General features: G+C 39.7%; 1 protein-coding gene, 1 long non-coding RNA gene and 1 pseudogene across 2 annotated transcripts; 2 read left to right on the top strand and 1 right to left on the bottom strand.

The window, feature by feature from the left end:
* The first annotated feature begins 17765 nt into the window (after positions 1 to 17765).
* Positions 17766 to 19193, top strand: LOC146327331 (trace amine-associated receptor 13c-like). Its single transcript, XM_084716300.1, has one exon. It carries the CDS (start codon positions 17793 to 17795, stop codon positions 19005 to 19007), a length of 1215 nt encoding a protein of 404 aa, XP_084572426.1. The 5' UTR covers positions 17766 to 17792; the 3' UTR covers positions 19008 to 19193.
* Positions 19194 to 20801: 1608 nt separating this feature from the next.
* Positions 20802 to 23827, bottom strand: LOC146327330 (E3 SUMO-protein ligase ZBED1-like; annotated as a pseudogene).
* A 21081-nt stretch (positions 23828 to 44908) lies between these two features.
* On the top strand, positions 44909 to 47046 carry LOC146327329 (uncharacterized). Its single transcript, XR_014769960.1, has 3 exons — positions 44909 to 45242; positions 46209 to 46360; positions 46556 to 47046. It is a non-coding gene; the product is annotated as an uncharacterized LOC146327329 (long non-coding RNA).
* The last annotated feature ends 25043 nt before the right edge of the window (positions 47047 to 72089 follow it).

The following is a 72089-nucleotide window of genomic DNA, read 5'->3' as shown; positions in this document are numbered from 1 at the left end:
GCTTCCCTGGGATTCGTGTAGTTAGTATTATCACACATTTCATTTGGAGCCAGTGCAGCATACCTGTTTTGTAGAGACAGTTCAAGTGGAGGGATGAGCATTGGGGCTCTTTGGACTGATTGCCTGCTGGATTTGCCTGTGGGTCTAACAACATCAGCCCAAGACCTAGCCGGAGTTGATGCTTTTGGTCGAGCACCAGTCCTGTGCCAGTAGGAAGAGTCATTAGGAAAGGCCAGTTTGGCAGCCTCTGCAGCTGATCCAGTGGTGTTAGGACATATCCATGGGATTGTGTCAGCCAAGTCAGCAGTGGTATGCTCCACATTTGATGTATTTCCGTATATAGAAGTCTGTCCATCAGCACCTTGTATAGTAGCTGCCACAGAGTCAATGAACTGCTCACTCTCACGAATTTGTTGTAGTGTATCATTCTTCTTTTGAAGCTGCCTTATCGTCTCGCTTAGTCGCTCACACTCTGTGCAGCTCACAGATTTTGCCATGTTGTCCTTGTCTTAATCACAGGCTCCAGTCACAGACACAGCAAAAGGCTTGCACTGTGCCTCAGCCCTGTTCGTACACTTGAAAGAAGTGGCGAAAACTATGGTAGTAGTCCTCTGTATCTATCACAAATTAAAATCCCAGTGATTTATAAGTATCCAGGATCTACTTTCTGTAGCTTTTAGCAGGAAAAAACAAGTATATCCGCAAAAGAATGTAAGCAAAGCGGAGCGCAAGCAGCAGAGCGTCTACACACTAAGAAAGCCGGAAACCAGAGCCTCTAGGGTTTTAGGGACTTTTCCAGAGATGAAATCTGAGATGATCAGGCAATCAAAGCTACGAAGACTGGTTAAGTCACAGGACCCTGAAGACTACATTGAAGATTGGAGATTGTGTTACAGTGACTGACAGATCTGCATTATATTTGCTCCTCTCTTCCCTCTTGTTTCTCTTATCATCTCCCTACAGTTCTCATGTATTATAGGGCATTCAATTTGCACCAGAGTCAGAATTTCGTAGTTGGAAATTTCAATACTATGTATGCAGCTGTGTGCTGTAGTGTAAAAACATTCTTAAATTGTTATAGATTGTTGTTAATAACTATAGACATGAGTAATCTGAGGATGTAAAATTAAAACATGAATATCATGCACCACTTCATGACATTACAAAGACGCTGGTCTTTGTAATGATATCATATGGGGGTTCTATTTAAAATTAGATTTTAAAAAAAGAAAAGGAAGAAATTAATGTGAACTACTTCATTTTAAAATTGTGTACTATGAACATGAACAAGTTCATTTTAATCTGCATGAACTGAACTTTGAGCTTGCTCTTTTTAAGTGTGAACTTGATTGATTTGGTAGAAAAATCATATTGCAGTTATTTCGACTGAAATTGTGATTGCAATATGCCATATGATTAGTGAAAATGATCAGTTTTGCATTGCAGTTTACATGTTTACTGAAAAACAAGTGACGTGACATTTCTTGAGGTCTGCACCAAACAAACGTGTTCTTTCATCTGTAGAGCAATTTTTTGGGGGGCAGGCCAACAATGCAGCACTACAGTACCTCATTATAATGCTGTTTTCTCACACAATTTTTCCTTTTTCAAAAACAAATTGTAATTTGGTTCTGGTTCTGCGTTTGGATACTGCACCTGCACATATGCACACAATTGTTCAGCCCTAATACAGAGAATGTTACACTATTTTCAGGTGATCCCAAAATCTTTTTTAAGCTGACAAACACATTTCCATGTTTATGTGGGGCTCACATGTTAATATATTTATGGTTGCTAGACACCCCCCATATCTCATATATTATTTTTATTGCTGTGGATTATTTTGTATACTCATAAGCTGGTATATGTTCACTTTTAATAGCAACTTTAATACTTTGGTTGGTTAATTTGTGGTTATACTGAGTAAAGCTGACACAGGCACTGGGGGCAGCCTGGAGCTCCTTCAGGTAGGATACAAGGAGATACCTGTGTCATTCAGTATCCCTATCCTGCGGCATGCAACCACATTACTCAGATGTGTTTGTGTTTCTGTATTTCCAGATGAGTAAAAGTGATAAAAAGATGTGGAAAAGTAGCAGAAGAGATGTATAATGAGTGTGTGCCGGTAACGGACTATCAGTAATGCAAATATGAGATTAATATCAAGAGTTTTGCGAGTGAATGTGAAAGTAAAATGTATATCATGCTTTACCTAGTAATCGACTACTGTGGAAAGCCAGAAAATAACCACTTGTAACCACCTGCTGAAGTGTGAGTTATGAATGTGCAGAGTATGATCAGTGTGCTTTCTGAGCTTATGTTGATAAATTTGTGTCAGGGAAGTTTGAGAGTGAATGTGGATTCTTAAAGAGATATCTGTGTTATTCAGTATCCCTGGCCTGCAGCATGCAGCCACGTTTCTCACATTCTTGTGTTTCTGTATTTCCAGTGAAAGAGGAAGAATAAAGGGATTCTTTTAAACTTTTGCACACCTGGAAGTCCATCCATATTTGTAACAAGGAAATTCCCTGTCTCCATATAACATTCTTATGTATATAAGTGTAAGTTTGAGAGGGGACTCATGCTGCCTAACTTTTTACATTATTACTGAGCTGCAAAATGAAGTAACATTCTGGATGTCTCATTTTCAGGCCTATTTGGTCCAGTATGGTGTGACATTCATATGAACTATTGCATCCCACCTCCCTACTGTGTGCTCTTCTGCCACTTAGCAGAAATCACCACTTGTTTGAGTGTGGTCAGTAGTTCTCTTAGGATATGGTCACAGTTTACGATGCATTTTTGATTGAAGCAGACTATCCAGACACATAGTCCTAAACCCTGCTTTTATGCTTGCCCTGTTAGACTCAGCATTCCATCTGTAGTTCCAAAAGGACCTGAATTGTATTGCTGACCTTTTCTGTGATGGTGTATTTTCATCCTTTGATCATTTAGTTAAAGAGCATGACCCAAGAAAAGATTATTTCAGATGTCTATACATTAGAGACTTCGCTTGGAACCCTCCATGTGAGGGTTGGATCGAAAACTGTTTCAGCCTCAACCCCATCCAGGGGACTATGTTTCAGAGTTGTGCTGTTTCCACAGACCTTGTGTGAGCAGTTTCATGTAAGAACTATTTTCTTTTGAAAGTATATGCTACTGGAACTACTTTCTTTTTACAGTAGAATCTTTGTCTAATAGAAAGAAAGTAGCTCCTACAGGAAACTGCTCACAAAGTATGTGGATTATGATTTTTGGAAAGAGACATTGCTGTTGATTTTTTCAAATGCATTTTAGCGCTTTGAACACCACAAGCCAAGCGCCATTTAGTCCAGTTATATTGGAGAGAAGTCAGACATCTCTACAGCTGATATCTGCAAAACTCTGCAACTCACACCTAAAAAATATAGATGGAAATATAACACTACAGGCTAGAGTGAACTGTCGCTTTAAAGGCATCCAGTGTAAAATACAATTTTGCTTTTGTTTATGTCATATACATTTATAAAAAATTCTTTGTCACTGCATACAAATTCTTTCTCCTTACTCAAAATGACCCTGTCAGGCCTGACATAAATGGACTTTTGATGGAATAGCTTTTTCAAAAGGTCTCCACTCGAGGTCTGTTTCGAGGTCAGGGATGGCTCTACTAATTTGTTGCGGCATAGCAACAAAATTTGTAACCTGAGGGAATGAAAAGCACAAAATGATGTAAACTAATGTTAAACATAGAAGACTACACTACAAAACATGGAAAGGTTTTAGTTTCAATACATTTGTGTGCACACAGAAATTACATTCTGTTTTTTCAGTTACTTAAACAAATTTAAGTTAGCTGAATATAAGTTTGAAGGACTTGTCACAACATATTTACATAATGTACTGGAAAAAGGGCATAATTGTTTGTATTTTCTTACATATCCCAGCTTGTCAGAAAAGAGTGGCAGCAAAAAGGAATGTAAAAACTATTTAAATTTACAATACACAAACAAATGGATTTGCCAGCATAAATGTCTGATCTAAATCCTACTGAGCATTTGTGGGAAAAGCCATTATTAGTGTTACAGCAATAAACATTCTTTAGGTGCTTCACACAAAAAGAACAGATAATTTTTTAGCCTTCCTAAACTCAAAAACAGCTACATGACGTTTAAGTTGTTCTTTCTTCACTTCTCATACACACCTCATCCACTTACTTATGTTCTGTTAATTCTGACACACAATTGTATACTCTCCATTTTAAAACACATACTAAAACTATAGCAATATATATCCTTGATAGCAATAAGAACAGATTATTTGATGTACACTAAATGCACAACTTGAAAGCACATAACAAACACGCCCCGGCTCATAAACAGCCTGTCACATCCCTTGACAATGGGGCATGCTAAGAATGACACGCAAACAGCCGATCATCTAACAGACAGTCCCACGTGTGCCCACTGCCTAGGTCATTGAAACAGCCTATCATATCCCTGGACGCTATGAGTGATGGATATTGAGCCAGTCATTTAACAGCTGTGTAGTTTGGTTGCAGCACCATCACCATGTGTTTATTGACAACAGAATGCTGTGTCCCACCGCTACTAAATGTACATAGCTGAAACCCTGTACAGTACATTTATTTCATTCACTTTCACAGGTCATTAGATATGTAAACACCCGCTGGCAGTAGTCAGTCACCATTTTCAAGGAATGCTTGTGCATTTCACTATAGTCTCAGCTTGTAAAATGACAAGCAACCAAGCCACAATGTTACTTATCTACTGGCAAAGCTTTCTGATTTAACATGTTTTGTACCCCATGGTCAGAAAAAGTCTACATGAGAGGCAACATCAGCTAAAGTCACTTGTAACTGAGCTTCTTTCAGTTTGTCATGGACTCTGCTGGAGCTTCTTAGCCCCACCCTCCTGCTGCTCCTCCTGCTCACACCCCTCTGCTCATCCTCCAGTCAGCCCCTGCCAGCTTTTCCCGCCAGTACTTTGTCCACACCCCATTGCATTCCCCCTGCATTGACTGTCAGCCAATCTGTGACCAACCTGCTCAGCCACCACACACCTGTTTCCTATCTGCTCGTTCTCCCCTCAGTATTTATACCAGTCAGTTTCCCCCTGTTGTTTGCCAGATTGTTGTTTGTGCTCATGCCTGCTTTCGTCTCCTGCCTGTTTTCTTGTTTTGCTTTTTGGACTTATGACCTGTGCCTGTTTACTTGGTTTGTGTTTTTGCATCTTGCCTCTGTACCTCTGCCTGATCTCTTTGCTTTTTGGTTTTGACTCCTGCTACGGATTGTACTGTGTTCCACTGAGAAGACTCAGTAAAATTTCAGTTTTTGCCTTATTCATGTGGATTCTCTCTGGTTTGTGACACAGTTGCTGTCTACCTGGTGGTGCACCTGAGGGGTATACTACAAAGGAAGCTCAACACAGCCAGGCTTTCTTTGCATGATGTGGCTCGACAAAGCCTAAAACCGCAATCAGATGGTGGTTATCAACTTGCTTTGTTAATCCAGGCTTTCATCTTCAGACTCTGTGCGCACTCACATAAAAGGGGCGTTTGTTGCGTCATTTGACTCTTCTTCTGCATGAAATGATTGCGAGCCACTTAAGTCAAAATGATCAAGTTGTTATAATTATGACCTATGGAAAACATAAAATACATAAAAAAAACAACATTTGTACTGATGTTCAGTGTAATGGTATGTGTGCCCTTTAGGTGGCACTGTTAGGGTGGCTTGACAAGGTGGAAAAAAGGAGAAGAAGAAGTCTGTTCTGGGGTTCTCTTGTGAAGTGGGAGTAAAGCATCCGTGAAGGAACTTACTCGGTGTCTCCTGAGTGTTTAATTCATAATGTAAAACATTCTACAACATTGTTGCTGCAAATAAAGCAGGAGAAGAAGAATGCTGTCAGAAAATTACTGATCGACTAAATGCGGTCTTAATGCTGACGTTTATTCTAACATGAAAACTGCACATTAAACAATAAAACTTGTGGAGATCACTGAAGTTTCTGACCAAACCAACGAAAAATGAGTGTAACTGATTTAAGACTGTCTGTGATAAATGATGATGAATTTTCTAATCAGTGATCTGAGCTGCAATATCACCAAGACAAAACAGATAATAGTAAAAAGTATTCAAAGTGTCTGTAGTTGCTTCATTATTATTTTAGTGTGTGGATTATATACCATGTCAATTTAAAGTGTTAATATGATCTGGAGCAAATGGGAAAAATGACTCTGCATCACCAAACGGAGGTTACCATCATGACAGCGCGATGTATACCATTTGTGCTGCTGTTAAATTTTTACATTATATGGATTCGTTCGGTGATATTACGAACATACAGCTCAGCAACTTTTCATTTTTAATGTCTTTCCTCAGTTTAAAAGCTATATCGCTCATAAACAACCTTGTTAGGACAATAGTTAGTTAAAGAACAGCGCGTTTTACAGACAATTTAATCTGAAACTCTGAACATAACCTGCTCCCGGCCAGGTTATGAGTTTAGCATAAGTTACCATGGTGATCTAGCCAGGTTAAAAGAGAGTCACCACGTGATACTGAAAATCCTGGCTTTAGACTCAACATTGCTCGTTAACCCATTAATCTCGCTTCGTAGTACACCCCTCTGGCCTGCCCAGGCCAACAACATCAAAGAGGTTTTGTTAGCTAACGACGCTGTACTAAGCATGTTTATTCCCTCCAAGATTTTGTAAACTACATTCTGCACATATAAAACAAACTGGAAAAATCCTCTCGTACTGACAAAACATTAGTCTTACTTTAATTAAGCCACGACAGACAAGAGGAGATGAGGAGCAGCATATCCATCCGCAGAGAATCCACTTAACTCCTCCGTCTAATCAGTAAAATCTGAATATTTGCAAGGTGTATGACGGTTATGATTAAACTATTACTTGTCGGAATTAGGCATGAACAAATTAAATTTAACCATGACAAACTGAATTTGATGTAGGACTACTCTGTGAAGCGGACGGTTGCAGTGGGGTGAAACTGTCCCCATGTGGTGGAAAGCACACATTCTTATTTACCTTCTCAAAACAAATGAACACACCTCCTGGTTTCCTTTCCCTCCCCACATCCTTCCACCCCTCTCTCTCACACACACACATAGATATAATAATAATAATAATAATAATAATATTTAATCGAAACATATTATATAACAAAGTTTAATTTGTACAGCACCAACCTCACACACCTATTTGTGTCAAATAGACAAGGACTAATGCTATAGTTAGACCACCATCACATAGGGCCCAAGCAGCCATCAATCACTCAGATTCAGAACCTTGACCTTTTTCAAGAAGGACAGTACTCAGACTACTATCCAATAACTTTTATAGCTCTTAAAAACAACAAAAACAAACAACAAACAAAAACAGACAAATGAACACAGACTCAACAACAATTTGCTTCTCCTATATTAACAGAGGGTTAGGGTTATACTAAGTGGATTTTAAATTGTAGTAGATACAAAATGTAACACATTCCTCAGAAAAAATAAATAAAATAAAACTAATAAAACTAAAAAGTTTAGGAACTGCACCTCCTACAGCAATCAGTCATCTTGATCATTTGTTAAATCAAAGATCTTGACATAATTGATGAAAGGTCTCCATATATTCTCAAATATGTGCTGTTTCGCCTTCAATATGTAAGTTATCCTTTCTAATGGAAGGTTTGATAGCATCTGTCTCATCCATTGAGCAGTGTTTGGTCTGTGAATATTTTTTCCATAACTGTGCAATACATTTTTTGGCATGCAGTAAGCTGAGGTCTATAAATGCCCATTCATTTTTACTATAATTATGTGTCTCTGGATATAAGCCCAACAAAAAAAGCTAAGGATCCAGTGAAATCTGTTTTGAAATTATCTTCTCAATTATGGCTCTTACCTCCTCCCAAAACTTTTGAATCTTGGTGCATTGCCAAATACAATGAAACAATGTCCGTCTATGTTCCATACATTTTGTACATATGTCTGGTATGTTTCCGCTGTATCGATTTAATTCCACCGGAGTCACGTATGTCCGCATTAACCATTTATATTGTATTAGTTTTAGGCTTGTATTAATACATTTAGACTGGGCATCAGCACAGTCTATCTTCCAATCTTCATCTGAAATTACACTCTGCAAGTCCTCTTTACAGGCAAATAACTCAAATTGTGCACTTTCAGGTGAGCCAGATGTCAGCAAACTCTAATATGATACCCTTTCTCAAACTGTCCTTTGTCATCATTTCTTCCAACAAAGATTGTAGAGGTCTGGTGAGTGCATTGTTTTGATTCGCTTTAACAAAGCTTCTTTCACTAACAAAGACCACGCCAGAATAGATTTGCACATAAACGGTTTATTGGTTATGATGGATGGAGGAGAGCTTGGATGATGAAGTAGCGGTCTGGAAGGGGGTGCAGGTTGGAGGTAGGGAGGGAAAGGGTTAGGGTTTGAGGGATGGAGGGGTGTGGGTAAAGGGATGTGGGATGGAGGGATGAGGGTAAAGGGATGCGGGATGAAGGGAGGGGGGTGGGGGTGAGGGATGTGGGATGTAGGGTGAGGGATGAGGGTAAGGGGATGTTGGAGGGAGAGGATAAGGGTAAAGGGATGTGGGATGGAGGGAGAGGATGAGGGGTGAGGGATGGGGGTTGTTGGATGGGGGAAAGAGGGTTTTGAGTTGGATGGATGGACAGGTTCGGTGGAGTCAGCTGGTGGCTGGAAGATGGAGTGGAACCAGGCAGGGTTGAGACTCTGGGGGGGGGTACCGTCTCTCTTGGACTCCTGGTATGGAGCCCCCAAGAGAACCTCAGGCTGTAAGGTGCATGTGGGCTTTTCTGATGTCTTTCAGGTCATGTCGGATATAGGAGAGGTAAGCCGGAGAGGACCAGCGACCAAGAACCTTAATGATGTGGTCAGGGATCCCCTGCTTGGATGTGGTTGAGGCGGCTCCGATGCGGAAGGAATGTCCAGAGTAAAGCTCTGTACAGGATGTGGCGGAAATGGTGGTGGAACCAGAAGCGGGAGACGGCCTTGCCCGTCTCAGTGATGAATAAAGGATCTTGCGGGGATGCTCGACTGGCTAGTCTTGAGTTGATGTAGTTACGTATGGGTTCGTATGGACTCAGGTATGAGTGTAGTCAGAAGAGATAGATGAGTTGCGCTGGACCAGACTGGTTTGTTTTGCTGCATTTAAGGTAGAAAACCAGGGTGTCGGTAGACTGAATTGTAATACCTGACAAGATTGCGTGTTGCAATGGTTGGAAGTTAAGGCAGGAAGTGGTGAACTCCGAGCAGCATAGGAAGCCGAAGAAAGCCAGCAGGAACATTGATTCTAGGACCTTGTCTAAGGGAGGAGTAAGTTAGCCTGAACGGAGTGTTGCAATGTATCGGGCGAGGAGGTCTGATGTGAGGGGCAAGCGTTTTGGTGTCTGGTGAGGTTCGGCCTTGCGAAAGCCTTTGAGAGTAGCATACTGATGTGGGAGTGAGACAGGGCTGGGCATGGTGCTCCAGAGGACAGTTTATACCACTGATGTAAACCTGGATGGTTGAAGACTTGATACTGAGGATGGAATGGGCGTAAGAAATGAAAGTGTCAGGACGTCGAGAGTGGGGAATGGAAGGTTATGGGAGACGTGGAAGGCCTTGAAGCAGTTCCATCCTGTCAGGTAAGAGGAGAGTGTTTGCGGGGCGACGCTGTTGAGGATTGCATTTTGTGATGTGGTTACTAGATGTTCCAGCTGGGGTTTCAGTTGAGGATGGTGGCTGAAAACGGTGGGACACGGGTTGGAAGAGGGTCGGAGGCTGGTGCCAATTGTCTGAATTTCTGTAATGAGAAGCGAGAAAGTGAGTCAGCAATTGAGCTCTTGTGACCTGGGATGTGCAAAGCTCGGATGGTGAACTGGTTCTGGGCGGAAGTCACAGTAAGTCTCCGCATGAACTTCATGATTTCTAAACACTGGGACTGTCCTTTATTGATAATATCAAATGGGACCAAGTGCAGTTTGCAGTTCCCGGGGAATATGGGGATTACAAGCGGAAGGGTGTAGCAACTGGGCAAGGTCGACGTAATTACCGGTGAGAATCTGTTGCCTGAGCGTGAGTGATACTGGGGAGGGTCGAGTGGGTGTGTTTGGACGTGCCGGAGGTAGTGCAGTGGCCAAAGTGAAGTTGGTAGGTGGGGGGGTGGTAGGTGGGGAATGTGCTGGGACCGGCTGTAGGTGGAGCTGTGAAAAAAGAGGTACATTTAAAGTGGGATGAACAGTGTTAGCTACATGTGGGTTATGGAGAGGGGGTAAGGGGTAGGGGAGGTGGAAGGGAGGTGGAAAAGAAGAGACAGTGGGAAGCTGAAGGCTTTGGCCGATGGAGCCACCATTGCTTGAGGACATAGGAACAGTCTGTGGAGCTGAGGTGGTGGGCATCAGGATGGGAGGAGCTACAGTGGCCAAAGAAGATTGAATAGGAAAGGTAGAAGGAAGGGAAGAGAAAAGGATGCTGGGATGGAGGGATGCATGTGCTCGGGTTGCTAGTGAAGGCTGGGGGGATGAGACTGCTCTGAAATGGGGAGAGCTTGAGCTGGTTTAGATACAACCTGGCCCTCTGAAGAGGGCTGATGTGGAAGGAGTGCATCATGACGTCATCCGTGTGGGCGTCGACGTGACGCTGGGAGTCCGGAAGAGGTCAGGAAGCGTGGCGAGAGCAAGTGGAGCTTTGCCTTGTTGTCGGTGCGACGGAAGGGGATGCATCGCTGGCTGAGGGCGTGCTTCAGCCGAGCGATTGTCCACTTGGATATGTCGGGAGTAGAAGGACGGCGTGAGTGTTGGCTGGGTGGGTGAAGGTCTCGGTGGCTTCGCCTGTCATCCGAGCGCTCGGATCGCGGGCGGGTCGAAGATGCCCGTCTTGGAGGAGGAGTGACCCCTGAACGTCGATGCTGGGATCTGACGATGTTGGAAGTATCGGAGGATGGATGCCGAGAGCGTGGAGGAACGTGGATGGATGACCGCAACCGGGGCTGCTGAGGTGGTGGGCAGGGAGGAGAAGGGGAGGACTCAGGTACAACGGGAATGAGCAGGTCCCCCTCGAACTGATCGCTGTCGGATGGATTCAGAAAGAGCTCTTCGTCCATTGTTAGGTAGGTTTCTTTAGCTGACTAGTCTCTCACGGATGTGGAAACAGAGTCAAAGGGTGAGGAAACGGATGAGGTGTGCTTAAGTACTCGTAGTACGGAAATGAATCCGTCTGAGGCGTGATCTTTGTTCCTGAATCTTGTTATAAAACTTCATAAACTGGAGGTATTTGAAGAAATGTTCTCTACTGAGCTTAAATTTAGACCTCAGTTCATCAAAGGACATCATTATATTTGAGTTTACCATATATAAATCCTGGATCATTCTAAGTCCCTTAGAGTGCCATAATTTAAATGTTGCATCTGCTCTTCCTGGTACAAAGAAGTGATTACCCCATATTGGACTATATTGTGATATGAAGTGTGTTTCTTTTAAGTATTTTTTATATCATACCATATTCTTTACCACGTTTTACAATTGGATTTTTAGCTTGTTTCCGTAATCTTTTTTCTGTGTCTGAATGTATATATAAGGGAAGAGGTCATTTTAGACCATAAGATTCCATTTCAGTCCAGTGAGGAGAATCATTTTTTGAAAAATAGAACATAACAGACCTCAGCTGTGCAGCCCAGTAGTACCACAACAAATTTGGACATTTTAAATCTCCTCGGTCAAATGGTAAATACAGTAGAGACAAACGAAGTTGTGCCCTCTTATTGTTCCATATAAATCCTAGGAATATTTTTTTAATTTTTGAAAACAACTCTAAAGGTGGAGGCAGAGGAATGTTTTGAAATAAGTAAAGTAATGTAGGTAGAATGTTCATTTTTAAAATATTAATTCTCCCAATTATGGATATTGGTAGTGACATCCATTTATCAACAGACTCATTCACTTCTAACATTAAAGGTTCATAGTTAGCACTAACAACATGCTCTAGCCTAGGCAAAATCTGTACTCCCAGATATTTAAATTGTTTTACAACATTAAATTGAATTACTTCAGAGATTGGGTTCTTTCTTTCATTTGCATTAAGTAGTAGTATAGAGGACTTAGTATTATTTACTTTATATCCTGAAACTTCACCAAATGCATCTATTAGCTGTGACAAGGCTGGAATTGATTTATTTAATTTTGACATCATTAAAATTACGTCATCAGCATACAAAGCTATTCTGTGCTCTGTTGGCCCCACTGTTATTCCACTAAACTGAGAATGTGAGCGCACTGCTATTGCGAGAGGTTCTATTGCCAGTGTAAACAGTAGGGGTGACAGAGGGCAACCTTGCCGACATCCTTTACTGATTTTTATTGGTTTTGAAACATTTCTATTTGTTATAATTTCAGCTGTAGAATGTTTATATATCACCTGAACCCATTTTATGAAATTATTCCCACACCCAAATTTTTCCAAAACCCTGAAGAGATAAGGACATTTGACCCTATCAAAGGCCTTTTTGGCGTCTAATGATAGAAGTGCTGCATCAGGCATTTCTTTATTTGCATGAATAATATTCAACACCCTTCTCACGTTATGAAAACCTTGTCTTCCCATTATAAATCTGTTTTGGTCTCTATCAATAATATTTGGCAATACTTTTTGTAAGTGTTTCGTTAAAAGTTTACATATTATCTTAAGATCAGAGTTTAACAAACTTAAGGGTCTCATGTTTTCACATTTGTTAAGAGAGTTTACCTGGTTTTGGAAGTAGAGTAATTAAGGCACTATTGATAGAGGTTGGGAGACTACCATTCTCAAATGCCTCTAAAAACATTTCCAAAAGTGGTGTTAGCAATTTATCTTTAAATTTTTTATACAGATCAATTGGAAGACCATCTGGTCCAGCCCTTTTCCTTGACTTCAGATTATCGATGGCATGTCCTATTTCGTCTTTGGTAATTTCTAGCTGTAGATCTTTTTTTATTTCATCTGGGATATTGGGTATAGGAAGTTCATCTAAAAATCTATTCAGGTTTGGTGGATCCGTTTTATTATTTGCATCATATAATCCCTCATAATAGTCCCTGAAAGCTTCATTAATTTCTTGAGGATCCACAATAACTTTCCCATTGGATAAAATGGTTGTGATTGCTGTTTTAGTTTCTAATTGTTTAATCTGCCATGCTAATAATTTACCTTTATCACCTTGCTCATAGAATGTTTGCCTTAGTCTTAAAAGACTAGAAGCTGCCCTAGAGGCAGATAATTTGTCATATTCAGCTCTCAAAATTAGTAAATCATTTTCCAATTGTGGGTTACTTTTCTCATTAACTTTTTCTTGGAGAATCCTTATTTTCTGTTCTAGCTGCAATCGTTCTTCACGAGCCTTTTTTGATTTTGACCCAGTATAGCTAATAATATGTCCTCTGAGAAAGGCTTTAAATGCTTCCCACTTTATTCCTGCAGATGTTTGTGTAGATTAATTTCAAAAACCTCATCTATCTGTTTTCCTATATATTTTACAAATTCTACATCTTGTAACCATTTATGCTGAAAGTGCCATCTAGACGGGTCTTTTGTCAATTTGTGGACATGGTGCATGATCTGAAATCACAATATTATCATAAAAAACAATCAATCAATTCTGTAGTATGTCTGGAACATATTAGAATAACAGGAGTAGGCTTTGGCATTTGGTTTTAATTCTCTCCATATATCCAACAGACTTAATTCCTTAATGAAACAATTAATTACTGTTCTACACCTGTTGTGTGATTGATCTGCTCCTGTGGATCTATCCATGTTGGGGTTTAATGTACAGTTAAAGTCCCCGGCTATTACATGTTGTCCCACTAGTGTTGATAGCATTAAGAACAAATCTACAAAAAATTTAGAATCATCTGTGTTAGCGCCATACAAGTTTACTAAATTAAAATTTTCTGAAAGGAGGGAACCTTGGACTATTAAGTATCTTCCCCTTTTATCTTTGATACGTTTTTTACTTGAAATGGTACTGTTTTATGAATAAGGGTCATAACTCCCCTAGCTTGGGATGAGAATGGTGCTGTAAATACACTACCCTGCCACCTCCTCCTAATCTTTTTATTATCCTCATCTAATAGATGAGTTTCTTGCAGAAATACAATTTTGGCATCTATATCCTTTATTTTATTCATGACTTGTTTGACTTTTCTAATTTGCTGCAGACCTCTACAGTTCCAAGAAAGAAAATTAAGATGTACTCCTTGAGACATTCCCAGTAAAAAATAATAGATTACCTTGCCATAAAGAAATAAACTTGTTGAGAAGCATAACACACCTGGATGTTAGAACATCCAACACTGTGAACTTGAACAATTCCCCCGTACCCACAGTTCTGGGAGCCCCCCCCAAAAAATCTCCTGACTCTCATTATCGCTAAGGACAGTTCCACACTTAGTGAGGATCAGTCAAACCACTCTCTACTTTCCAAAAACTAACAGATCTCTGCTGCTGTTCCTATTGAGACTTTAATTAACTTATCTTGTCCTGAAGTCCTACCTCATAACGATAATATATTTTATCCCCCTTATAAAAATATGTCATATGTTTGAAGTGTGTACGTTTTAAGACTCCAACATATAGGGCTTAATATGAAATATAAATTCTGATCCATATGTTTTGCATATGTATGGGTATGTGTAAAGATCGACCTATCTGTTAATTACAGCATCAGCCAGTGTAGTTGAATTGTTTTAGTCTGTTATAGCACCATCCTTCAAATAGAACACACTGCCACAGTCTGACATTACCGTTTTTGCTTCTCATCATTTAACTGTCCGCAGCATTCTCCCGGATTTTCTTTATGGATGTTTGTGCTTTGCCTGGGGTCTTAAAAGTGTGGGTTTGTCCTCTATATGTTACCAAAAGGTTGGCGGGGTGAATCACTCCATGTCGGATCCCTAGATTGCGTAGCTCCTGCCGGACCGGGTCGAACTGTTTCCTCAGTTGATGTATTCCTGTAGCCAAGTCTGAGTAATGATTTGCTGGTCCTTGTGCTCTTTCAATTACCACTGGGGCTCGTGGAATTGCAGCATCCAGTAGTTCTGGAATCCATTTGTCCAAAAAAGAGCATGTATCCTGGCCCTCAGCTCCCTCTGGTAGTCCCACAAGTCTCAGGTTGTTCAAACGAGATCTGGTTTCCAAGGCCAGAAGCTTCTCTTCCAAAGTTTTGTTTTTTGACTCCAGCCTGTTTACTTTAGCTTGCAGGTTAGCTACCTCATCTTCGGCATTGGATATGCGCAGCTCAGCTTGTGGCACTCGTTCAGACCAGTCGCTTATCTCCTTCCTTATAGCATTTATCGCCGCCATAATCCCATCAAATCTTGTTCTCCGACTCCTTTGCCCCCCTGTTCTGCCATGTCATTAGCTTTCTGTGCTTCACCACGAACTTGATAGTCAGTTAAGTTCGGCTGCTTTGACGCTTTGCTCTTATCTTTGCTTAATTTGCCAACCTTCGGCATTACAGTATTCACACTAACACTGTTTTATGAAGCTTTGTTGCAAAATTGAGAGTTTTTAGTAGAAATTGTAGCAGCTAAAACAGAGCAGCACGGGATGTGTCTTCCTACGTGGCCGCCATAACCGGAAGTCCTAATTTTTAATTTTTTCCCATTTTTATTTTCACTTCACTTTAAGCTACTAAAAGTGATTTTCACTTGGTGATAACAGGCGTTATGTTTTCTATTGAAATTATTGAAATAATTCAGGGCAATTATTTTCTCATGATCTCTTCAGGTGTGTTTATCAGAAAATGCTCAAACCCCCCAGAATTCAAGTCTTGTTTTTTTGTGTGTAAATCAACCAAGGCTTATAGGTAGAATTTCTTTACACATATGTCATGCAAATTCTGCCTAAAGGGGCTTCATATTCCTTATAGGCTTCAATTGTTGGCCCCACATTACTAATACAAATGGGCCCCCATAGTGTTTTCCAATTTCATACCATCCCACTTAGCCCACAAATATACTTTATTTTTATTTATTTATTTTTTTATTATTTTTTTTACCATGTTTCTGAAAAATTTAAACTGTAGGCTGGCTAAATGGGCCCCACATGTGAAGCCCATGTTTCTGAAAAAATATGGGGCCCTTGAAATTTGCCCTCTTTATACCCATGCCCACTTAGCCCACTTACATCCCTCATGGGCTCCTACAGCCAGCCCACATGGGCTTCACATGTGGGGCCCATGTAACTGAAACCACATGGGAACTGCAAAATTTGTTCAAGGCCATGCCCGATCAGTACCCACATAGCCTGTATTTAACCCTTGTGGGCCCCACATGGACATGCTGGCTGGCATGCTATGTTTAAAGGACACTTTATGAATCCACACTCCTCTGCGACAAGATAAATAAATGAATGAAATTAATGGAAATGAAAATGAATAAATGAATTTTTTTTTTGTGGAGACTTGTTGTGGAGACTTTGTCTTGGGCCCTTTCAAGTGAAAAGGCAAAGGTTGTATATAGGGGCTGTTGTGGGGAACTCCTGTGAGATGAAAGGTGTTTTTGGTTGTGTGTTTACGGAGGCCATAACCTGAAATGCAGGAGCAGTCTGACCTGCAAGTGCCCTCGGTCTCCTTCAATGGAAACTTCTTCCTCCGCACTGTGGTACTGAGTATGGTTACCATTACTGCATGCATTACCCAGTGTTAATACTATCTTCATTGCTTAAATTGCTGTAACTATATCTCTTTCTTGCTGCAACATCCAATACAAGCGATGCAGAGAAAACACAAATACAGTAACATATAGCTGTGCCATCTGAATGAGACACACAACACAATGTCTGCCACCAGCTTTGTGTGAAAATACTTTAAAATATTAAACAAGGAAAATGCAAACTATGTGCTGCGCTGGGGGGATAAAATTCGCAGGACTGAGGTTAGCTGCAAAATTTGAAATCTCAAACAAAATTCCAGGTGAAGCACAAAATTTTAAGAACACTGAATTCATTTTTTATCCACAACACACTGAATACACTGATTGCTCTCGATCTTAATGCAGTGGTTTTGTGTTGTTTGTGGCCTTGCTGGGGGATGGTGGTATTTTCTTTAAGGAAAAAAGAGTTTTTGCTCTTATTTTCATGACTTTATGTGCGGTTGACAACTTAAAAAAAATAATATTAACTCACACCCTGATGAGGTATTGTTAGGCGCTGACCTAACTGGCACCCCAAACAAATACAGTCTGACCGTTACATAAAAAGTGGCACCCCAGAAAATCAACCTACAAAACACTTTAGGGAAAACAACCTAAAGCTGAAACGGTGTGTGTTGCTCAAATAATTACCCTGCAAAAAAGATGCAGAGATCCCTTTAAAATAAAACAAAATTCCTCTGGAGGAACCAACAAATATGTTTAATCACACACATGGAACAAGGGAAATAATCAAATCAGAGCAACTCAACAAGGAGCACATTTAAATGGTCACATGGTCAAAATGTGTCATTTTCAGTAAAATATTAATCATGAGCCCTCACATCATCACACCTTAACATTATGTAGACATAGTTATTTTCTGCCCCTCCCATGTTCAACTCAATACATATATTGAGTTGAACATATATATATATATATATATATATGTATACATATATATATATATATATATATGTATACATATATATATATATATATATATATATATATATATATGTATATGTATTATATAGACCATGTTCTTTCAATGTTCAATAATTTATTTCTGTACTTAATATTATTGTTATGGTTGCAGATAATGTGTATGACTTCATGAGACAAGAGGTTTTCCTTTTGATTGGCTCAGTATGTCATATTTGTAGGTGGTGCTTGCATGCTGTCTTATGTTACGAGACTGAGATCACCAGTATGTCTCCCATTAGTACAGACTTCCATATCTGTGTGAGATTTTGTCTTATCTTTGGGTTTATGATGATGGGTGGCCTCTCTCAAGAGCAGTACTGTTTCCCAGACTCTAATGCGTCATGTGTTAGGGCTCAGTTCAGTGTGGGGAGCAAAGTTACCCTCTCTTTGTTGTTTGTTTTGGGCATGCTGCTTACGATTTTAGGAAACTCTGTCGTCATTGTGTCAATACATCATTTCAAGCAGTTGCATAATCCTACTAACATGCTTATTTTATCTCTTGCCCTTGCCGATTTTCTTGTGGGTGTTATTGTGATGCCCTTCAGTGCCTTTCGGACCATTAATGGCTGCTGGTTCTATGGTGATGCCTTCTGTCTGCTTCACTCTAGTTTTGATATGTTTCTCACCACTGTCTCTATCTTTCACCTAATTTGCATTGCTGTAGACAGACAACAAGCAATATGTAATCCTTTGCATTACTATAGGAAAATCACAATGTCAGTGGCCTGGATTATGATATGTGGCAGCTGGGCACTGGCTGCTGTCTATTCTTATGGTATACTTTACTCAAAGGCAAATGTAGCAGGTTTAGAGGATTATATAGTATCAATAAATTGCCTTGGCAGTTGTAACCTTCTGTTCAATCCCCTTTGGGGAATCCTGGACAGTATTATTGCCTTTTTCTTTCCCTGCACTGTAATGGTTTGTCTGTACACTAAAATATTTATTACGGCTAAAGAGCATGTGAGAAAGATCGGAGATGTGAATAACTGTTCAAATGACAGAAAAAGAGGTGTGCTGATCAAACAGTCTGAACATAAGGCAGCAAAAACTCTGGGTATTGTGCTCAGTGCATTCATTTTTTGTTGGATGCCCTTTTTTATAAATTCAATCATTGATGCATACACTGGCTTTAGCACACCTGCTGCCATCTTTGAAGGATTTGTTTGGTTGGGTTACTTGAATTCAACCTTGAACCCAATAATTTATGCCTTTTTTTATCCTTGGTTTAAAAAATGCTTTTATCTCATCGTCAGTCTGAAAATATTTAAGCCCCATTCTTCAACTGTAAAGGTGCATATTCTCACACATTTGTGACAACACTGTTGAGTGTTTTTGAGAATGTGTTCGAATTAAGAGCATGTTTAAACGCATTAATCAAAACTGAGATGTTTCACCTTTTCTTAATATTTTTCCTTCCTGCCACTCATCTCTATAGATTTAGCACAGCCAATGAAAGTGCTCCATTTTCTCTAGCATTGTGTCTTGTGTGTCTGTGGCATGTTTACTCATATTAAAAACATTTTTAAGGCCTTGAGGATTTGATTAGATTTTTCATATTATTATTATTATTACTCTTCTTTGTTATTATTATTATCATTCTTTTTGTTGCACATTAATTATGTGAGGGATTTCATTTTTTAATGACAGTATGCATTTGGCTAGTGGTAGAGATATAATAAGTGGTTTAGGAAATTGATCTCCAAGACAATATAAGATATTAGAGGGAGGTTCATAGACTCATGTACAGTTTAAAAATAAACTGCACACAGGTTTACTTATGTGTATGTGCATATGTGCACATATGGACAAATGCATAGATGCCTGAGCAGTGGAGAAATGGAGCAAATGCATCTCCATTATTCAACCAGGGGGAGCAGAGAAATGGCTTTACCACCCTATTTTTTCTTTCTGAAAAATACAGAAAATAAGGTAGCTTAAGATGCCTATATCGATGATCATTTTATTATTTCCAGCAACTGGCAAAAACAAGTTTTTAAAAAATGCATGGCTGTTCACTGTTTACCTTCATTAAATTGCAAAAAACAATCAAACCAGGCTGCTATAGTATAATCATACAGACGTCGACACACAGTAGACTGTTTTGTTTTTGTTTTTTATTTTATTCTTGTGACCATGTACTTGGTATAGTACAATTGCTGTTAAAACTGTGGTTCAGTGTAATCGGCATCAAATCAGTTTCTTTCTTCTATATAGTAACTACATGATGGAAAATCACACTGGACAGAGTAATTAATTTCCACAGATCTCTCTTTTACCATGCTTGTAAATATGTTTTTTTTTTCTGTTTGTTCTCCATTTTAAGCCATAACCAGGTGCCCAAGGGCACATATAAAGACAATGTATCATATGAAATTAATCTCAATTAATCACGTTTTAATGGCATAACAATATTTGCCACAAGGAGCATCATTTTTCAATTTAAATGGATTTTGGTGTATGACTGAATCAAATGATAGACACATACATACATTTAAACAACACAATATTGTTTATTAGCCCTGCGATGAATTGGTGACTTGTCCAGAGTGTACCCCGCCTCTCGCCCAATGTCAGCTGGGATAGACTCCAGCAGCCTGCGACCCTTATGGAACAAGCGGTTACAGAAAATGAATGAATGAATATTGTTTATTTTGCATCAGTCTAATAATGGCACTATAAATCATATATTCAAGCTTTCATAGAACTTTATTTAAACTCAAGCTCTTTTAATGTCTTGAAAATGTTTGTTTACACATTTTCAATGGCCAGGGTTTCCGCTGTTCTGAATGTACTTAAAATTGCAAAGAAAAATATCCCTGGCCAAAAATAAACAGACCCACAGTTAAAGTGCCATTTCAAGTACTTTCCAGAACAGCACTGATTTTAAATGGTAAATAAATATCAACCGACAATTCAACATAAAGTACCATTTCTACCATCTAAAATGGTAAAACAAACAAAAAACAGAAATGGTCCTTTGACTGACCTAAATCCCTTTTATACTCCCAGTATCCTGAGCAAAAATCTCTGTTCTGATCAATAGTTTGATCATTATCAACATTTTAGTGCAAAAACAACAAACCCATTGGCCTCACAGTATCTCTAAGCCTATTTCTTCTCCCTCTTTTTCAGCCTGTTGCTTAGACAAACTAGCCTGTTCACATTTTCAGAGCTCAAGGCAGCTCTCTTTTTTGTTACTATGTGATCTGCGAGTGAGAACAGCCTCTCACAAGGGACAGAAGTGGCAGGGCTGGTCAGATACTTGCAGGCCAGGACAGACAGCTGTGGGTGGGCCCCTGCTCGACTTGACCACCACTGCAGTGGGTGGTCTGTCTCGCTGATGCTGGGCTCTGCTCTGTACAGGCTCAGGGCCCTGGTACACTGCACTTCATCATCTGAATTTGAGTCTGAAGACATTGAAGAGAGAAGGAGACTCCTCTTCTTTGCTGGCTCCTGTGTGGGGTCTGGAGCATCTCTCTTAGACTGTTCCTGCAGCAGGGCCTCAAGGCTGGTCCAAACCTCTTCTCGCTCTACCCTTGCTAGACACTTAGTAGTAGTAAACAGTAGCCATCTTGAGCCATTCATGGTTGAGTGTAGCTATGCGTGGGGATAGGTCCTTCACGAAGGCAGTCTTAAATTTCACCATGTAGGCTGAGACCTCATCAGAGACCTCCATGGTGTGATGCAGGTGGCAGAGAGCAGGTAAAACCACTGAACATGAGACATACGTCTCACCTCCGAGGAGCTCAGTCACAAATCTGTAGTGGACACAGACAGTTGAGGAAAGTGATTATCATTATTATTCTACCATTTTACTGTCAACTACAAAAGATTTTTTTTTTGATATTTTCTTTTTTTTATTCTCTTTATTGAAAATCACATTGCATCCACAACAAAGGTAATCACAGCAATAAAATTACTTCTGCAGAGTGATTCACTTTTCAATTCAGTACAATGTACCTGTAGAACATGAACATGAACACAGAGAACACACAACACAAGAAAAGAGGCAGGGTGGGGGGGTACTGTCCAGATACCAATACATCAGTAAATTATATGCAGAGAAAAGGAAAAATAAAACACAAATGAAATAAAGATCAGATAATCAGATAAAGGAGGGGCGCCTTAGAGAAATGTATGTTTTCCATAATTCCCAATTTTCTTCAAACTTAGTTTTCTGTAGCCACTACACTCAGTATCCCAAATAGGTATTTAGCCTTTGTGTTTGTCGATATTGAGTGTGATATCCCAAAAAGGAGTTCATCCCAGTTAAAATCCGTTTTTGACCCAAATATAACTCTTAATTCTGTACAGATCTTTTGCCAAAATGTGGTTATAACTGGGCAAGCCCAAAACAGGTGAAAGTGATTGGCTTCCTTGGAGCCACATTTCCTCCAGCAGCCGGAGGAGCCTGACTGATGAGATTTCTGAACTGGTGTAATGAAGTATCTGCAAAGACTCTTCCAGGCAAATGTTCTCCATGAGATCGAGTTCGATATCTTCCACTGAAACTCACAATATCTAAGCCAAACTTGTTCTGAAATACACATATTTGTTTCTTTGTCCCACTTCTGTTTTATATACATGGTGCTTGCCATTTTAGCTTCCTGTAGTCTTTATACAACCTTGAAATGATTTTTAGTTCAGAATCCATTGTATAGGCACAAATAAACACTTTCAATAACTTATTATCAAACACCTTCTGACTGTCAGGGATTAAACTATTTATGCGGTGTTGAACCTGAAGAAATCTATAGAAATTGCTATTGTTTAAACTGTACAATGTTTTCAAAGATTGGAAATCACTTAATATACCCTTATTAAAAAAGGTAAAGTATGATGAGAGGCCCTGTTTAGCCCACCTTTTGTAGCTCACATCCATTTTATTTGGGGTGAAATCCAAATCATATGAACATCATCTTAAGATCTTAATGTCCTAAAGCCAGCCCCTCTTAGAAACTACATATAATCAACTTTTTAGAGATAGACTGACCCATCTGTTACCTATTTCGATTATTTTTTTAATTTGATTTTTATCCCCTAGACATGCCTGAATTGGAATCTTCCCGGATATATTCTCCTCTATTTACAAAAGCTTTTCAAAGGAACAGTAACAATAAATTCCATTAATAAAATAGTTTTGTTTACCTGCATGGTTCAAGGACGGTCACCAGCTTTCGCAGTTTCACCAGCTCTGCTGCAGTCAACATGACGAGCTTGTGCTTCTGTCTGCCTAAAGCAGCATTTACAGCCTCTTGGTTCTTTAGGATATGAGAGATCATATCCAGAGTTGAATTCCACCTTGTGGATACATCCTGTATGAGTGGCTCTTTTTCTTGCCCAGGTCTTGTTTGCTCCTGGTGTAGTTCCGCTGTATTGGCAGGGCTGTGTTTAAAGTGACCCACTATCTTGCGACATTTTGCCAAAGCATCAGTAAACCCACTGTCAGCAAGGCTAACAGTGACGGTTCTTTGCAAGATGTGAGCAACGCAAGGCATGTGTTGGAATGGGAGGTGTCTTGCTGCAGCCATCATGGTTCGCACACTGTCTGTTCCACTTGTGGTGACCTTTTGTTGAATTTCCCAGGCCTCTGCCACAGAGACAAACTGCTCAGTGCAGTTTTCAGCATAGTGTCTGGTGTTTGTCTTCTGCACAGTCAGGGCAAAAGATTGAAGATGCCATTCCCCGTCTGTGACATCAGCAATGTGTGCAGTGACACCGACATAATTAGAGTTGCTTACGGAGGTCCAATGATCCCCAGTCAGAGCCGCTCTGACTGGGGATCAAAAATTGAATTTTGATTTTATCTGTAGCACATTTTCTAAACCCTTATCTTCTACCACCAAAAGTGGTCTACAGTCCAGAGCAATCCATTTTGCCAGCAAATTTGTGAGTTTCTCAGATGTTGACTTACTAATTTTGGCCCCGAGTCCAGTCATTTGGTCCAGTGTGGGCTGCCAACACCGCTTGCTCTTACTCGGATCAGGACTGCTAGCGCTAACAGCTCTGGCGGTTTCTGTGCTTGCTGCAACATGCTTTGCATTCAGGTGGTACGTAGGCTTGACGTGCTTCGGTGGTATGCAAATTCTTTTTTGCACAATTTCCACAAAAGCACGCTCTTATCAAGGCTTCCCGCAGGCAGTTTTTTAAAATGAAACTTGCCCTCCATCAGTCCAACCAATGTACTCTCCTCGGATTCCTCCATGTTAGTTGTTGTTGTTAGCCTCCTAGCTCTGACACGTTTTGTGCATAGTGTGATGGGTGGATCAGGAACTCGTGCACTGACAAACGTTCCGTGTTGTCTGTGATTAAATGCATTAATATAACCCATAATATATGTATATATGTATATATGTGTATGTATATATATATATACATATATATATATATATATATATATATATATATATATATATATATGTCGCTGCACAGTAATACAACTTTCATAACTGTTACAGTAGTTACTACATATGTGGAACATAAATACACAATATTAACCATGGTATTAACACTTTGTGGCCCAGATGATTAAGAAAGGTTTTCCCAAACACTTACATCACCATGAAATATAGAAAATACCTAGAATTAAAATACGTAATAGTGATACCTAGTATATATTTTTGTCTTTTTATTTTATATGGGTAATCTATATGGATAACAGGTTTTAACTGAGTGTTCTTTAATGTTAATCATCACAATATTTTGAAATTATTATTATTATTATTGTCACTCTGGGGCTGGTCCATTATTTGTGTGTATTACTGTGTGAAACTTGCTCTTTTACGTTTAGCCAAAAAACTGCATTTATCAATATTTAACAATAAAAACAAATCAGGTTGTATTACATTTTTACTCACTAACCATTCTGATTGCTCGCTTAATATTGTTTAATGGTGTCAGCTTTCCAGATTTTTCACTGTAGGCAGACAAAACTACAAACATATTTACTTGTGACTTTTGTTTTAGATCACCCAAACCAACATGTTACCTGGATGCTGATGTAGTTAATCAATACAGGTTTACCACAGAACAATGCAAGAGCTTGAGTGGCTCCTGGTGCAGAGTGCTGCACCTGGAAACATTATTACTTTTGCTCTGATAAGATCGAGCCCAGCCCAGGGTGATCTTGCCAATATTATATTTTCTTAAATTGGTGTTTTCAAAGGTGTCTCTTATGTAGTGCTTGCTTATACATTAATCTTGTTGCAGTATTTATGAGATGCGACATGAAAACCATGAGTAAATACATTTGTGAATGTGTGACAAATCTGATGACAGGAGCACACACAGCTGATGACCACAACACACACACCCTCGACAGTCACCAGTTAAATTGAAAACCAGAAGGGAAACGACACTGATTCTCAGTCATAGCTCCTCTGTTTTCTTCTAGCAACAAGCAAAGATCTCGCAAGTTTTCGTCACACACAGCCCGGAGCAAGTGAAGTGGAAGAGAGATGCTTCACATGCTGTTGACACACTGGCGATCTGAGCCAGTCTGTGGCAAAAAAACAAAAAAACAAAAACTCTTTGCCCCCATATATACTGTTGTAACTTGTTTCGCAGCTGCTGGCTGCATCTGCATCCCTCAATACTGGACCAATTTCAAAATGAGTTGTCCCCATCAATCACACACACACACACACACACACACACACACACACACACACACACACACACACACACACACACACACGGGGAAATTGGGCCCAGATTGAAAAATACTGGTTATCCTTTAAGAACTGAATAAAATGTAAGTCAAACTGTGCCTGCTGTGTTCATGAATGCCATTTTTTGAGCCTGGGAGAAGTGGGCATCCAGTGGAAATGAAATCAACTGAGTCACCATATAAGACTGTGAAAGCACTGTAACTGGTCTGTTACAACTTTCCATCAGCAGACTGATCACACAAGGTCTCCATGACATGATCACTTTCATTTCTGGCATATAGTATTATTGTGTTATGTGGAAGATTTATCAGCCTTGTCTGATTTCATTTTATCTTGTAAAACACTGGGTAACATTAAAAAGTGGTACATAAATAAAGTTTATCATTATTATTGTTATGTGCTCTCATCACCTTTAAGAGGCAGGTGCGCCAGCAGCACAAGCGGAGGCAGCATGACGGCGGATTTACCAGGAGGAAACAAAGAGGAAAGATTTTCATAGCGAGGAGACAGATCTCTTGCTTTGAGGAGTGAAAGTATGAGAGCACGAAATATATGGTCAAATCATGTATAGATTATGTAGTGTATATTTTCTCTGTGAGAATACAACTCATAAAGTTACAACTTTACTAAATTACAAATGCGGATTGCATTTTTATGGGTGTGTTTTCTTCGTTTTGAATATGAATCTGACAACCACGACATTACTGTCAAAACTATGTCACGTACAGAGTGGAAGATAACATTGATTCTACAAACTACGCAGGTGTCCTAAGTGCGACCATGGGTTCAAGTTCATGGCGCCAAGATGGCAGACGATACAGACACAGCAAGAAATCAGATAATGTTAACCTCTCTTTACTTTGTTCTAACATGATATTTGTAAAATATTATAGAGTTGGCACTGAAGCGGCTTCACTTTGGTTGATGTAGCCTTTGTTAACTTTATTGGTTTCTTTGTGCTAGTTGCAGTTAGCGGATATATCAACACAGCACACAGTCTAGTGTCGATGTTGAACAGCAGGTCACGTTTTCCAGGGAATGTCAGACCAGTTACACAGGGAAATACAACACAGCCTGCTGGGGGACAGAGAGTTCAATCAGAGACATCTCAACAGTCAGGTCCACAAGTAAGGTGCCCACAGCGCAATGGCTCCAGGCTGTCAGTGCGTCGGGAAATGGCTAGATATGTCTGTCATATAGCTGCAGCACTGGCTCTCAGCTTTTACTGCAACCTGTGCAGGTTTCATACGGGTATGAATAACCTGTAAAGGTTTCATGTATGATTTATTTTAGTCTTTCAATTTTAGTTAAAGGTTGTGGAGAGTTCATGGAAAAGTAATTGCAAATCTTTGCTGAAAAAGTGTATTAGCCCTGCCTGTGGATGATACTGCATTTGTCTGCAATTTTCATTGTTGCTGATGAGTGATCAAAAATAGTTATATTTCAGATCTTTCCTGGACTTTTTCACGAGGCAAAAGGCAAACAACATTTTGCACCATATGCACCACCAGAAAAGAGTTTTTTTGGAAACTTTTTTCTGCTTGATAAACAGCATTCAAAGACTCCCAGAGGACACAAGGAACTCCAGCTTACACTAGCAGGTCTTGGGAAACATTCTCAAACAGTGCCTTTAAACATCACACAATCAGAGGTATGGTTTTTAAAAGAGATTAAGTATCTCAAGCACCACCATTGTTAAATGTTGATTTTCCTTTAAAACTCATTGCATGTTAACATGAATGATAAGGGCATGTTAGTTCATATATTTACTGAATTGATCCACTAATGTGTTCTAAAGGTTTACAGATTTGCTGTTGAATGCATACCCAAAACTTGGAAGTATCAGTGGTCCCTTAGCAAAAAGTAGTTTATTCAAGTGTACGAGTATACTTATTTTATACTAAAACTGAGGCAGTATACTTGAAGTTTACTTTTTATATACTATATTTTATATACTTAAGAATAGTATAGTGAAGTATACTTGACTAATACTGATAATTATAAAGAAAAGTCTAAGACTAAGTACATTATTACTTACACTTACACTTATACTTTAATACTAAAACTTACATACATGTAGTTTAGTATACTTTTTACTATTTTCTACCACAAAGTACTAATACTTAGTATATCTTGATCCAAGTACAGAATAAGATCAAGTCATTGACTCATGCTTACATTTAATTTAGCAGAATAAAAATGTTTTTCACTACACACTTTCGCTTTGAGGTATTACCCCTGTTATAAACTTACATGTTCAAGATTATATAGTGTTGGAGTTTAAAAGTTTACAGTAAATAGTATGTGTGCTCAATTGCATTATCTTTATGTACCTTAAAAACATACACAAAAACAGAGAAACATTTGACTTGACTTTACTGATCAAGTTCTAGTCCCTTTCATAAGGGTTTGGCAATGGTGTTATGTACACAGCGTCATCTGCTTCAACAAGAACACATTTTGTCTTAATTATGTCAGGCCAGACAGCATTAACAGTTCCAGTTCTTTTAACCTCATATATGAAAGTACTTTGTACACTGATCTGTGAATCTTTACATACAGGCCTGTCTGATTTAGCAAGTACCTCAACTAAAACACAACATAGTTTGGCACATGAACAAAAAGCAGAAATTTGATGTGAACACGTTTGTTTAAAAATAACCAAGTCATTAATTAAACAAAATGTACCATCTTTCAAGCATGTCCGCATGTTTCAAGCAACTGTTGTATCTCTTCTTTAGTCTGTCATAGTTTTGACTGTGATGCAGAACTCCATTGACCAAAAAACGGTTGTAAGACATTTTAATACTTTTTTGCACTGGGGGTTGACCAAAACCTCTGACACTTTCATTTAGTATTTCACAACTTTCTGTTTTTCTTTTACTAAAGTAAAGTTCTTCAAAAAAAGATTGAACCTTTTCATGTTCTGGGTGGATAGTTTTCTTGACCCTTTCTGGCAATTCTCAATGTTCTGACTATTTGTGAGGGGACATACTGTGTTCCATGAAAATACTTCATGAGAGTGCCCATATTGGATTCAAATGAGAAGGCTGACGTAGCCCATAATGGCCCCCATTGTTTGACACTTTGAGCAGTGTGTGTTAGCAAGTGTATATTAAAAGTCATGTTGTTTTTCCCATACAGTCTTTGGAACACAATGACAATTTTTTTTAGAGCTAGCTCTGCTATCAAGATGCTTTCGGTCTTTATGGTATCCTGCAATAATGTATAAATGCCAAACACCAGTAGGAACAAATGGTTCCAAAATCTTGCAGGGAGTAAGCCTTTCAATACAGGTAGAGAATAGAAAAGGAGAAATGCTCGCCACTCTGAAGCTTTCCAGAACTTCCTTTCAGTCAGTGACCTTGGTGACCTAGTAATCTCAACAGGTGGTTTGATTTTTACAAGTCACCTATCAACTTTATCAATCTCTTTACCCATGTACCAGGGGGAATCACTGTTTGTTGTACCAAACCACAGTGTAGAGAGTTGCCGAGTGACTCCAAGGCACACATTGTGTTGATATTCAGGAATGAAGCCATTTATCTTTTGGAAGTGTTGAAGTTGCATTAAAGGAGATGGCCCTTTGACTCCATACACTGGCTCATCAGTTGTACCTGACATTGCATGGCTGAAATGATCCCTCTCATTTCTAAGTGGGGGTTCAGGTTGTTTGTAAGGATACGATTTACCACCTCTGTGCAAGCAAAAATCACAGCCGTAAAAACCATTGAACTGTTTAGTGTTGCAAGCAATGGATGAGCCACAGAATCAGAGCTACAAATCAGCACAAACACTTTGGAAACATGACCGTGTCCTTGTCTGTCTTGCCAGTCAATACCTTCAGTCTCTAATAATGAAGCTTCTTTAACAAATGGTGTCAGCAATGTAAACATGGATGGTTTAGTTGGCCCAAACCATAATGCTGACATCAAAATGTGCCTTTTTCTTATTTCTGGTTCCAGTTCAATTATCTGGCACTGAATTGGCCAAATGCTGCATTTAGAGCTTTTGAACACTGGTGCACCATCACAATTCCAAATCAGAGTCAAATCATCTTTTCCAAGAACTCCACTGTCACACAATTTTTGATACTCTCCACCAGACTGTATGTCAGTTAAAACACCAAAGGATCTACTTTTTTCAGTAAGACTGACATCATGTTCCTACAGAAGTTGTTTAATCTGTGCATGAAGGGGAATTACGAGAAAGTAGAAGCCCTTTTTTAAACTTGTGTTGGCATCAAATACTGTGTTGCAAAAGGTGCAATGAGAGGGATAGTGTGCACTAATGCCAAGGTATGCTAAACATTTTTCACAATAAAAGTGAACTTCAGACTGTGATGAACTTCCAAATTCTTTGTGGAAAAGGTAATGTGAGAGTGGAATCAGACCTGGAAACATTAGGTTGAACAGTTCCAGTAAATGAGTAAGTGCTTTGCCCGTTAAATTGTTCCGCAGCACATAGGACATCAGCATCAATAAACTTTCTCCCTTTGAAACAGGTGCAACAGGATACAGGGGCTTGTCACCGTCTGCTTGGTCTTCACTGCCCTATAGATATAGGAAAAAAGATAGAAAAAGAAAAAGCAGCACAAAGTATATTTACCCTTATAACAAAATTCACAACAATTGGTTCATAGGGTTACACCATCCATCCATCCATCCATCCATCCATTATCTTCCGCTTATCCGGGGCCGGGTCGCGGGGGCAGCAGTCTGAGCAGGGACACCTAGACTTCCCTCTCCCTGGACACTTCCTCCAGGTGTTCCGGAGGGACCCCAAGGCGTTCCCAGGCCAGCCGAGCGACATAGTCACTCCAGCGTGTCCTGGGTCTTCCCCGGGGCCTCCTCCCAGTGGGGCATGCCCGGAACACCTCCCTAGGGAGGCGCCCAGGAGGCATCCGATATAGATGCCCAAGCCACCTCAGCTGACTCCTCTCGACATGGAGGAGCAGCGGCGCTACTCCGAGCTCCTCCCGGGTGACAGAGCTCCTCACCCTATCTCTAAGGGAGCGCCCCGCCACCCTGCGGAGGAAACTCATTTCAGCCGCTTGTATCCGAGATCTTGTTCTTTCAGTCATGACCCAGAGTTCATGACCATAGGTGAGGGTAGGAACGTAGATTGACCGGAAAATCGAGAGCTTCGCCTTTCGGCTCAGCTCCTTCTTCCCCACGACAGACCGGCGCAACGACCGCATTACTGCTGCCGCCGCACCAATCCGTCTGTCGATCTCGCGTTCCATTCTCCCCTCACTCGTAATCAAGACCCCAAAGTACTTAAACTCCTCCACTTGAGGCAGGGACTCTTCTCCGACCCGGAGGGAACAAGCCTCCTTTTTCTGGTCGAGAACCATGGCCTCAGACTTGGAGGTGCTGATTCTCATCCCAGCCGCTTCGCACTCGGCTGCAAACCGCCCCAGTACAAGCTGAAGGTCCTGGTTCGAAGGAGCCAACAGGACAACATCATCTGCAAAAAGCAGAGATGAGATCCTGTGGTCCCCGAATCGGACTTCCTCTGGCCCCTGGCTGCGCCTAGAAATTCTGTCCATAAAACTAATGAACAGAACCGGTGACAAAGGGCAGCCCTGCCTGAGTCCAACATGCACCGGGAACAGGTCTGACTTACTGCCGGCAATGCGAACCAAGCTCCTGCTCCGATCATACAGAGACCGTACGGCCCTTAGCAGAGGGGCCCCGAACTCCATACTCCCGAAGCACCTCCTACAGAATGCCACGAGGGACACGGTCGAATGCCTTCTCCAAGTCCACAAAACACATGTGGACTGGTTGGGCAAACTCCCATGAACCCTCAAGCACCCTGCAGAGGGTATAGAGCTGGTCCAGTGTTCCACGACCAGGACGAAAACCGCATTGTTCCTCCTGGATCCGGGGTTCGACTATCGGCCGAATTCTCCTCTCCAGTACCCTGGAATAGACTTTACCAGGGAGGCTGAGGAGTGTGATCCCCCTGTAGTTGGAGCACACCCTCCGGTCCCCCTTTTTAAATAGAGGGACCACCACCCCGGTCTGCCAGTCCAGAGGCACTGTCCCCAACTGCCACGCGATGTTGCAGAGGCGTGTCAACCAAGACAGCCCTACAACATCCAAAGACTTGAGGTACTCAGGGCGGATCTCATCCACTCCCGGTGCCTTGCCACTGAGGAGCTTCCGAACTACCTCAGTGACTTCAGCTTGGGTGATGAATGAGTCAGCCTCTGGGTCCCCAGCCTCTGCTTCCTCTACGGAAGATGTGTCAGTGGGATTGAGGAGATCCTCGAAGTATTCCTTCCACCGTCCAACAATATCCCCAGTCGAAGTCAACAGCTCCCCACCACCACTGTAAACAGTGTTGGCAGGGTACTGCTTCCCCCGCCTGAGGCGCCGGACGGTTTGCCAGAATCTCCTCGAGGCCGACCGGTAGTCCTCAATGGCCTCCCTGAACTTTTCCCATGTCCGAGTTTTTGCTTCCACAACCACCCGGGCCGCAGCGCGCTTGGCCTGCCGGTACCCGTCGGCTGCCTCAGGAGTCCCACGAGCCAGCCAAGCTCGATAAGACTCCTTCTTCAGACTGACGGCATCCCTTACCTCCGGTGTCCACCACCGGGTTCGGCCACAGCTCCGAATGGCCACGTCAACAATGGAGGCAAAGAACATGGTCCATTCGGACTCGATGTCTCCAGCCTCCCTCGGGATCTGGTCAAAGCTCTCCCGGAGGTGAGAGTTGAAGACCTCTCTGACAGATGGTTCCACCAGACGTTCCCAACAGACCCTCACAGTACATTTGGGCCTGCCAAGTCTGTCCAGCTTCCTCCCCTGCCAGCGGATCCAACTCACCACCAGGTGGTGATCAGTTGACAGCTCAGCCCCTCTCTTCACCCGAGTGTCCAAGACACACGGCCGGAGGTCAGTTGACACAACCACAAAGTCGATCATTGACCTCCGACCTAGGGCGTCCCCGTGCCATGTGCACTGATGGGCACCCTTATGCTTGAACATGGTGTTTGTTATGGACAAACTGTGACTAGCACAGAAGTCCAATAATAGAACACCACTCGAGTTCAGATCGGGGGGGCCGTTCCTCCCAATCACGCCCCTCCAGGTAACACTATCGCCACCCACGTGAGCATTGAAGTCCCCCAGCAGGATGATGGGGTCCCCAGTCGGAGCACTTTCCAGCACCCCTCCCAAGGTCTCCAAGAAGGCCGGGTACTCTGCGCTGCCGTTCGGCCCATAGGCCGAAACGACAATGAGGCACCTATCCCTGACCCGAAGGCGCAGGGCGGCGACCCTCTCGTTCACCGGGGAAAAACTCCAACACATGGCGGCTGAGCTGGGGGGCTATTAGCAAGCCCACACCAGCCCACCGCCTCTCATTGTGGGCAGCTCCAGAGTAGAAAAGAGTCCAGCCTCTCTCAAGGAGTTGGGTTCCAGAGCCCTGACTGTGCATGGAGGTGAGCCCGACTATCTCTAGCCGGTACCGCTCAACCTCCCGCACTAGCTCAGGCTCCTTCCCCCCCAGCGAGGTGACATTCCATGTCCCCACTGTGAGACTCCATGTCCTGGGATTAGGTTGTCGGGGCCCCCGCCCACGACTGGCACCCAAATCACAATGCATCAGCCCCTTCTGAACCCTCTCGCGGGTGATGGGCCTACGGGAGGGCGGGCCCACGTCGCTCCTTCGGGCTGGGCCCGGCCGGGTCCCGTGGGCAAAGACCCAGCCACCAGGCGCTCGCCTGCAAGCCCCAACCCCAGGCCTGGCTCCAGGGTGGGGCCCCAGTAACGCCAATCCAGGCGACGTAACTGACCCTGGTGTCGAACTTTCCATAGGGGGCTTTGGAACCGCTCTTAGTCTGACCCATCACCTAGGACATGTTTGCCTTGGGAGACCCTACCAGGGGCAAAGCCCCCGACAACATAGCTCCTAAGATCATTTAGGTTCTCAAACCCCTCCACCACGATAAGGTGGTGGTAATTTACTAAAAATGCAATTTAACCCATGATACTTGTAACGTTTAACCCATTTAGACTTGTAACCTACACGCTGTTCTACCTTTCAGTCCTGGAACGTGTCTGTTCATTCCTGAAAATCTTATGCCCCATTTATAATTCACCATGATGGAGATGGATGGTGAAAACAGCAAATCTGCAAGCTCACAGGATGTCTCGAATGAGATGCGCTGTGAGCTTGCGGACTTGCTACAGGATGTGTCGCACGGTGAAGTATAAACCAGGCATTAGGATCTAGAAAGTGTTTTTAGAATCAGCTTCAGGTCTAAATAGCTTGATTGTCTATTTTTTACTTCTACAGATGCTGTTATTTTGAAACAGCCTAACTTCAGACTGCCTCACTATGTGCTTCCTCAACTCCACATCATGCAATTATAAAATGGCAAGCCTTGACAAAAACTAACATTGTTAGGCAACACACTGCAGCTTCCCCAGGTGATCTAGGCACAGTAGAAACATATCTGTTGACTGGATGGGAACAACAGCTACAGTTAGCACATACAGTATATGTATTATTATTATTATCATTATTATGTAGTATTGTCTCCAAATGCTCTAATTTTATGTAATGGGCTTACAATAACTACTAGCAAATTTGTTATTGAACCACTGTCTACATACCACTGGAAATTCAGGTGCCTTTTCTCTAGTACTATTCCCCTCCATCACGTCTTCATCGTCAGCATGGTTTTCACCTTCATTACTGGCAGCATCAATCAAGTCCTCTTCAGAATGTGACAGGGCTTCCTCATTCTACAGGTTGACAAGGGGAAAAGATTAATTGAAGTAATTAATTAAAAGAGTAGACATTTATACAAAGAAAACGTATATAAACTACCACATAGAACGGTGCATTTACCTCTGAAATGTCCACATCCAATTGGCTTGTGGTAGGGTTCTCTGTGTTGAATTCATCTTCACTTTTGGAAGTGTTACTCCAGTGTTCTCCTGTGTTGATTTGGTTATCTTTATTATCATTCTACATGTGACCAAAGGAAAGAGAATGAAAAATATAGTTAATATAACAATGATTGAAATTGTGCAGGCGGTTTGCTGTAGCTTTTGCTTTTTGCTGACAATGTCATTCGTCTACACTTGGGTTAGGCTAGAGGATAGGTTAAAATTTACCACAATTAAGCTAAATTGACCGTTAGGTGGTATGAATGCACTCAACTATTACAGCAAACCTCTAACTACATGTACTGTAAAATGTGTGCACTGTTGACACTTTGGTGAGGGTGTCACTGGAAACCCTCTGATAAGTAATGAAGCTCAGCGTAAGTTCAATCAGGAAGACCTTCTGTTACACTGCCTTCATTCACAACTTTCCTTTACTCCAGCTCTCTCCTCCTATTCCCTCTAATCAGCTGTTTGTGGGCATTCACCTTCGTCTTTACTATCCAATCAGATTTTGCCACGGTCGCGATAGCCAGTCAATTTGCTGCTGCCAAAATCGCCTCTGTCTTTGCTCCATCAGTTGTCATTCAGTCAGTCGCACGACCCTCCTCCACCCCTCTCTCCTCCAGTCATTGGACCCAGGTAGCAGAAGATGTTCACCTCGATCCTCCCTGACGCCCTCTCCTCCAGTCTTCAGGTCCAGAGCCACTTCACCTCACCAGTCTCTGCTATATATATATATACATATTGTTTCACCTCAATGGGGTCTAACCGCCAAAGACTGTTCATGTTTCATATATCATGCACGTACCAATAAACCATTTCTCTTTTACTCTTGGCTTAGTGTACCCCCCCCACCCCAAAACAAAACATGCCAATGACGCTAAAACTGTTATTACAAGTGTACCTCTTGAATGTCCATATCCAACAGGCTGGTTGTGGAAGAGTTCTCATTATTGAGTTCATCTTCACTGCTGGAATTGTTGAGTTCTTCCTCTCCATTGGTTGAAGTGTTACTCATGTGACCATCTGTGCTGATTGGTATTCTACAGATTAACAAGAGAAAGACAATGAACAATTGAATGAATTAACTCCCTTTCTGTCAAGTCCAATCACCAAATCATAAGCAGAGCAGGTGTACACTTTCATTTTCAGACAACTTAAAAGTGCTTTAGACCTCAATTGCTTGTAGTGTTATGGGTGAAAAATAAATCAGTGATGTGGCATATGACATGTGCTAATGATTATTCCTACTTGGGGAGCTGACAGCACAGTTTAGGGAAGATTTTTAAAACTGAATCAAGCAGGATAAGAAAGTTACCCAGTCATGTGATCTTGTGTGTTGTCCTGTAGTTCTGCCCTGTCCTGGAAAGGTGGGGTGTTCAAATATAAATGTCAATTATTACTCAAGTCATTTCATTCCCCATGGGTATACTGAGTGCATTTATAACATAAAGTCATCCCAACATTGTTTGGGAAGTCGCCTCCAAATGAGACTGTACATAATGCATGGGTGGCAACTGCCTTTGAAAACAAAACCAGATTCAACATTTGTCCTTAAATTTGTGGCACACTGCAAAATTTTACAATGAATATTTGTAGAAGCAAATTACAGACTATGTATATTTAAAAGTAGGCTACAACTTGATGAATTAAGCCCAAGTTGCTCAACTAAATGTATTATAAATCAATGCCACTACTAATTTATATAGTCCCCAAATAAACTAAAAATAAAACATTACATTTTAGTCTGACATTTTCAACCAATGATATTTTTTCTTAACCAGTTTTTTTGTAAAGATATCAAACCAGTCCACAACATAAATATGCAACTGGAAATGGCCATTTAATGTAAAGCTAGACACATGAAAATCTTGGAACGCTAACCTCACATCTCCAGCAGCCTGTGGAAAGTAATGTAATGTAGCGAGACTTCGTATATCTCTTAATGGATGCACGTGTGAAAATATCGCGAGATCGCCGCCATGTTTACATGTTACCTGCTACGTGCTACAGTTGATATTTCGGCTAAAAACATAGTGTAAATGGCATCTTTTCTGGTTAAATTTTAATGTCGCGACTCGCAGACACTGGGATTACACCACATGAGCAGGATGGAGACATTTTGTGTTTGTTTTGTGTTCTTTTTTTACATTTACATTTGATCTCCATTCACTGCCATTAGCTGCAACCCTGTTTTCTGCTGAAACTCCAGGTTTGTTGTGTGGACTGAAGATCTTCACCTATCTTCACATCGGCATAGAGGTGAGGACATATTGAGTGGACTACTATTCAGTAGACATCAAACATGAAATCAAAGAAGTCTTAATTAATTATCTGTTACTTACTTTTACTTTCCATCTGTACTTGGTAGTCCTTGGAATCTCTGCTGTGTAATCCTCCAAATATCTTTTATAAGGTCCACGACGTTTCGCCATGTTAACTGAGCTGACTCAGAAGACTTCTTTCCAGCTGTTGCTGCCAGAGTGTCTGTATGGTGCACATTGCACTTCCCGCCCATGTCCCCACCTCCCTACCTGGCTGCCAATGGGAGCCCAATTTCAAATTGGCGCCCACCGCGCCAGTTAACGGTCGTGTTCTCCAAAAAAAAAGACGGTCTTGTTCTCAACGAGGAAAGGAGAAGGAGAAAAAGGCATACCTTAACATAATTTTCAGCATGAAGATACCACAATGGCATTTGCCATTTATTATTTCAAGGACAAGGCTGTAGAGGTTGGGAAGAGTTCCTGGATGAGTACTGCAGACCAGCAACAATGTCCAAAATTAATTACCCAGTGCCCCAATCTGGAAGATGAAGATGGATGGATGGAGGTAAAGTGGAACATTAAAGGCAGAAAAAAGTCAGACGGTCCAGCCTTTTTCCCAGCAAAGGTTTTAATGTTTGGTGGTAAGTTGTTGAATTATATTGCTTTCCAGTTACCTTGATAGCATTGATTTAATCTGTCACTTTGTCATAGCCAAGTTGTTCTCAAAGTGGGGCCTGGAGATATACATCAATACACTATATATTTGAAAAAGCTAATCTACAAGCTCACAACACATTGCAATTCTTCATGCAAGTTTGACTGTCTGCTGTCTGGAGGTTAGTCCATGGCAAAATAGATAGTAAAATAGGAAAAATAGGTAGTAAAATTGGCAGAATAAATATAGATAAGTAATCCAGCATATAAGTGTAAATTTAATTTAGCACTCTTAAACCCCATTTCAATAATAGCTGACCTACATGCTTAGCCTGTGGTAGTTTCTCTCCAGGTTTTTTCCATGTTTTAATAGGCTTTTCTGTGGTTTGGAGATGTATATATATAATCTCAAAAGAGATCCCACAGTCAAGCTTTTAATTTGATCACATTTCTTACACAGACAACTACAGTGATCTCTGCAAGAAGAGACAGGAATTCATAAAGGGTGAAGACATCTGGCAAGAAGCACCCAAGAGGAAGAGTAAGCCAAACAGCAAGTGGAAAGATGTGGAAGAGGAGGATCATGAAGTTCCACCAAAAAAGGTAGTTGCCTGGATAAATAACACTTTATGACACCAGTCACCAGTGACATTTCTTTATCATTTCTGATGTGCATAAAACTTGTATAGAAATGCACTTGTTTAAAACAGTAGTGCCTCTCCTGTTTTACCCACTGTTAGATAAATGTGTGAATCTTAGTTATTCCTTTTTTTGTAAATTCTTCATTAAAGAATATTGTCTTGTTATCAGTTACATAAATTTGGCAAAATGCTAAGACTCTCTGAGTCTTTTTAAGCCTGATTAGTATCAGCTAGTGTTGCTTTCGTCAACGAAATTTATGACGAAATATCGTCGTCAACGAACCTTTATCACGTGACGAAAACGAGACGAGACGAAACGTAAATGGTGGTTATGTGACGATAACTATAATAAAATATATAATGCAATATTGTTGACGAATAAAAACAAGACGAAATGTGGTTTACAAAATAAAAACCCTGCTAAAATGTCTCTTCATTTTCGTTGACCAAAACGAGACGAGACGAAATAACTTTTTAATGTTTACTCGCGTTTATTATTTTGCAGTGTTTCTGTTTCCTAGGCTGTGTGTCGCACTGCGCAGACGCAGGCGACGTCACTTCCAATCCCCACTCGCGGCATTATTTAGATGCAGCTGTGGTGTAGTGTTGTTTTTGGCAGCCTGTTTTAATTTTAGTTTTAGTCTAGTCTTTGTGTCAAACTGTCATTTTAGTTTTTATTAGTTTTAGTCACCTTCATACTCTTTTTTGTCTAGTCAAGTTTTAGTCGACTAAAAGTCTGAGCATTTTAGTCTTATTTTAGTCAGTATAACACATGACTATTTTCGTCTAGTTTTAGTCGACGAAAACTGATGACATTTTAGTCTAGTTTTAGTCAATGAAAATTGTATTTTACTCTCTTTTTAGTATTCTAATTCTATTTAATCCAATCAGTATAGCAGGGGTATTCAACTAAAATTCAAAGAGGTCCAGTTAGAGAAAATTTCCTAAAGCAAAGGTCCAAAACATCATAATGTCTAACTTAGTAACTAAGTAAAAACACTAATACCACAATGTAAAAATACCTAAGTAAAGAATGTGAGTATTTTTTCCATCACAGCAGGTCAGTGATCAGTGAATAGTGTTTTATTTATGGCGGCTGCCACATTAAAAACATCGACACCACGACATGATTTTCTATTTTTGGAGCTGCGCACCTTTTTCAGTCGTATCTAGAAGGTAACTCTTTATTTGCATAACTCTCGCGAGATTTGTTAAGATTTGTTATTTCTACTAAAATAATCAAACTCGCGCGATCTTTCGCGGGTCTAGGGTTCCCTTCCAGACACGACCCTCTCTGTCAAACTACAGACAGCAGACTGTCTTTAAACAGCACGATGTTAAACTCTGCAGTGTTTTACATAAAGACTTTATTTGTGTGAACATCCAGGTTTGGTTTGTCACCAACTTTGTCATTTTTATTTTTTTAATCAGTCCGAGAGGACGACGGTATCAGTGATTGATTAGTGATCAGTCTGTCCTCCTCTCCTCCCTCACCTGTTCACTCTGCTGTGAGAAGATCTGAAAGTTTCTCACAGAGAAACACAGACTCTCCTGTTTTACGTTTAGGCCTCCTTATACAGTTGTTTCGTTTTATAAGTGCATCTGGTTGTGTCGATGTCATTAAGCATCACGTTAGTTTCTGTTGTCATTAACAACAGTCTCCTCCACACGCAGCTTCTCTGCAGTTGGTCTGTGTGTTTCCTGATCAGATAAACCAGCGCCGGAAAGACTAGAAAAGTTGCGCCAGTTAAAATAGAAGCGTCTTTAAAATCTCTTAATAATTTATTGGTTATAAGTCCGGGTCCGTATAGGACGGCGTCTGGGTCCAGACTCGGACCGCGGTCCACCTGTTAGCGACCCCTGGTATAGACAAAACCAGATTTTTCTTTTAGTCAAACCCATTTCACAAATCAAACATGGTTATCTTATTCTTATATTGTTACCTTATAAACTTGTCGTGTTTTTCCCCGTTATTTTGTGGCCGCATTTCTCCCCATCTTTTTCCACGACACATTCCGTTTTGTTTTCCACTTGTTTGTACTCAAAGTATGTCCATATATCATGTTTTCGTTTTCTCCGCGGCTGCCCGGCCATGATCCCACCACAGCTGCATCTAAATAATGCCGCGAGTGGGGATTGGAAGTGACGTCGCCTGCGTCTGCGCAGTGCGACACACAGCCTAGGAAACAGAAACACTGCAAAATAATAAACGCGAGTAAACATTAAAAAGTTATTTCGTCTCGTCTCGTTTTGGTCAACGAAAATGAAGAGACATTTTAGCAGGGTTTTTATTTTGTAAACCACATTTCGTCTTGTTTTTATTCGTCAACAATATTGCATTATATATTTTATTATAGTTATCGTCACATAACCACCATTTACGTTTCGTCTCGTCTCGTTTTCGTCACGTGATAAAGGTTCGTTGACGACGATATTTCGTCATAAATTTCGTTGACGAAAGCAACACTACTGTGGTGGGATCATGGCCGGGCAGCCGCGGAGAAAACGAAAACATGATATATGGACATACTTTGAGTACAAACAAGTGGAAAACAAAACGGAATGTGTCGTGGAAAAAGATGGGGAGAAATGCGGCCACAAAATAACTGGGAAAAACACGACAAGTTTATAAGGTAACAATATAAGAATAAGATAACCATGTTTGATTTGTGAAATGGGTTTGACTAAAAGAAAAATCTGGTTTTGTCTATACCAGGGGTCGCTAACAGGTGGACCGCGGTCCGAGTCTGGACCCAGACGCCGTCCTATACGGACCCGGACTTATAACCAATAAATTATTAAGAGATTTTAAAGACGCTTCTATTTTAACTGGCGCAACTTTTCTAGTCTTTCCGGCGCTGGTTTATCTGATCAGGAAACACACAGACCAACTGCAGAGAAGCTGCGTGTGGAGGAGACTGTTGTTAATGACAACAGAAACTAACGTGATGCTTAATGACATCGACACAACCAGATGCACTTATAAAACGAAACAACTGTATAAGGAGGCCTAAACGTAAAACAGGAGAGTCTGTGTTTCTCTGTGAGAAACTTTCAGATCTTCTCACAGCAGAGTGAACAGGTGAGGGAGGAGAGGAGGACAGACTGATCACTAATCAATCACTGATACCGTCGTCCTCTCGGACTGATTAAAAAAATAAAAATGACAAAGTTGGTGACAAACCAAACCTGGATGTTCACACAAATAAAGTCTTTATGTAAAACACTGCAGAGTTTAACATCGTGCTGTTTAAAGACAGTCTGCTGTCTGTAGTTTGACAGAGAGGGTCGTGTCTGGAAGGGAACCCTAGACCCGCGAAAGATCGCGCGAGTTTGATTATTTTAGTAGAAATAACAAATCTTAACAAATCTCGCGAGAGTTATGCAAATAAAGAGTTACCTTCTAGATACGACTGAAAAAGGTGCGCAGCTCCAAAAATAGAAAATCATGTCGTGGTGTCGATGTTTTTAATGTGGCAGCCGCCATAAATAAAACACTATTCACTGATCACTGACCTGCTGTGATGGAAAAAATACTCACATTCTTTACTTAGGTATTTTTACATTGTGGTATTAGTGTTTTTACTTAGTTACTAAGTTAGACATTATGATGTTTTGGACCTTTGCTTTAGGAAATTTTCTCTAACTGGACCTCTTTGAATTTTAGTTGAATACCCCTGCTATACTGATTGGATTAAATAGAATTAGAATACTAAAAAGAGAGTAAAATACAATTTTCATTGACTAAAACTAGACTAAAATGTCATCAGTTTTCGTCGACTAAAACTAGACGAAAATAGTCATGTGTTATACTGACTAAAATAAGACTAAAATGCTCAGACTTTTAGTCGACTAAAACTTGACTAGACAAAAAAGAGTATGAAGGTGACTAAAACTAATAAAAACTAAAATGACAGTTTGACACAAAGACTAGACTAAAACTAAAATTAAAACAGGCTGCCAAAAACAACACTAGTATCAGCCGATAATTAAATGCATTTAATAATTGGCCAAGTCCATGGTTAAATGATTTTTGTTTTGATTTTTTACACATTTCTGAATCTAGGTATGATCCATCAGTGGTGCAGTTGATTCTGTAACTAGTACTAAATCATCATTAACATGGATGTTATTACATATGGCTGTTATAAAAATACAAAACTGAATTATAATTTTGACAGAAGAGAAAAAGAGCAACCTGTTTAGAAAAAGAGTCAGCAAACCAAATGATAGAAGAGCTGAAGAAGCAGCTGGCAAACAAAGCATCTTCAGAGGTAAAATATTTGACTATATTTTAATTGTGGTACTTTTAGTTGATGCAATAATTATAGTGTGAATTTTGCTGCCACAGAGAAGGGTGATTCTTTGATTTCATGTGTTTTGGTGTAGTAAACTAACTCAAATGAGGAGTCACCAGATGAGGAGCAGCTGCCCAGAAACTGGAGTGTGGCACAGCAGAAACTGAAAGAGCTTCAGAGAGAAATCAAGAGCCTGAAAGAAGACCATGTGAAAGCGATACTAGATGCCATGAGAGGTCATTTCTGTTTATTAATTCAAGTAAAGCAAACTATAAAACACTGGCTTTTAAATACTGTGGTGGTGTGTCTATACTGATTCCTGAAGTCAGACAAACACTGTGGGTGTGCGGTCAGGCACAATGAACTGCACGAGATCCAGAAATCCAGAACATTTATTCGTTTTATTGTCTTTGTCAGTGTGAGAAGGTGGTAGGCTGACAACAGTCAAAGCTGGTTTCATCTAAATAGAAACAGATAAATATAATTACTGAAAAATCTTCCCAAATACAAAGAAATGACCACCTTCTTCCTCTTCCTCCTTAATCAGCTCCACCTCCAGCCATGCTCTTCATAACACAAATGACTAATGTAATGTTTTAAAATGGTCTCAAAACACAGTAATGACACGAAGCTTTTGTTCCCCCTTGTTTTCATTCCCTTTACAGAGCTTCCAGCAGTAGTGACCCAGCTGAAAGATGTCATCGAAAAAATCACAGTTCAGATCTCAACTCCGGCATCCACGTGGTCAACACCCACACCATCTTTAGACCCAGCAGTTTCTGCACCTACCTCTCCTCAAGTGTTGTCTGACCCTGATGATACGGTAAATACCTCAAAATGCATGGATACTGTATGTTATTTATCCATGTGGGGAAAGGTTTGCTATACAATATCCCTCTACGTCTTTTGATTGTACACATAAGCTAGAAAGAAAGCATATTCATCAACCGTGTGCTGGACATATACCGTTAATGATGGATTAGGAAATGGTATGATGATGCCCCCAGATTTCTCATGTTATGGAGTTAGTCTATAGACTATATGCCTATGCATATTCACTGCACAGATTAATAGATACAGCAGATTTCCAAAGAATACTGTATGTAATTATTTATTCATTATTTGGTGAGTAACATTCAAATGTTTTCCAGGTGCCTCTTGTGCCAGACTATGATGAAAAAGTCCCAAGACAAAAGCTGAAGTCTCTGCGGACTGCAAGTTCAGCATTGTACATTGGGGATCTCGCAGTGCTCATCTATGGTAGAGAAACACTGTCCAATTCAAGTTTGACCGGGAGGCAGTCAGGGGCTCACAAAGATGTGGAGTCTAAGCCACAACTGGATAACACAAAGCTTGATGCTATACTTGGTGAGTGCATTTAATTTTACAAAACTCATTCTAAAATAAATCCATACATATTGTTTTCCCCCTTCTTTTATTAGCAAATGACTGTAATGTTCCATGTACTGTAATGTTGGAGATGATATTGATTCAATTACTGTCACTTTTAATATGGAAAGACATACAGTTATAATGACACTCACTCACTCACCCACTATTAGTACTACAAATAAAATAATTCTAAAAAACAACAAATACTAATGCTTCTATGTGATAGTTAACAATAGATAATGTTTTTGGTTGTCATACATTATAGAGGGTTTGCACGTGATGTCACCGCCAGCATGCTGCCCATTGTTTTGCCACCCAGTTGCCACTCTGTCGTATTCAGTATAGCTGATTGGGGTGTGATGTATGTGCAGTCCCTCTATAGCAGTTTTTGCTAATTGCATTTAAGTTCAGAAATGTACCTGATAAACCATCCTTCATGCCTCTTTGACATGTGTGTTAATTGTGGATGGTGAATAAAAATAACATTGAAGTAATGTTTTGTTTTGTGTGTTTTTTCACTCACAGTCCATGCCCAGGCAAAGTTCCCTGACACCACCATGCAAGATGTGAGACGAATCATAAGAAAGAAACGCAACAATATAAGCTATGCCAAGCGAGTAACTAAAAACAAGTCATAAAAGTAGCGTTTTTGTTTCTGTCGAGTTATTTATTTTTGGTTCCAAAGATGTGCACTTTTCTTTTACCTTTTTTTGTCAAGGAAGGACTTCAGTTCTCAGTTGGATACACTATTTTGTTTACATATTTACAAGCAAATGCACACTTTTTCCTTTGCCATTTTTGACAAAGAAGGACTTGATCTTGGAGAGACTATTATGTTTATATTTTTACATGCAAATGTGCACTTTTTCCTTTCATTTTTTCAGCAAAGGACTTGAAATCATTGAGGTTCTTTGTTTTTGAAATGCACATCTGGTTTTAAAATACACAGTTACATAAATATATCAGACTTGTTCTCAACATTCTGTCTTGTGATTTTGTAGATACATTGCAGTCTAGTGTACATACAGTATGTTAACTTTAAGAATACTTTAGGAAATATATTTCAAGTATATAAATAGTATGCTACAAGTAATATGCTAAGCAAACTTACAAGTATACTTAAAGGGGACATATTATGAAAAATGCACTTTTTCAAGGTTTTCCAGTGAAAATATGTGTCCCCGGCCTGCCTTCAGACTCCCCTGATATGAGAACAATCCTCTCTCTCCCTCTCTTGCTTGCTCCACCTTTCAGTGAATGTAGGCCAAAACGCTCTATTTAGATTTGTGCCCGGCAAGCACTTCCTCTGAGCCAGAGACACTCCCTGTGCTGCCTGTCTGTGCCGCCCACTGAAAACCTACGAGTCCGCCTCCCGCTCGCCATCGTTTTCTCCGGGAACGCTACACAGGCAAACTGAGATGTTGAAGGCACAAGGAAAGCACAACAAGTCCTCTGTTGTTGGCTGCAGGAACGAGCACAAATGTCTGCATTTACTCCCGTCATATGACCCACAGAAGACCCAGTGGATTAATTTATTAATTTTATTTTTAAGTAAAATGTCCTCACAACACCGGTAAAGTGTTGCGTGTGTGTGCGGGTGCTAACCATTTTACTTCGGACTGCTTCTTCATCGATGGTCGGTACAAAGCAGGATTTACTTCAAAACTGAAGCTCAAGGATGGATCAGTACCGACTGTGACATAACTGCAGACATGGCAGCGGTAAGTTCTATCATCTTTATGCTGCTTTACTGTGTATTTAGCCGCTCATCCTGCCGTTAGCATCGCGGCTAATATGTGTAGCATCTACTGTGTGCTCACACGCTGGAGTATAATATTGAGGGAGAGTCATGATAATCTGTGTGAACGTTAAGCCTCATATGAAGCCAGTTAACTAAACAGAATAGTAAATTGGATGCTGGTGACTGTTTTTCATGTCAGTTTTTGTGTGACTTCATGCTGCTGGGTTTGTGTTATCGGCTCTGTTGTTATGGACGCTTCCTCTCTCCTCTGCCTGCTGTGTAACTTAGATTAGCATCAAGCTGCTAACTGTCTCATACCTGAAATGTGTAGCGACCTGCTGCAAAATCAAGCCGAGAAACTTGAATTCAGACTAAATAAGGGGTTGTGATTAGCGCAGGTATGCAGTTGTGTTTATCTGTGCTTAGAATGTAAGAATCAAAATAATCAGAAAATAAGTTTAATTTCTCCGGTTCAACAGCTTCCTCACCAACACCACCCCCTCCTCTATTCAGTGTTTACTGTGCTTCAACACTGATGCGCTAAAGGACCACAGTAGTCCTGCATTACATTACAAACAACACAGTGGGGGTGCAGGACATGCAGGAGGAGGAGAGGGACACGTCCATAGTGACGACTGTTTTGCTGTGATATCAATACAATTCATAAAATCATGTGACTACATGAGTTATCAGTTTTTACTCACAAAAATGTCATAGTAACAATGACCAAGTCACACACATCAGCTGTTATTATAAATATATTAGGCCCATAGCAGTGTATGATTGCATATATTGTCTCAGTAGCATTTGAAAGACTCTTGGTGTTTCCATTTCTTGGAATGCTGTGCAGGTAAATGAAATTGTGGTTACATTTAATTTGTAAAAAATATTTACAGTTGTTCATTATTTACATCTTTGATTTTCTCTGTACTTCTTGTACTTTCAGACTCTACCTGGCTGTTATGTATTACAGTGAACCTGCTGACAAACCACACATCACATCTGGTGGAGACCACTTCGACCTCTTCAAAGTGCACTTCCCAAAGACCATGAGAAGAGCCTGCAGAACAAAACCAGTGAAGACTGAGCCCATGTTTTGTAAGTGTTACATTCTTTTATTTGTCACTAAAATTAAGTCATGTACATGTTGTATTTGCTGTATCACTGTAACAGTTGTAAAGGTTTCAACAACAAAAAAATAAAATAGAAAACTCATAACTTATATAAATACACATAAACATAATGCACTGACTTTTTGAAGTTTAAACAAAATCTTTGTGTAATATTGCACAGGATATGTGGCCGACTTAATGGACCCCATCTTTGAGAAAGTGTTTCCGGACCCGGTGCCAGACAGGGATGAAGATCCAGAGGACATGAGTCCACAGTATGAGGAGCCAGACAAGGAGAAGGTCATCGCCAGCTGTGTGTCCTGGTTCAACTAAGAGGAGGTCTGAATCCAACATAGAGTCCCTGGGTGTCAGGAAACATGGTGTGAATCCTAAGAACCAGACAGGCTTTGACAAGGAGTGACGAGGAAACCTCAGCACCAGCTCACAACACTCCGATAGGTTGATACCTGTAACGAATGAAACGTGGAAAAGATGTCCAGTTAACAGTTCAGCCTCAAAAACATCAATTTTTGATGTGTCAAAGTTTTTTTTTTTTTTCAAATGGATTCAGTGAGTCTTTCAGTTTACTGTCATGGATGATAGGTACATCATTTGACATGTTATACGATGTGATATATGCGATTCAATAAATGCCTCACAGTATGTGTAAAACATGTCTCCTGTGAAGTCATGTTTAATATGAACAGTATCTGTTTCAGGGTACCCGCGGGGTCTTAAAAACTTGAAAAAGTCTTAAATTTAATATTCGTAAATTAAGGCCTTGAAAAGGTATTAAATTTTGCTCACAAGTCTTAAATTTCGTTCTGAAAGGTCTTAATTTTTACCCTTTCTTACTTACATGATACAGCGCCATGAGTTGTCAAACAGATTATTTTTGATATGTTATTCAAACGCAGGATAGTCTGTCCGCTTGCTGGCTCCACGATCCAAAGCTGTTTGTCTGTCACTCATAGCGTCCAGAGATATGATAGGTTGTTTCAATGAGCCGGCAGCGAGCACACGTGGGACTGTTTGTTAGATAATTGGCTGTTAACGTGTCAAGGGATGTTACAGGTTGATGAGCTGGGGCTCTGTGCTCCCATGTTGTGCATTTACACGTCAAATTATCCAACGTTTTATCGAGCTGTTTCCTTATCGCTATCGAGGATATATATTGCTAACGTTTTATCACCAAGACCTAATATTCAGAACTTTAAATAAATTTTTATCAAAGTTTGGATCACATACAAACACAGTCCCATTTACTCGGTTGTTCAGTCATTTGTGTGACGCCCGGTTACTTCTTTCTCTCGCAAGATCTGGCAACACTGCTTGTGACTTGCCCACTGAAGTCGTTGCTCGCAGCAACTTCAGTCAGTGTCAGTCAAAGATGGGCAAATGTCGATTCAATGCGCTCTGGCTAAACGACTCGAAATACGACTGGGTTCAGCCTGTTCCAGGCAATGAGTGGGAGGCTCACTGCCGTTTATGCCGCTTTGAAGGCTGTATGTTCTTTCGTGTAATTCGTGTGTGTGCATGCACATGTGCACACACACACTCCTCACGCATGCCTCATGCAGTTATTGTGTTTTAAATGTTGTTTATGAAACAAAAATTCTGTTTTTATCATTCTGACAGAATTATATTGCATTATTTCATTCATATGCATGCAAGAATAGGTGCGAGGTTGGTCTTAAATTTCATTGGAAGTGGTCTTAAAAAGGTCTTAAAAAGTCTTAAATTTAAGTTGAAAAATCCTGGGGGTACCCTGTGTTTATTTTGGGGTGTGCTTCTCCATTCATGGTGTTTAGTGAACACTGTAATGTTATGCCAACTTAAGTAATGTAAAGCAAACTGTAAAAAATCTGACATATTTATCTTCATAAATACAACTTACAATATTGTGAAAATCTTTTCTGTCAGTGTCATGAAATAAACCCTGACAGGATGATGCAGGACCCTGACACAAAGCAGAGGATCTTACTTCATCCTGAAGAGGTTTATTTTACAATACTGACCTGCTCACTGTGCATTATCCTGCTCAATATACAATGACTTATCACAATCAGAATCAGATATACTTTATTGATCCCAGGAGGGAAATTGGAAGTGTTACAGTTGCACCCATTCAAGGAAGACTAGAATGTAAATATGTACATATATTTCTACAAATATAAGCATATAGAATATAGAAGTTAAGATAAAAATATTCTGTAGAGATAAAGCTTTTAAGAAATTAAAATAAAATTAGTTAACATGTGCATTGTGAATTAAACTATATACAACAGTAGAAAAAAAACTAAGATGTGTAAGAATATGTAAACATGCATTTCTTTGTAAGTGATGTACAACAATATATACAGCAGTGGTACACATACTAGTGTAAAACAGTATGCTGAAGATAGGGACAAATGTTATAGGATACATGTATTATAATAAGAGTATTGGTTGATTTAAATGCTCATATAAACAAATTATGTAGTTGTGATGCCAGTGTAGTCCTTGCATTGCACTACTGAATTATTATTGCACAGAGTATAATAATAACAAAACAAATAAATGACGCAAAATATTGATTGTAAAATAATTTTTCAGCTCATTCTGAGTCTATTCTAAGATTTGTGAGCATATCCACAAAATTTAGAAAAATGTAAATATTTCAACAAAATATAAGGCCTATGAAATTCAAACCTGAAAGACATTAGACAAGCTGTGATGGATGAGCAGGAAGCTTTGGCAAATTTCAAATACATAATACTGGAACAGGTAAATTGTTGCACATTATGTGGAGACAGCACAGTGTAGTTTACAGACCACTGCACACAGTCTTGACTTCTGAAAACGAATGATAAAATGATAATAAATTATACAGACAGACTGACAAATTTTATATGTACTAAAACATGTTCAGTATTATGATTTTAAAAAATGTGGCTACAGAAAGGACTATTTTGATAGCCATCTCTGCAGAGAATATTGTAAAACAAAGATAATTTATTGTCAGCAATCATCAAAATATGTCAGTAATTGGGACACCTGTAACACTTGTAGAGGTCCTTTGTCCACAGAGTATTAACGTGTCTCACCGGAGACATGACGGTTAACTATATACTATATATTATAATGTCACTTATTCGCCAAAATTTCCCTCAATAATGAACAAGCGGAGTGAGTTACAGTTAGCATTAGCTACCGAGCTAGTTACATTTTAACGCTGTACCAACACACACATCGACTAACTGTAAAGTATCAAGACACACATAGTTGTAGACTCACCATTCAGACGGTCCGGCAACATCCGCAGTGTTTGAACTTCTGCAGGAGCCTCCATCTGGATTACATTCTGGATCAAAATTAGATGTTTAAAATCCACCGCGTCTGTCAGTAGCCATGTCCGTCATGGCGTTCAGCGTAAACATAGCAGGCAGGACCGGCTTACTCAAGCCACGCCCACCTCCAGAGAGGGGCGCGATTAGTCACAGTTCATTTGTATTTAAAGCTACAGGCACCGAAACAGCTCGTTTTGAGAGAGGCTGAAATAGAGGGGTATAAAGACACGCTGATCTGCATGATCCGAGTGGTGTTTTATGAAACAAACTTCGAAAGCATGTTTTGAGGACCTCTGAGACCTATAAAAACTTATCAGAAAGGGGCATAATATGAGACCTTTAACTTAAAACTGTACTCTGTTTGTGCATAGGAAAAATACATTACGTTGTTTCTCCAACCAAACACGTATAAAGAAATCACTACAGTTTCAAATAGGACTTCCATTTTTCCAGTATTTTTCACATTTCTTGGTAGCATGTCTCAGGGAAAAGGTCAATCATTCCATAGTATAAATGTCATTAACTATTTCTATCCACTCAAGGTTTGTAGGAGGTTCTATGCTCAACCATTTTCTGGTTATTGCTTTTTTTACTACGTTCTATGTTTTTTAAAGTTGTTGAAAGGTATCTAAGCCTCTATTGGAGGATATCATACAGTATGAGGTCATGCCTGCATTTGTCCAGAGTTTAAATCTGTTTTCAAATTTAGCCGGTGTGAATTCTGTGTCATACGCCACCCAGTGTAATATTCGTGCATTCCTCTCGAAGTTCAGGTCTTTAAATTCTTTATGCCAAATGTTTAAGGGGACTGCAGTCCATTTAGATAATTTGTCTAAATATTTCTTCTGAAGGGATTTTTCCCCAAGTATAGATTGAAGAGGTATGTTTGTTTGAGTTTGTTCTATGTCTTTCCGTTTCGCATCATATGTAGGATCACACCAGCAAACCAGAAAACGTAACTGTGCTGCTTTGTAATAATCTTCTAAGCAGGCTGAAGCCCTTCCTCCTCTGTCCTTGGGCAATTGTAATGTTTGAAATCGAATCCTGGGTCTTTGCTTTCCCCAAATGAAGGATGAAATCATTCAGCTCCACTCACTGAATTGCTTGGGAGGGACATCAACAGGCAATGACTGAAAAAGGTAGAGCAGCCTGGGTAATATATTTATCTTTATAACGTCTATTCGATTATACATGTTCATTGGTAATAATGACCAGCGATTTAAATCGGCCTTAATATCCGCTGTTATATGAGTATAGTTATGTTCATAGATGGCAGTTAGATCTCTAGGTATTTGTACTCCCAGGTATTTAATTATGTCACCCTTCCATTTAAAATGACATAATCTGTAAACTTTTTCTTGTGGTTCATAGTTAAAAGTAAGAGTTTGGGTTTTCTGTAAGTTCAATTTGTACCCGGAGTATGAACCAAATACTTTAAGAAGAGACAGTAATTTAGGCAAGCTTTCATTAGGGTTGGTAAGCGTCACAAGAATGTCATCTGCGTACAGACAGGTCTTGTGTTGTGTATCTCCAATCAATATGCCTGTTATGTCATTATCTTCTCTGATTGCCTGTGCTAGTGGCTCAATAAAGAGGGCGAAAAGTGTAGGGCTGAGGGGGCATCCCTGACGACATCCCCTCTCAAGAGACACTGTTTTAGATAAATTCCCTTTTATTTTAATTCTGGCTGTGGGAGAGCAATGAAGGTAAAGATTTCAGGCATCCAACTACCTGGCTGTTAAAACCAAATCGTCTAAGAACCAACCAGTTTGGTTTGTATCTATCAAATCCAGGATTATATTTTCCATTCGTTTTGTGAGTATTAATGCAAATAATCTGTAGTCCATATTTAAAACAGATATGGGTCTGTAAGAACTAGACTCTGTCCTATCTTTACCCGTGTTAGGAATGACTAAAATTACTGCTTGTGTCCAGGACGATGGAGTCTCCCCCCCTCGAAGAACATAATTAAAACATTCCTCAAGAACTGGTATTGTAATCTCTCTAAAGGTTTTATACCATTCCGATGGGTAGCCATCTGCACCTGGCATTTTATTCGTTTTTAATCTTGATATAGCCTTGTTTATTTCTTCTTCTATTATCTCCTGAGTTATTATTTTATTCTGCTCTGTTCCTACAGATGGTGAGTCTAAAGACATTAGAAAATTTGATATGGCCGTTGACTCAGCTGCCTGAGGCTGAGCAAAATAATATAATTTTGTGTAGTATTTTTCAAAGGAAATTTGTATGTCATCCAGTGTATGATACATCTTATTGGTTTGCGGGTCTCACTTTATGTATAAATCTCTCGGCCTGCTGTTTGTGTATTCTCCAAGCAAGTAGTTTTTTTTTATTTAGAACCATTCTCATAAAAAATTTGTTTAATTAATTTAGCTCTCTTCTCTATTTGATTTTCATATACTTTGTTTAAAGTCTGTTTTATATCCTGAATCTGGTTTAGAACATCAATGTCATTATATTCCATATGTTTATTCTCCAAAGACTTCAAGTTTTCAGTCAAATCCTTGTTTCTCTTTTTCCTTCTTCTTCTGAGCTGACCACATGATAAGTTTACCTCCTGATCTGTGAGGAGAGCTGGAAGTTTACCTTGTTTGAAATTAGTATCGCTACAGTGCAGTGCGCCATAGAAGCTTCAATTGACTTAACTATTGAAGTTTCTAGTGCATTTTGGCCTTAATGTTAAATTGAGCAGGTCAGTGCTCATCTGTGCCTGATGGACTTTGTCATGTAATTATTTGAGCATGTATTTTTATGCCAAATGCAGTGCCTCTGAGGGTTTCTGGGCATATTTGTCATTTAGGTTAATGTATTTGATTTAATAAAGTTACATTTGAATTACACTTTAAACACTTGAAAAATATCCCTTTAACCCTTGAGGCAGCCTTAAAAAAAACTATATACTTTTTTCCCAAAGGCCAAAACACATTGCAGGGTTCAGAAAAATGCAGTGAAGTGACAAACATTTCATGGAGGAGCCGAGCATCGGTCTGTTTCAGACAGATATTTTAATCTGATTTAATCTGATGCTGTGGATGTGGGCCCTCAATTCTGCAGTGTCTCTTGACTGGTCCTGCCATATGATAGCCAGAATACTTTTGACTGCGGTCTGGTGTTTGCTGAGTGTCCTGTATCTCAATGCAGTTGTCTGGATGCGGGCCCTCAATTCCAGTGGTGGACAAAGTACTCAACCCCAGTACTTGAGTCAAAGTATAGATACTCCTGGTCAAATATTACTCAACTACAAGTGAAAGTTGCTCAGTCAAAATTTTACTTGATTTAAAGTACTAGAGTACTTGGTTTTGAAAATACTTAAGTATTCAGAAGTACACGTTTATAAAAATACTTAAGTATTTAAAAGTACAAATTACAAAGTACATTTTCTAATATCAATACATGCTGTATTGTTTTCATGATGCATTTACAGAAGCTTGTAACTCTCTGAAACCATCTAATGATGCACTGACCTGCTTGTAGAACCACTCTGCTACACAAAGCCTATAGAAACACCTATAAACACTTCAGCATAGAAATACAATCAAAACCAAAAAGGACAGCTGTTGTCATGTTCTGATGTAACTGTATTAAAATCACCACATAAAATTAGATTGAAGCTAACTGTAAGGAGTTCTCCAAGTCTGTTAAATAACTGAGATTTCTTTCTGTCTTCAGAGGCAGTATATATACATGAATTATGTGGTATTTTTCACCCCGATTAAAACAATCCAACTTTAAAAGCTACCTGGAACAATTAATAATTATAATAACATCTTGAGATTTCATTTTGTCTTTCTCCTGCTGTCACCATTACTGCTTTTTGTTTGAATGACAGAGGGACAACTTGCTTGTTCTGGGTTATGGGTCCTGGATGATGTATTTCCACTTTTACATCAATCCAGAGGAGCTACTGTGATTGGTTTTCTTTTGTGAGGAGAGCACAGCATGTGACCAACTGCATTTTAGAAAAGAAAAACACCAACAGCTGACTTCAAAGCTCAGTCGAAAAGTAACAACAACCTTCCTAGAAATGTAGTGGAGTCAAAAGTACAATATTTGTTTTTGAAATGTAGTGGAATGAAAGTAATACGTTTCCAAAAAAACAAATACTCAAGTAAAGTACAGATACTCAAAAATGTACTTAAGTACAGTACTCAAGTAAATGTACTTTGTTACTGTCCACCACTGTTTAGGTGTAAATCTGGAACAAATAAGTAATGCGAGTTTAATATTTAAGAAATTGAGTGACTCGAACTTAAACTAACATCATTTAAACAATTTTTGATTTAAGAGCTAAGTTGATTCCAAGTTTTAGAAAACTAAATCTGGTAAATTCCCTAAGGATTCTCTAGGAGAGAGGAGGCACCATGGTAGGTTTGTGAGGCTCGTGCAAACTGCTTCTTGTAACCGGCGCCAAAAGTAAAAGACTGTGCGCCTTAGGGAGCCTTCAACGAGCTTCATGGTCAGGCCAATGGGTAGAATAAGAGGGCCCACCTTCATCCCTCTCCCCTTTCCCATAGCTTTAATGCCTTGGGGTTCATACGTTGTCTCAAGCCAGAAACGAGGCCAGTGAACAGAGGTCAAGTTGTGCAGGGGACCCACGGTGGCAACCGGACAAAGGACGGAGCCATAGCCGTAATTTTTCTGGGGGCTAAGACCCGTTAGTACAGTCCACTGATCCATGAGTGCTGCAGGCAGCAGATTAATGAACATGCTGTCGCCTGCAGGAAAGTCTCAGTTTGTGGGTCTTGATGACACAAGATGAAAATCGCCAAAACTGCCCAATCAAGGGATACACCAGTGTATCCTCAGTCTGAGCTCCTCCCAGTAAATTGCACTGCTCTCTGTTCAGCGTAAATGAAAAGAAACTAAACTTAATTGATATGTTTTTTTTTTGTTGTTGTTGCTTTTTCTGCATTTTACTGTGACACACCTAGTTTTCATACTGAAAATTATTCAGCTCTTGCAGTGAGCAAGGTGAACGAAAATTTAGAGTTGCATGTGTTGAAAATATCTGTTTGCTTAATCAATTTTAATTTTCACTGTAATCAAAGAGTACATCTAACACTTATTCCAAAATTTTAAGCACTGATAACCCTGAACTTTTGAGTTTATTGGCTCAAAAAAAAGTTAGCTTTACTCTAGTACTTGCCTAACTTACTCAGGTTTACAGTGAATAAATATTAAATAATAACAACAACAACAACAACAACAACAACAATAATAATAATAAATAATAAATAATAAATAATAAACAACCAGCCAAAAAGCTGGTATTTCTTTTTCCTTTTTTTGTAATTTTTTTTCATAGCACCTGTTCATAGAAGCAAAAAAGAAAAGACATTTGAGGAAAGTATCTTTATCCCTGAATTGCACCTCAGTGGCGAACCGTGACAATTAGAGCTGGGACTTCAGTTCAGCCAAAACTTTGCCAGACACCAAAAATGCAGCAAAATGGAAAAGGATTTTGCTGGAATAAGGGGGAGGCCGCAGTTAGCTCATGACATGTTTGTACTATATACAAACCATGCCATACGTGTCATATACGTGCCATATATAAACTCCACTTGAGGGCAGCAAACACCACACAATAATAGCTGAACAAGAGTTTTCTGTACTAAAACTTTACTGCTGTTACTGTTACTATTGTTTGGGTAAGTTATAATTAAGTTTGTGTTTAATATTAAGAGCTGTACTAATGGATAAGGATCATGAGTCTCCAGTTTTATTTTTTCTGTCTACTAACACAGCTCTGTCTGCTGTCCTGTGCTGTGCTGTTAGGAGAAACTTTAATGAAGAAAATTCAAGTGTCTGAAAATTCTTTTCTAACAGACACCGGGATGAGCGCAATTTCAGTCCCGGACATGCAGATCCTCCACTACACCACGAAAGTCTGCCTTAAACAAGTCAGTACTATCAAGTCAGCCACCGAGCAACAGCGTTGGTCTCGATGGCTTAGTCACCAGCAAGATATCACTGACCTTCAAGAAGGCCTAAGGCAGGGGTCAGCAAACCCATGGCTCTGGAGCTGCAAGCAGCTCTTCAGCCTCCTTGTAGTGGCTCCCTCTGGCTTTGACAGAAAAAAAAGAAAAGAAAGAAAATGAATAACAGTTATTTCTTAATTTAACTTTGATTTATTTCATTTTTATTTATTTTGTTGCACAGTTATCTTGGAGTTTGAGGTGATACTAATTTTAAAAAGTTTTAATAATCTGTCAACTAAAATATGCATCACATCCACGTCTATCCACGCCTTTACCTGCAGGGGGCTTCTTGAGTGTGCGATCCCCGCCCTCGGTAAGCCAACCATGAATAAATCCAAAAAAAGAAAAGTCTCAGAGGAAAATAGAGAGTTTAATTCTGCGTGGACATATTCCTTTGCCTTAACTGCCAGCGATGCTGGCTTACCTGTGTGCTTGATATGTGGCGAGAAATTAGCAAACCAAAAAAAATGTAACGTTGAAAGACATTTTCAGAGCAAGCATTTGCTGAAAAGTACAAAACAGGAAATTGTTCAGAAAATTAAAGAAGTGCCTCTCTCTGCGAAGACCGTCAAGGACAGGGCCATTAAAATGGCATCAAACATCACCAGTAAGCAAATTAATGACATCAATTCAGCTCAAGCATATTCAATTGCCTGTGATGAGTCAAGTGATGTAACAGCACTGTTATGCAGATGTGTAAACTCTGATGGGTTGCAGGAAGAACTGATTGAACTTATAACGCTAAAAGGCCAAACATGGGGGGAGGACATTTGTGAGGCTGTTGTGAGTTGCCTAAAAGCCAAAGGAAAAAAAAAACACTCACCTGGTGTCAGTGGCAACTGACAGTAGTATGAGAGGAGCACAGAAGGGCTTTGTGAATTTACTTCAGAAGTCACTGGATCGAAAGCTGCTGACGTTTCACTGCATCTTGCACCCAGAAGCACTGTGTGCTCAAACAGCATTTGGGGAAAGATTCAGCGAGTTCAGAAAGGGAAAAAAACACTCTGTCCTTCCCTGTCACACCCCTGGACATGGACCCATCCCTGCTGAACATTTCTGCATTCGCAAGAGTAATTCAGCCCGATCTTGAAATTGAACTGGCCGACATAGCGGATAAAGACTTATGGGTGTCCAAGTTCAAAAGCCTGACAGCGGATCTTGAAAAAGTCATCTGTCAGAAGGCCGTTCTCGCTAAAGAGCACTAATGGAGTGATATTGAAACCCCCCCCAAACCCGACAAACTTGTTTTTGAAACATGAAATGCCATTCCTGACACTTATATGAACATGAAAAACAATTTGAAGTCCTGTCCATCTTTGGCTCAACATACTTATGTGAGCATGAAGCATGAACTTCATAAATTCCAAATATCGCTCCCACCTCACAGATGAAAATCAAGTCAGATTAAATAGGTGAGAACACTAGCATTTAATAGGTTATTGCTTTTCAGAAAAACATTTATTTTAGACCCGGAGCTGATGTAGTTTTGTTTGTATGTTCAGGTGCTTTGGTGCTGATTGCTGTACGTGGCTGAGGAAAACAAAAACAGAAAAGGATGACAGCACACTGAAATGGACTTCACTATGTTTTATTTATATTAAAGTGGGCTAGTTTTTATTTTATTAATTTTACACAAATAGGCACGCATAGTTCAGTGTTTAATTCATTTCAAAGTAGGCCTACACATGCACACTAAACTTCTGTTTGGGGTTTTCCTTCATTATAACAGGTAAAAATAGAAAAAGAATAAAATTTATAAAATTTTATAAGCTGTGTATATATATATATATATATATATATATATATATATATATATATATATATATATATATATATATATAATCACTCTTTAAAAAACTGCCGCTTACACAACAATTTCTCGTTTGTTAAAAGTGCAGTAATCCATATTAGTGAATTATTACAAAGTAAAAAATTATCACCACTTAATTAATCAACACTTTTTAACCTTCTTTTAACTGATTGTTCTGATTTTCTAGATGGCAAACTCAGATCTCACCCTCAGTGTCATCAACCCAGGTTCTAGCAACAGCAGGCAGCTATTCAGTTTTCAGTGAAAAGGCTGTGATAAATTCACTGTACACTACCTACCTAGCACCAAACAGCAGAAATTTGGTGCAGACCAAAACACAAATAAAGTGAATACAAAGTGATATTTGTCAGGTGGACCCCACCACCACCAACACCTGTCAGGACAAGCGGTTGTGGATGGATGGAATACTTTTTCTGAATCTAACTACTTCAAATTGGTATTTCTAAAGTGTTATATCATGACAGAATTTAAGTACAGGCCCTCACACTAAGAGCTGAAATGATTTGGTTAATCATATATGAAATGTCAGACATTTGTGAAAATACTCCTTAGATTATATTTCTTTATATTTGTGTATATATGCTGTATGTGTGTGTAGCCCTGTGTTGTTCAATCATAAAAAATGGCATTGATACTTTTTAAATATTTTGTTGATCTTATTTTATCACACTGAAAATAATTAAAATGCTATTACTGGTGTTACGGTTCTCAATTCCTTTTGTCAGACAGTTACTTGATGTTGCGCAGTTGCCTATTTACGTCACAGGGTGGTACTGTTGCGCTGCCTGTTCTGCAGTTGATCTGGTGATTCGCTCTGTTTATCCCTTCCAGGGCACCGTAGTGTTGGGATTTGCTCCGTGTAGGACGCCATGTTTTTCAAAGTTTATTTTCGCTTGCTCCGCAAGGTAAGCATTGGATCAGTATCCTACATTATGTCTAAACGTTAGCACTAAAACCACCCATCCTGTTCACTGGTTCATGTGTACATGTTGGGTGAAAGTCCGCCATGTGTTTCAGTGATAATTGGCCGTGTTTTTAACAGTTTGTGAGTGAGTTTGTGACACAGTGAGGTGTGGCTATGAACGTGGCTAGCATGCTGTATATGAGTAGACAATTGACTGTAATCTAGACAGGATGGAGCATTCATTTTTTGTGTCTACCTAGTTATTAAGTTGAGAATGTAATGTTATGTTGGTCATTTGTTCTTTTCAGAATGCTGTATGTAATTAAATTAGACTGATATTTATTTTCATGTGACGTATAATTTTTTCTATTTTTTGCTGGGTAAGAAATTGTAAAATAAAACCACTTGATGATATGGTAAAGACTGGCTTTGTAGACAGGGGATACATATTTTGGCAGACTGAAAATACAGCCTGACAGAATGTGTGTCCCCGCATGATGGGGGATACATATTTTGACAGACTGACTGAACAAGTCTTCATAATGAAAACATGTCCTTAACGAAGAAAGGAAAACATATTATTGCATTCGTGCAATAAACCTTGACAACAAGCACTGAAGAATAAAAACATTTATTTTGATACATGAGCCATGTAAAACTTTTTAAAGTCTCCTTGAGAGAACAGCAGTAATCACACGACAAATTATACAATCCACATATTGCTATATTTCATTATATCATTGAGCATAGTAACGTCCATCTTTACTGTACTCTACTGTTCACCTTTACTGTTTACAGTTCAAATTAAACAGCCCTGACTCATTTAATACTGGTTTACAGCTAAATCCTGTTCTGTATCACATAAAAGACAGAAGCACGTGACAAAACAGAACAAACAGAAGATACAGTAACACACAAATTACTACGTACTTTGCTGTATCAATTCAAAGATTTCATGAGATGATCACAAAGCAACGATGGGCTTGTCCTTTGCCACAACTCGTTGCATTCATGCCAAATTTGCCAGTGAGACTAAACTATCAGGTTATTTCTGTGTTTTTGGAATGTTTCTTTTTTTTCATCCCAGAGGAATTATACATTTGCTTGTCCTATATTATGTTTTTGCCACGCAATGTTTTGTGTCACCGTGTTTTTCACTTTAACACTTTGTGTGCATACTTATGTTCCAGGAGTTTGCTGCTGCGTGTAAAATACAGAGTGGCAAGTGTGTTATCACCATTAAGGTAAGCTGCTTCCATGTGATGTAGCTTAAGTATGACTATAAAAATATTGGTTCTTTCTTTGTCAGAACAGGCTATTGGCATCATATACTCAGGCCTAGAATGAGGTCATTTTTAGGAGAAGTCACTTTGGCCTATGATGAATTCAAATTTATTGGGGCTTTCTGGCCAAATTGTAGGGCACAAAAGTGCACAAACAGTAGGTGGTAATTACACTGTATATAGATGAAACAGTTTTAGCTGATAATTAGCTAGATGAGCTACTGTAAATAACCAACACAAACACCCATTATTAGACTGTAAACCATTAATCAAACCAATGAATAAATGCAGTCAATCAGACAATTTAAAGGCTAATTTTATGTTTCACTAGTATAAAAGTATCAGTTCTTTTTGTTGTGTTGTGTACCTTCAGTAGTGAGTGACAGGTAAACACACACAAAGGGCAACCATTCATTGCATACTGCAGTTAGAAACTGACAATAATTAGCTGATAATTAACCTGATCAGCCACAAAGTAATTGATACACAAATTATTAAACCATTAACCAACCAACATGATTAGACCAACTGTATGATTAGAATTGTGTCGATTGCAGTGTCCATGGCCAATTCCACTCTATTTAAAGTCTGACCTTTGCAACATCTCAGTGAAAGCCATGTATCTCTCCTCTGAATATCTGGAGCGGTACTCACAAACATTCTAAAAAATGAAAAAAAAAGGAGGGACAGAAATTTTTATCTTGGTGAGGAGGTGTGGTTGACGCTGTTGCTGGGTATGACTTATTCTTTTAAAAGGTGTGATTGGTTAATCCAAAAAATAGGACAGATAGAATTTAGTCTCTATTAGGGCTGAACAATTAATCAAAATTTTGTCACAATTTCAATATGTTCTGCTGCAATTTTCAAATCACAGGATGCACAACATTTTTTAAAGGCAAAATTAAGGTCAAAATACCATTTTAAATAAATATTGTGGTGCTGCAGAGGTGTACTGGCCAACACATCATTCTCTAGTTTAGTGCAGATCCCTGAAAATAACACACCATAATCATTTTAATGTGTTTTTCAACTGAGAATAATGTAAAAAATATCCTTTCTTTCAATATTACAAATCCTTTTGCAATAGCAAAATCAATCAAAATAATTGCAACTAGATATTTCTTAAAATTTGTTCAGCCCTAGCCCCTATTAAGACATGGTGTAATTATGAACACTATTTAACCCTCAATAACACCCATGGACATTTTTTTCCTTTTGGATTTTAATTTTTCCATCATTTTGGCTGTGTTAATGCATATTGCATACACTTTGGTCAGGTTGTGTATTTTTGTGTTAATTTAGACACTTAAACTTCATATGCTATGATATCTCTAAAATAAACTGTGTAATGAAAATGTTCCCCAATTTACATCCAGAAGATATTTTTGTCCCCTTGACTAGTGGCAAAACTGCGATTTTTGATCCCATTGCCATTGGAGCATAAAAGCATGTTTGGGTTTTTTTTTTGGCTCTCATCCTGCAGTCTTCAAAGTTGTTTTTGTATGTCTGCTGTTAACTATACTTGATGTGAATGTGGACTTAGAGAAATTAAATGTGAGCTTTGAGCTTTACTTGTAGTAAAGTTCAAAGTCCCTCAATAATCCACAGTCAAACATTCACTCATTCATCTCATTCATGTAAACAGACAGCTGCATGAAGGACACAGGTGCAAGAAAAACAGAAAAACACAAAGTCTGAGAGTCCATGAGTTTACACACACACACAAAGTCTCTCTCTCTCTCTCTCTCTCTCTCTCTCTCTCTCTCTCTCTCTCTCTCTCTCTCTCTCTCTCTCTCTCTCTGTCTCTGTCTCTCTGACTCTCTCTGTGTGTGTAGCTGTTATCAGCGGTCAGTTTGTCTGCTGCGCACATGACGTGACCATCGTGCAGAACTCGTGTGTGACAATGACGGGCACAGAATCAGATATGTGACGCTGACCGGCCGGTCACCGGTCAGGGCAGGTCATGCTGAAAACCGGCCGGTTCTGGTCGATCGGTGCATCCCTAATATGTGCTGTACTTATTAAGGAATGCACAAGGGTTAAGATAATATCTTTTGAATAAATTGTAAGCCATACTGTAAAAGTAGCTTACAAAATATAGCAGTAGCTATTAGGGATGGGCATCAAGACCCGGTTTTACTTTAGAACCAGTTCCAAAATTACGATTACTCCAGAATCATTAAGAATTGAGATTTCCAATTCCACTATTGATTCCCATGTGCAAATTTAATGCATCTGAAGTCACAGACTCAAACTTTTCCCAACTTGGTTTTTGTTTTCTCTGCACCTGGGTCCTTGATACACATGTATGCATTACACGGAGTGCACGTGTGATTGATGTTATCGAGTGGCTTTGAACTTACCTACATCAGCATTAAGCTCACATTGTATTTCTGTGGTTCACATCCACATGAAGCAGAGTGAATGCAAACATGCAATGAGGACCACTAACTCATATAGTTTTACCCCTACAAAGATGCACACATGTACACACACTCACGCACACACACCACATAGCGGGTGAGGGAGGTACCCATCACCTGTTCAGGCCCAGATTCTTTAACTTGCTGATGAGCCTGAAGGGCCCTATGGTGTTACACCCTGAACTGTAGTCCACAAACAGCACTCTCACATATGTAATATGATAATTTTCTTTTTTTTCAATAACAGGACAAGCTGTGGCATGTAGCAAGAACAAAGCACAGAAGAGGGGGCTATGCACCAGGGGCTATGCAGTAAGGACTTTAGTGTTGCATATGGGGCATGTGCACTACCAGGTAAGCAACTCGAGAGCCCCAAGATAAGGGATGGGCCTTGACACCCTGTTAACCCACTTAAGAACCAATTCCAAAAGTACAATTCCATCAATGGCTTTACACATATGCGTGTATTTTTGGCCCAAACCTACTGCTACATAGCCTTTCTCTACAATGTTGAACACAAATTGAAGCATTGCTATTACTTCTTAAGCGAATATAAAGAAATGGTAAAATAAAGCAGTGACCTAAAAGTATAAACAGCATCACAGGTGAGAAACTAAACTTGAATCCACAGTCATTCATTTAGAGGTTAGAAAGTATTGAGAGCCTAAGGTGATAGTTTACCCACAAATTAAATTTCTCCTGATATCTACTCATCCCTGTGCTGATGTGAGGATGGGTGAAGATCTCCAGTTCACAAAACACTCCTGGAGCTTCAGTGGAAAACAGTGTTGCGGCCAAACTTAGTACAATGGTAGTGAATGGTGACCAGTTTTAAAATGTAGAAAAAGAACACAAAAAACCCCACAAAATGTCTCCATACTCTTTGTGTGGTGTAGCCCAAGTGTCCGTAAGCTGCAACCTTAAAATTTGACCCAAAAAGACGCCATATTTTTAGACTAAATGTCAACTGTAACCTCTCAGACCGGAGTTGCTTGCACACGCCTAAAGTGGGTACACAAGCTCTTGCCCAAGCGGTGCAACACGAGATATACAAGGTCTTGCGATACTTTCATACCTGTGTTTACATGCTACCTGGAAGCAACTCAGACAGAGCGAGATCTTCTCAGAAATAGTTACTTGTTATGCGTACAGTTGACTTTGCAAACTCTCAACCAAAAAGAAAATGTCCAAGGACCGATATAGAAGAGGAACATCATTTCTTTGCTGCAGCTACACCACTTGGGCAAGAGCTTGTGTACCTGCTTCAGGTGTGTGCACAGTTCCGGGCTGAGAGGCTACAGATGACATTTAGGCTAAAAACATGGTGTAAATGGCATGAGTGAAATTTCATTTTTGGGTGAACTATCACTTTAACACACACACTTCTTCAGACCACTGTCTCTGCTCTCATGCACAGACAGGAGCTCAGTCTGACAACACACGCTAGCTTGAGGGCAAAGATGGGGGGTCAGAGATGCTGAGGTCGAGATATATTCCAAGCACAGTGTCTTGGACGAGAGTGATGCAGCGTGGCCCGGTGTGTTTTAGCCTTTAGTGATAATGGCCATAGAATGGTCAGAAAATTTCATAGAATGTAGTCTCCATCAAGACATGGTGTAATTATGAGTGAGTATTAAAGGACAACTTTGGAAATTTTCAACCTTAGCCTTGATTGAGACAGCTCGTTTTGAAATTGGTCCAGTATTGAGGAAGGCAGATGCAGCTGGCAGCTGCAAAATAAGTACAACAGTATACATTGGACAAATGCGCCCCGTGCATTGAAAGTGCTTTTTTTCACCACAGACCTGCTCAGATCGCCAGTTTTATCTCTGTCAACAGCATGCGAAGCGTCTGTCTTACCCTTCACTTGCTCCGGGCTGTGTGTAACAAAATCTCACGGGATCTTTGCTTGTTACCGGAAAAAAACAGAGGAGCCATGACTTGTAAAAGTCAGTTGGTTGTCCCATAGTACAGGTGAGAGTTTACTAGGCCGATTGAAGTGTCATGGCTAAATATTTACCTGATTTGGAGAATGTAGATGAGACCTTTGATTTCAGTGGCTGCCAGTACTTATTTGAGCCCGAGTATACGGATGAGGAGTTTGAGTTCCTACAAAGAAAGAGCGGATGAGGATAGAGAGAGAGGGGCAACGGGCAGATGAGGGTGAAGCAGCTGCTGCATGTCTGTGAATCTGTGAAGACTGGTTGTGCTCCTGTGAATGCTGTGACTCTATACCCACATGTCTGTGTTGTAACAAGTGGGACCTGTTGCCCAGTATTTATGGTCTTGATGTGTCCAGGGATGATAGAGAAATTAGTCAACGCTGTGTAACCACTGTGGTGGGAAAATTATTCACCAAACTGGTCACTGTTGTTCCTCTTAGTTATTTCTGATGTTCTGTCAGGCACTAACTGGTTACTCGTCCTTGGACACACAGTTGTTCTCTCTTTGGAAGAACAACTTCTGATAACACAATCACATCCCGACTCTCCCGATAAGCACTTCAGGTCCATCCTGACCCAACCTCCTTCATCTCCTAACCCTGTAAAACAGATTTACATTCTTGACTCATTATCAGTTCCTTTTTCACTTTGTGTGTGACTGTGTACTGATCCTTTGCAAAGCTTGATTAAAACACCAGAAAGACAATCTTGGTCATTGGGGTCTGTCTTAATTTTCAGATTTTCCACCACACCACCTTACAGGATTTCCGCCCTCTGACCAGCAGGGCAGTGCTGGATACCTTCTTTCATGTGCCCAAAATAAATTGGAGGCAACCAAAACCACATCGACCAAATGATTAGCTATCCATTGAGTAAGTATAAATAATATGTCTTCATGCATGTAATATCTGTACCTAGAATTATTTGACAGATGCGCCTTTTCTGTTGCATGCATTAGTTTGCCCTCAGACATTTCTAAATCATCTTAACCCTTTCCTTTCGTCCAGCCAGTACAGACTTGCAGCCTATCATGTGGTGCTGGAGTGGGCTGTCAGAGAATGTCTTGTTTATGGTAACAGAAGAGTGCTGCCAAGCTGGATCATCACTGCTATCAGAAGCAAGTACCCATTACCCACTGGCACTTACAGCAGGTTCAAGGAGGCACATGTTCAGAACACATCTACTGATGAATGACTTTTCAATAATTGTACTCTTGACTGCACTGCTGAGCAGTCTACAAACTGTTCCAGTCTTTAGAGACACTAGCAGATCCTGCATAAATCTTGCACACTGTAAGTATTTACAGTACAAAATCATCCCCTCCATATATGCAGGGGTGGACAGTAAGAAAGTACATTTACTTGAGTACTGTACTTCACTTGAGTATTTGTTTTTCTGGAAACAAATATCGTACTCTTGTACGATTGTACCACATTTCTAGAAAGGTTGTCATTACTTTGAAGTCAGCTGTTGTTGTTTCTTCTTTTCTAAAATGCGACTGGCCCCATGCTGTGTTCCTCACAGAAGGAAACCAAGTACAGTACCCACTCTTAACTGGGATTGATGCAAAAGCAGAAATGCGTCATCCAGGCACTCTGTAACAAGCCCAAGCAAGCACTCCCTCTTTCATTCCAACAAAACTCAGTAATGATGACGGCAGGAGAAAGACAAAATGAAATCTCAAGATGTTGTTAGAATTAGAAAAAGATAAATAATTTCAGGTAGGCTTTTAATGTTGGATTGTTTTTATTTGGGTGAAAAATACCACACAATTATACTGCCCCTGAAGCCAGAAAGAAATCTCAGTTATATAACAGACTTGGAGAACTTCCTTGGCTTCAATCTGATTTTATGCTGTGATTTTAACAGTTACATCAGAAAAAATGACAATAGCTGTCCTTTTTGTTTTTGATTGCATTTCTATGCTGAAGTTTTTATAGTGTTTCATCATGGTCAGAGCACCATTGTGGTGGTTTTAGAGAGTTTCAAGGTTCAAACAATAAGCAGTGTATATAGAAATGAACTTTGTAATGTGTACTTTTGGATACTTAAGGTTTTTTTATCATTAATTTTTTATTGGAACAATAACAAATAGGCTAAAAGCCAGTCCAGCAAATTGCCATTTTACATTTTAGGTTTATGTACCCCCAGCCCTCAACCTCTTTCCCTATCCCTTCTTGCCCCCTACCCCAGCTCCCCTCTAGCAACCAACAGGATAGATCAGAGCAGTCCTATTTAGACAGAAAGTCTTTCAAGTCAGATATCAGATTCATCCACATTAAAATTGTGTTTGGTCCTGCATCAATAATCCTTGCTGATGGTAGTTCAGGTAAGGAATGTCCAAAAAGCTCCAGAGCCAATTAATATTTGAGATATTGTGAGGAAGTTTCCAGCACTGGACTACAATCTTCTTGGCTGCAGTTAGGCCCGCAAGCCAGATTTTGCGTGCTTTAGCCGTGAGGGAGAGACAGGAATCGTCATTTAGAAGATGTACAGCAGGATGTACAGCATTGGTAATACCACCCCAATTAGTCTTGCCAGGGTATTAACAACTTTTGCCCAGAAATCTAGAATCCCTGCACATTTTCATACAACATGAATAAAGGAGCCAACAGTTCTATGGGAACAGAAAGAACAGTATGGGTCAGGGGCTAGTCCTATTTGATGCCTAATTCTCGGTTTAAAAGGGAACTATTATGCTTTTCCTCTTTTTTGACCTATAAATGTTGTCACAATGTCGGATACTCATGTTAAACGATTCCAAAGCGTCAGATAATGAGGTTCATGCATTTGGAAGTGAGCCCTGCAAGCTGTTTTGGATGGCTCTGCACGCTGTGTTTTACTGTCTTTTTTAACGATCTAGTAACATTGATGTTAATGCATGCCAGACTTACTTATATGGTCATACCCCGGCATATGCTCTAGGCCTGCCCGCTCCCCCGCTCTGCTTCGGAAGTTACATCGCTGTGCGCTGCTCTGCTGTCTACAACGATTTCACAGTGTTAGCACGTTGAGCAATGGCTCCTAGAAAATGTTTGTTCGGGTGTGAGGGAAAATTACCTTTGTTTAGCTTTCCTAAAGAGGCAAGCACCAGGCAGAAGTGGATAGAGTTGTTTTTTCCCGGCCAGCAAAAGAAAAATACCTCCTTTTTTTCTCTGTCTACAGTATGTCACAGGGGACTGTTTTGTCAACATGGGCCAGTATGAAGCTGGATTAGCCGGTAGCCGGGCTCGGCAGCGCTCGCCAGCCCTTCGGAAGTCCTCGGGAGTGCGACCAATCACAGTGGAGTGGGCTCGGCGGGAGGCGTACATGGAGCAGGGCCGGGGGGGTGGAGTAAATTACAAAGACCGTTTTCGCGGGACGCAGAAAATACAAGGAAGAGATGCAGTGAGAGGCACTGCGTCCCGAAGATCTACAAAGCTTTCTGTGCGGGCGATCGTGTGTAGCTGCTCTATAGGAGTCCAGAAATCAAATACAAAGGCCCGAAAATGAATATAATAGGTCCCCTTTAAGGTATGCTCTACGACAAAATTTCAAATGTATATATACTGATGGTTTGGGTTTTAGGAGGCATCAGGAACGTTATTCCAAATTACAACCCATTTCAGTTTTTGTTCCATCTCAGCTATGTCTCCCCCCCAAGCCAAGTAAGATTAATTTGTCATATATATAAGCCACTATTCATCTGGAGCACACTGTATCCAACTTACAATAGGATGTTCTTGTAAGGCTGATTCCCACTGAACTTTATAGGCTTTACAAACTGACCCTAAAAGAGAATGTTTGTCAATATTGTATGGAATTTAAGGATTGTGCTTGCCCCATTAATATCTTGTTGTAATACCTTTATCTTCCCAGGCTTTGTTAGTAAAAGGTTTCCCCCTAGATAAAAGGTGACCATTATTCCATAATGGGGATGATTTACACCAAACATTTTTAACTTTGAGGAATTTTTCTGCCACTTTAAAGACTTGTAGCATATGAGTTAAAATCAGATGTATTCTCTTCTTGGGCTGGCAGTAGTGATCTTGGGAAAAGTGTACACTGCAGACCCGATGGTCTGCAAGATGCAGTGTCTGGACAGGAATGTTAGCATCAATTTGTAGCACAATTAGACTTCAGCATCTTTTTTTTTTTTTTTTTTTTCTTTTGTAATCGATATAGTGAAACTCTCAACTGCACTCAGGGACAACCAACTCCACTCTGACCGGCTCTCAGTCATGGTTCCTTTGTTTTCTTCTGGCAACACGCTAAGATCCCATGAGATTTTGTCATAGAGATGTGCTTTGCATGCTGTTAACAGAGTTAACAGAGTTTACACTGGTGATCTGAGCTGGTCTGTGGTGAAAAAAAAGCACTTTCAATGCATGAAATTTTACAGGAGGCATTTGCCCCCATATATATTGTTGCAACTTGTTTCGCGACTGCTGGCTGCATCTGCATCCCTCAATACTGGACCAATTTCAAAATGAGTTGTCCCCATCAATCATGCACACACATACACATGGGGAAATTGGACCCAGGTTGAAAAATACTGAAGTTATCCTTTAAGAACTGAATACTTTGTAAGCCTAATTGTACTTCCTGTGTCCATGAATGCCATTTTGTGAGCCTGGCAGATGTGGGCATCCAGTGGAAATGAAATCAACTGTATCACCATGTAAGACTGTGAAAGCACTGTAATTGTGTGATCACTCTGCTGATGGAAAGTTGTAACAGACCAAAGTCTCCCTGTTATGATCACTTTCATTTCTGGCATTGTTGTTATGGAAGATTTATCAGCCTTGTCTAGTTTTATTTTATCTTGTAAAGTACTTGGTAACATTAAAAAAAGTGGTACATAAAAAAGTTGATCATTATTATTGTTACATGAGCACATCTCTCATGAGATCGACCACAAATGTTATCCCCGCACAGTCCAATCCATAGTGTTTTACTAACTCACTGTCTGTCATCAGTTCTTTGTCATGTTCTCCTCTGCTTAAGAAATACTTAAGCCTCCTCCCTACTCTGACTGGAATCAAACCAGGGCCACTGCAGTAAGGATGCAGTTTTTGCATATGGAACATGCGTAATTACAGTTGAGCTAATGAGGAATCCGAACATAGATTGACTTGAGATTCTTTTCAAATCTATTCTAGACATGCAAAATTTAAAATATATCTCCTAACAGTGAGATAAGCTGGTATAAAGCACTTCATTTTCCACTCAGGGGTTAGAAGCTAGTTTCCACATTACAGACATTAAAAATCATGTCTTATGTATTGAATAACATTACAGCTTGATTTTTTTGGCTTCAATAACAGGGCAGACTGAAGAATGTGATAGGACAGGTGGCAGAGAGAGAACAGATGACATGCAGCACATGTCCAAGGGCTGGAATGAAACCATCTGCACAAGGAGTCCGCCTTTGCAAATGAGGCATGTGTTCTACCAGGTGAGCGACCGGATCTTGATCTTGAAGAGGGGTCTATGTATCATCCCTCCCAAACTGTATTTAACTTTGATAATTAGGATAAACAAATATACAATATATCATTATATATCGATATATCAAACAAACAAACAAAGAAACAAACAAAAAATAATAACAATGAAAAATCCACTTGCTTTTTTGGTCCATGTCCTCGAATCAGCAATTGGAATAGAAGTTCTACCAAAACCAGAAATGACTTTATTGTCACTTCAGGCATTGCTTATTCTGTCTCATTTCATTATAGCTAAAGGCATTGCTAAGATTTAACATATATTATTTGTTGAATTATGAATACAACTATAGGCTAGATATTTATTTACATATTCTTTTTTAATTAATGAGTCTAAAAACTTTTCACCAATCCACTTGTGCCACAGACCCCTGTTTGAGAACCACTGCCCCAGAATATCTATACGAATAAAAAAAAAATCCATTCCTCTAAAACTTTGTAGGTGGCAGGAAATGGTAGCTGTATCTGTCTGACCCTTGAATAAAGAATTCTTATCTTTTTTTCCTTTACATGGTTGGTATTCTGCAAAAAAGCCAGAGTTTGCAGTGTTTTTATACATTTCTGCCCAGCCTTTCTTTTATAGCACCACAGCATAAGGTGTGTGATGTATGTAATTCCTTGAGCTCATTAAACATATACTCCCTCTTGTGGCATAAAGGGACAACAACTTCTGTCTTAAGATGTGCTGTGCCTCAGGTTATTTATATATTTACTGGGTAAAAATTATAGATTTATCTTTTAGAGAAGAAATGGACACTTCTGTTAATCCTTAAGTAGACATTTCTGTAAAATTAAAGCACATCTAGAGCAGCATTTGCTGAAAATTTCTTAACCGCTTTAAAGTTCTAATCAAATATCAAATCTGTACAATTTTTATGGGCAGTTTCTTTGAAAGTGAAACGTAAATGGTGACTAACAACCACTTACATTTTCTGGTAAATACAATTGTATTTTCTTCCACGTTTTAGACCAACATCATGTTCTAATAATCTAAAATGAAAGACACCAGATTCGACCACCACAACAGAGTTCAAGGTCACTTGCTAGACTCTTCCATTCTGGTGGAACGATTGTCAGAGTCTCTCAGTCAGACTTGAACTTTGCTTCATGGGACTTATTCGTGTTGTTCTCTCATGACTAGATCCTTGCTTGTGTGTTGTATCAGCTCTCAGATGTACGTGACTTTAGATAAAAATGTCTGCTAAATTAAATTGTAAATTGTAAGTTGTGATGAAATAAATCTTTATACAGCGAATACAGCATCATGGTCCAATAAATCCACCACAATATAAAAATATTTTATGTCTACATCTGCTAGTGGGCCATCACAACGAGATGAGGAAAGATAATATATTAGTTCAGTCCAAGAGAATCTTGATATTGCCAACAACTGCCAACTATTTTGATAATCTGTTAATTGCTTTGAGTAATTTTTAAGAAAAAAAAAGTCAAATTTCTCTGATGCACTTTCTCAAATGTGAGAGTTGTTGTTGTGGTTTCTTTAACCCTTTATTACAGTTTACTAAATATCTTTGGGTTGTGGACAAAATAAAACATATGAGAGCATAATTGTGCACTTCGGGAGACACTAAACAAAAACCTTTTTTTTTCACCATTTTGTGGCATTTCATAGACAAAACAACTACTTGATTAATTGAGAAGATATAATCAGCATTAATCAACAGTGGAAATAACCTTTAGTTGCAACCCTAGTTTTAAACTTTGAAACAAGTGGAACTGTCAAAACGGAAAGAAAAACAACAGTGCAAGCATGAGACTATTTACACCATCACTACAGAACATCTCGGTGTTAGTGCCATTTTCTTGAACAGGACATGTAATGTTCTTTGAGTTGGGTCATCTTATTCATTCAAGTGCTAAGTAATGGTTGTGGGACAAACTTAAATTGGCATGTTTCTGCAGCAATCCTTTCTTGTATCTTGCATTCATACATGACAATAATATTTCATGTAAAACTACAAAGAAATTGGTATAATCAGAGGTTGAGGGAAGAAGAAGAAGAGGCAGAGCTCTATGCATGCTTGTGTGTGCGCTCCTGATACCTCTCTCGGTGTGAGCAAGGTACTGAGTACAGCCTTCTGTCTAACAGCCATGGAGGAATGTATTGCTGTTTCATCCCCTTATCACGGCTCTGTTGCATGTTTGGAAAAGGTAGTAATTCAACCAAAGCCTTTCATTCATGTTTAAAACCTAGTTGACATCAACATTTAAAGTTGTTTTGTCACTGTGTGAGATGTACTGCTTGAAATGCTTAGCTGTTTTTTTCTCCATGACAGTTAACCCTGGAAATGTTAATTTGAATACAAAATCTCTCTTTCTACTTTTTGTTTACGCTGACTGGCTACTGTACAGCATTTCCAGTTTTGTCAAGCTAAATGCCATGATGTATCACACTGAACTGTTTAGACTTAGATTTCAACATTAGTAGGTAAACTTTAGTGGAAAAAGTTAATGCCGCACAATATTGTATGTATATATATTTATATTTATATTTTT

Source organism: Lutjanus erythropterus, chromosome 4, assembly GCF_056507025.1.
Source record: "Lutjanus erythropterus isolate fLutEry1 chromosome 4, fLutEry1.hap2, whole genome shotgun sequence".
NCBI classification, from domain to species: Eukaryota; Metazoa; Chordata; class Actinopteri; order Lutjaniformes; family Lutjanidae; genus Lutjanus; species Lutjanus erythropterus.
The sequence above is the reverse complement of the archived record's forward strand: the minus strand, read 5'-3'. Positions and strand labels throughout refer to the sequence as shown.

What these genes read in the sequence shown, in the direction of transcription:
- LOC146327331 (XM_084716300.1), top strand. Translation starts at nt 17,793, where the DNA reads ATGGTTGCAGATAATGTGTATGACTTCATGAGACAAGAGGTTTTCCTT.